The 72,089-nt window shown below is 43.2% G+C and overlaps 1 long non-coding RNA gene across 2 annotated transcripts; it reads left to right on the forward strand.

The window, feature by feature from the left end:
- The first annotated feature begins 20,401 nt into the window (after positions 1-20,401).
- Positions 20,402-36,689, forward strand: Gm33430. Of its 2 annotated transcripts, none has more exons than XR_383466.1 (3): positions 20,402-20,809; positions 21,831-22,041; positions 36,656-36,689. It is a non-coding gene; the product is annotated as a predicted gene, 33430 (long non-coding RNA). The 2 variants fall into 2 exon arrangements; XR_874657.1 differs by lacking the exon at positions 36,656-36,689 and adding an exon at positions 28,287-28,374.
- The last annotated feature ends 35,400 nt before the right edge of the window (positions 36,690-72,089 follow it).

The following is a 72,089-nucleotide window of genomic DNA, read 5'->3' on the forward strand; positions in this document are numbered from 1 at the left end:
AAAGCAGTAAGGGAGAAAGGTCAAGTAACATATAAAGGCAGGCCTATCAGAATTACACCAGACTTTTCACCAGAGACTATGAAAGCCGGAAGAGCCTGGACAGATGTTATACAGACACTAAGAGAACACAAATGCCAGCCCAGGCTACTATACCCAGCCAAACTCTCAATTACCATAGATGGAGAAACCAAAGTATTCCACGACAAAACTAAATTCACACATTATCTTTCCACGAATCCAGCCCTTCAAAGGATAATAACAGAAAAAAACCAATACAAGGACGGAAATCACACCCTAGGAAAAGCAAGAAAGTAATCCCTCAACAAACCAAAAAGAAGACAGCCACAAGAACAGAATGCCAACTCTAACAACAAAAATAAAAGGAAGCAACAATTACTTTTCCTTAATATCTCTTAATATCAATGGACTCTATTCCCCAATAAAAAGACATAGACTAACAGACTGGTTACACAAACAGGACCCAACATTTTGCTGCTTACAGGAAACTCATCTCAGGGAAAAAGACAGACACAACCTCAAAGTGAAAGGCTGGAAAACAATTTTCCAAGCAAAGGGTATGAAGAAACAAGCTGGAGTAGCCATTCCAATATCGAATAAAATCGACTTCCAACCCAAAGTTATCAAAAAAAAAAAAAAAAAAAAAAAAAAAAACAAGGAGGGACACTTCATACTCATCAAAGGTAAAATCCTCCAAGAGGAACTCTCAATTCTGAATATCTATGCTCCAAATGCAAGGGGAGCCACATTCATAAAGACACTTTAGTAAAGCTCACAGCACACATTGCACCTCACACAATAATAGTGGGAGACTTCAACACACCACTTTCATCAATGGACAGATTGTGGAAACAGAAACTAAACAGGGACATAGTGAAACTAAGAGAAGTTATGAAACAAATGGACTTAACAGATATCTACAGAACATTTTATCCTAAAACAAAAGGATATACCTTCTTCTCAGCACTTCATGGGCCCTTCTCCAAAATTGACCATATAATCAGTCACAAAACAGGCCACAACAGATACAAAAATGTTGAAATTGTTCCATGCATCCTATCAGACCACCGTGAACTAAGGCTGATCTTCAATAACAACATAAATAATGGAAAGCCAACAATCACGTGGAAACTGGACAATACTCTTCTCAATGATACCTTGGTCAAGGAAGGAATAAAGAAAGAAATTAAAGACTTTTTAGAGTTTAATGAAAATGAAGCCACAACATACCCAAACCTATGGGAAACAATGAAAGCATTTCTAAGGGGGAAACTCATAGTCCTGAGTGCCTCCAAAAAGAAACTAGAGAAAGCAAACTCTAGCAGCTTGACAACACATCTAAATGCTCTAATAAAAAGGAAGAAAATTCACCCAAGAGGAGTAGATGGCAGGAAATAATCAAACTCAGGGGTGAAATCAACCAAGTGGAAACAAGAAGAACTATTCAAAGAATTAACCAAACGAGGAGTTGGTTCTTTGAGAAAATCAACAAGATAGATAAACCCTTAGCTAGACTCACTAAAGGGCACAGGGACAAAATCCTAATTAACAAAATCAGAAATGAAAAGGGAGACATAACAACAGATCCTGAAGAAATCCAAAACACCATCAGATCCTTCTACAAAAGGCTATACTCAACAAAACTGGAAAACCTGGACGAAATGGACAAATTTCTGGACAGATACCAGGTACCAAAGTTGAATCAGGATCAAGTTGACCATCTAAACAGTCCCATATCATCTAAAGAAATAGAAGCAGTCATTAATAGTCTCCCAACCAAAAAAAGCCCAGGACCAGATGGGTTTAGTGCAGAGTTCTATCAGACCTTCAAAGAAGATCTAATTCCAGTTCTGCACAAACTATTTCACAAAATAGAAGTAGAAGGTACTCTACCCAACTCATTTTATGAAGCCACTATTACTCTGATACCTAAACCACAGAAAGACCCAACAAAGATAGAGAACTTCAGACCAATTTCTCTTATGAATATCGATGCAAAAATCCTCAATAAAATTCTCGCTAACCGAATCAAAGAACACATTAAAGCAATCATCCATCCTGACCAAGTAGGTTTTATTCCAGGGATGCAGGGATGGAGGGATGGTTTAATATACGAAAATCCATCAATGTAATCCATTATATAAACAAACTCAAAGACAAAAACCACATGATCATCTCGTTAGATGCAGAAAAAGCATTTGACAAGATCCAACACCCATTCATGATAAAAGTTTTGGAAAGATCAGGAATTCAAGGCCCATACCTAAACATGATAAAAGCAATCTACAGCAAACCAGTAGCCAACATCAAAGTAAATGGAGAGAAGCTGGAAGCAATCCCACTAGAATCAGGGACTAGACAAGGCTGCCCACTTTCTCCCTACCTTTTCAACATAGTACTTGAAGTATTAGCCAGAGCAATTCGACAACAAAAGGAGATCAAGGGGTTACAAATTGGAAAAGAGGAAGTCAAAATATCACTTTTTGCAGATGATATGATAGTAATATAAGTGACCCTAAAAATTCTACCAGAGAACTCCTAAAACTGATAAACAGCTTCGGTGAAGTAGCTGGATATAAAATAAACTCAAACAAGTCAATGGCCTTTCTCTATACAAAGAATAAACAGGCTGAGAAAGAAATTAGGGAAACAACACCCTTCTCAATAGTCACAAATAGTATAAAATATCTTGGCGTGACTCTAACTAAGGAGGTGAAAGATCTGTATGATAAAAACTTCAAATCTCTGAAAAAAGAAATTAAAGAAGATCTCAGAAGATGCAAAGATCTCCCATGCTCATGGATTGGCAGGATCAACATTGTAAAAATGGCTATCTTGCCAAAAGCAATCTACAGATTCAATGCAATCCCCATCAAAATTCCAACTCAATTCTTCAACGAATTAGAAGGAGCAATTTGCAAATTCATCTGGAATAACAAAAAACCTAGGATAGCAAAAAGTCTTCTCAAGGATGAAAGAACTTCTGGTGGAATCACCATGCCTGACCTAAAGCTTTACTACAGAGCAATTGTGATAAAAACTGCATGGTACTGGTATAGAGACAGACAAGTAGACCAATGGAATAGAATTGAAGACCCAGAAATGAACCCACACACCTATGGTCACTTGATCTTCGACAAGGGAGCTAAAACCATCCAGTGGAAGAAAGACAGCATTTTCAACAATTGGTGCTGGCACAACTGGTTGTTATTGTGTAGAAGAATGTGAATCGATCCATACTTATCTCCTTGTACTAAGGTCAAATCTAAGTGGATCAAGGAACTTCACATAAAACCAGAGACACTGAAACTTATAGAGGAGAAAGTGGGGAAAAGCCTTGAAGATATGGGCACAGGGGAAAAATTCCTGAACAGAACAGCAATGGCTTGTGCTGTAAGATCGAGAATTGACAAATGGGACCTAATGAAACTCCAAAGTTTCTGCAAGGCAAAAGACACCGTCAATAAGACAAAAAGACCACCAACAGATTGGGAAAGGATCTTTACCTATCCTAAATCAGATAGGGGACTAATATCCAACATATATAAAGAACTCAAGAAGGTGGACTTCAGAAAATCAAATAACCCCATTAAAAAATGGGGCTCAGAACTGAACAAAGAATTCTCACCTGAGGAATACCGCATGGCAGAGAAGCACCTGAAAAAATGTTCAACATCCTTAATCATCAGGGAAATGCAAATCAAAACAACCCTGAGATTCCACCTCACACCAGTCAGAATGGCTAAGATCAAAAATTCAGGTGACAGCAGATGCTGGCGTGGATGTGGAGAAAGAGGAACACTCCTCCATTGTTGGTGGGATTGCAGGCTTGTACAACCACTCTGGAAATCAGTCTGGCGGTCCTCAGATAATTGGACATAGTACTACCGGAGGATCCCGCAATACCTCTTCTGGGCATATATCCAGAAGATGTCCCAACCGGTAAGAAGGACACATGCTCCACTATGTTCATATTTATAATAGCCAGAAGCTGGAAAGAACCCAGATGCCCCTCAACAGAGGAATGGATACAGAAAATGTGGTACATCTACACAATGGAGTACTACTCAGCTATTAAAAAGAATGAATTTATGAAATTCCTAGCCAAATGGATGGACCTGGAGGGCATCATCCTGAGTGAGGTAACACATTCACAAAGGAACTCACACAATATGTACTCACTGAGAAGTGGATATTAGCCCCAAACCTAGGATACCCAAGATATAAGATACAATTTGCTAAACACATGAAACTCAAGAAGAATGAAGACTGAAGTGTGGACACTATGCCCCTCCTTAGAATTGGGAACAAAATACCCATGGAAGGAATTACAAAGACAAAGTTTGGAGCTGAGATGAAAGGATGGACCATGTAGAGACTGCCATATCCAGGGATCCACCTCATAATCAGCATCCAAACGCTGACACCATTGCATATACTAGCAAGATTTTATCGAAAGGACCCAGATGTAGCTGTCTCTTGTGAGACTATGCCGGGGCCTAGCAAACACAGAAGTGGATGCTCACAGTCAGCTAATGGATGGATCACAGGGCTCCCAATGGAGGAGCTAGAGAAAGTAGCCAAGGAGCTAAAGGGATCTGCAACCCTATAGGTGGAACAACATTATGAACTAACCAGTACCCCGGAGCTGTTGACTCTAGCTGCATATGTATCAAAAGATGGCCTAGTCGGCCCTCACTGGAAAGAGAGGCCCATTGGACACGCAAACTTTATATGCCCCAGTACAGGGGAACGCCAGGGCCAAAAAGGGGGAGTGGGTGGGTAGGGGAGTGGGGGTGGGTGGGTATGGGGGACTTTTGGTATAGCATTGGAAATGTAAATGAGCTAAATACCTAATAAAAAATGGAAAAAAAAAGAAATTCCTAGGCAAATGGTTGGACCTGGAGGGCATCATTCTGAGTGAGGTAACACAATCACAAAAGAACTCAAATGATATGTACTCACTGATAAGTGGATATTAGCCCAGAAACTTAGTATACCAGATATATAAGAGACAATTTGTAAAACACATGAAACTGAAGAAGAATGAAGACCAAAGTTTGGACATTTTTTCCCTTCTTAGAATTGGAAACAATCACCCATGGAAGGAGTTACAGAGACAAAGTTTGGAGCTGAGACAAAAGGATGGACCATCTAGGCCTGCCATATCCAGGGATCCATCCCATAATTAGCCTCCAAAGGATGACACCATTGCATACCCTAGCAAGCGTTTGCTGAAAGGACCCTGATATAGCTGTCTCTTGTGAGACTAGGCCATGGCCTAGCAAACACATAAGTGGATGCTCACAGTCAGCTATTGGATGGATCACAGGGCCCCCAATGGAGGAGCTAGAGAAAGTATCCAAGGAGCTAAAGAGATCTGCAACCCTGTAGGTGCAACAACATTATGAACTAACCAGTACCCCGGAGCTCTTGACTCTAGCTGCATATGTATCAGAAAATGGCCTAGTCGGCCATCAGTGATAAGAGAGACCCATTGGACAGCAAACTTTATATGGCCCAGTACAGGGGAACGCCAGGGCCAAAAAGTGGGAATGGGTGGGTAGGGGAGTGGGGGGGAGGGTATGGGGGACTTTTGGGATAGCATTGGAATTGGAATTGAGGAAAATACATAATAAAAAAATAATCACAGTAGGCAGAGAGAGGGAGGGAAATGGGTAGGAGAGAGGAGGAGGAGGGAGGGGGGCAAGATCAAGTATGGAGGGAGACAGGGGAGAAGCTTAGAGAATCAGGAGAATGAATGGAAATAAGCAGCTGTGGATGTAGGGGTTTAGAGGTGAGGGGCAATGTCTATAAATTCCAAGAGACCTGGGATGTGAGAGGCACCCAAGACTCAATGTGGATGACCTTAGCTAAAATACCCAACAGTAGGGAGATGGATCCTGAAGAGACCACCTCCAGTAGATAGGCAAGGCCCCCAGTGGAGGGATTGGATCGCTCACCTATCTTCAAAATTTTTGACCCAGAGTTGTTACTGTTTAAAAGAAATGCAGGGTAATAATGGAGCAGAGACTGAAGGAAAGGCCATCCGGTGACCAGCCCAACTTGGAATCCATCCCACAGGCAGGCACCAAACCCTGACATTATTACTAATGCCATGTTGTGCTTTCAGACAGGAGCCTAGCATGACTGTCCTCTGAGAGACTCTACCAGCAGTTGACTGAGACAGATGCAGATCCTTACAGCCAACCTTTAGACTGAAGTTGGGAACCCCTATCAAAGAATTATGGGAAAGATTCAAGGAGCTGAAGTGGATGGCAACCCCATAGGAAGAACAACAGTATCAACTAACCTGGACCCCTCAACTCTCAAAGACTAAGCTACCAACCAAAGAGCATACAGGGGCTGGTCTACGATCCCCTGGCACATATGTAGCAGATGGCTGCCTTGTCTGGCCTCAGTGGGAGAGGATGTGCCCAATCCTGTAGAGACTTGATGCCTCAGGGTAGGAGGATGCTGGGGGAAGAGGTGGGGGTGGGTTTATGTGTGAGGGGGGTAGGTGGGTGGAGGAGCACCCTCTCAGAGGCAAAGGGGAGGAGGGATGAGGCTAAGAACTCTGGGAGGGGGGACAGGGAAGGGGCAACAATTAGAATGGAAATAAAATAATTAAAAAAAAAGAATTCCTTCTAGTACTAGTTTACCAATAACTTTCCTTTTGAAACCTGTGAATATTGAATGTTGTTGAAGCCCTTGCTACATCTTGGATGGACTTTGTTTTTTGTGTGTTGATATTTAACCAACCTGAATCCTTACACTCTTGGTACAAGGTTTCTAGATGTACTCATATCAGAATGCAAGTCATGTTTATGTATTTCTTGGTTTTATTTATTAATGTTCTGCTCAGGATGCTAGAAACAATATTCACTAAGTACACTGTTGTCATTTACAGTGAAGGATAATTTTTGTGTTCACCTTTGGTATTAAGATAATGTAAACTTTGTTAATCAGGCTTCTTCAGTGTTCTCTCTGTCTCCCTCTCTCTCTCTCCCTCCCTCCCTCCCTCCGTCCCTCCCTCCCTCCCTCCGTCCCTCCCTCCCTCCCTCCCTCCCTCCCTCCCTCCGTCCCTCCCTCCCTCCCTCCCTCCCTCCCCTCTCTCTCCTCTCTCTCCCACCTCATTCTGACAGAATCTCACTTTATTTCTCAGACTGGCCCAGACCTCACCATGTACCACAGGTTAGCCTTGAATCTGCAGGATCCCCTGCTCTTAACCTGCTAAATGTTGGGACTACAGTGTACACTGCCACACACTCAGGATAGCAGTTTTGATATAGTTGTTTGTGGTGTGGCTGGATTCACCAATAACATCACTGGAGTCTGTACTTTTACTTTATTTCTGAAGGACTTTTTTTTTTTGGAAAAATAACTTTTGTTTGCTCTGTTTCTTTGAAACTGGTTGTTTTTAAACTCACTGTTCTCTCAGCTTGACCTCTGAGTGCTGATAAGAAACATCCCTAGCATTCATTCTGTCTTTCAATGCTCTTCTGTTCCCTCACCTCTTTCCTTCCTTCTGTGATGTGGAGTACACACATATAAGACCCTGTGTGACTGTCCCACAGTCTGTGATCCTCTATGTCACCCAAAAGCTTTTTTTCCTCTTTGCCCCACTAAGGGAAGTTTCTGCATGTTACCTTCGATTTTATTCATCATTTCTTCTTTAGTACCCATGCTTTTTAGTTCACTGAGCTTATTTTTGTTTTCTAAATGTGTAATATTCCATCTAGGTTTTTGCATCCTCTGTCTTTCTCTTCACTGTGCACACATTCTTCCCCAGGTCCTCTTGCACAAAAATCAGAGCTGTAATAGCCATTTCAATGGCCCCTCAGAGGGTTCCATCACCAATGGTTTTATGTTTGCTTCTAGCAAATATTTTTTCTCTTGACTTTATGTCATAGTTTTCTACTTTCTGGCATGATTGGTGATAAATATTGCTTGTATGCTGGACATTGTGAGTTGGGCATTTCCAGGTGCTGTAATTTTTCTGTTCTTCTTGAGTAATGTTAGATTTGGGGGCACATAGCTGTCACCAGCCTAATCTGTTGGAGCCAGGCATTATAGTTTATTAAGATGGATTCAAAATGTCTCTAAGTTGACCTTGCACTCCTATGAAGCTTGGAAGGAGGGAATGATTGAGGAAAGAAATGTCAAACAAAAAGGAACAAGGACACTGGATGATCTGGGGGAATTCCCAACCTAGATGCTTGCAATAATTAAGAGAGTTATCAAGAAAGCATACGTCAGGAAAGCTGGGCCAGTGCACCCAAAAGATCAAAGTTACAGTACTTAGTGACATAAAACCAAAGCGTACCTACTCCTTTCATTTTGCTGAATGGACACTGGCTCAATCTGCTTTATGGAAGCATCTCTCTCCACCCAGAGACCAAAGCAGCTCTCAGTCTCCACCAGGGAAGCTTTCCTGTGCAGTGCACAGAAGTTAATACAGAGACACGTGACTGTGACTGTGACTGCTCTATGGGGGGAGACTAAATCTCGGCCAAGGATCAGGCACAGAAGGGACAGCTATATTATACCCCTTTACCCAAAGACAAGGAACTTTACAGAAGGGTAGAAAGATGTTAAGAGCCAGGGACTGGGGAGTATTGAGGTAAAAGAGTGTCTTCTGCACCAGGTAGTTGCAGTCAGGAACTGGTGGCAGCTGTGGTTATCTGCGCGAGGTCTAACCAGTCAGCATTTCAACATCCATGGGGGTTGCTAGACAAGTCCTCACACTTAGCTGAGGGGCTATGGATAATGATAGCTGTGAGGAGAAGGAGAGTCAGTTCTTAGGAGTTCGATTTCTGGTAGATTGACCATGTTCCAGGGGACAAATCTGTACCGGTGCATATATGTATAGATTTAGGACTCAGTGGGTTATAATTCTTTTTAAAATGGTAGGCTGTGAGTTGGAAGGTAGATGTTGTGGGTGGGGCTTCGGAATGCTTTGGAGGGGGAAGTGGAAAAATTAATATGAGCAGAATACATTACATGCATGTATGAAATTCTTAAAGAATAAATAAAATATTTTATTTTTAAAAAGATTAAGTGTGTGAATTCCCTTAGCTCTCTTAGCAGAATACAAAAATAGAAATGGGATTATCTAGGAAGGTCCATGGGAAGCCTTCTTGTTTATAGAATGAATCTTTACAACATGTTTGGGAAACCCACAAGATTTTAGAGGTACTCTATCAGCAGACACACTGTCAGCTCGGGACTGACTAGAATACAGAGGAGGCAGAACACAAGAGGCTGCCAGTATCCCAGCCCTACCAGGGAGAAACAAGCTCACAAAACTACTCAGCTGTGACCACAGACTTGCTTTCATGACAAAGAAAAGAAGCCTGCTAGGCTGCACCTTGGGATACAAAAAATTGTCTTCAGGCCTTGGAAGTACTTAGAATTTTCTTGGAGGGTTTTTCAGATTGCTTTAGACTAATGAAATCATTTATTTCCTTCTATTTTCTCGCTCCGTGAACCAGAATATTTACAACTCTTACGTAGTAACTAATTCCTTGAACTTTTAAAAGCCCTCCCTGGGAGAGGAGTATAGATACTTCCTAATTCAGTCTCTATCCATGAGCAACAATGAGCTTATAAAATCTTACAACTATCTATGTGTGACTGTTTATGTTCTGTGCAATGACAATTTGGTCAACAGTGATGATAGTCCCATAAGTTTACATAATGGGACTAAAGAAATTCCTATCACCTGGTGACATTGTAGCTGTCAGAACACCACAGCAGGGTGCACTACTCTTGTGTGCGAGGTAGTGCTGAAGTCAGCAAGCCAACTCCACTGCCAGTCGCCAAAAAAGGCAGTGATAATGTGCATCACGTTGCATGATGAAGGACATGCTACTGATTTCTGTGGTTATTGTAGGATGTTTTCTCCTTTCTTCACAGAGTACACCTACTTAGAAAAGAACTTTACTATAAAACACTGCTGTGTTTTCTTAGCAGTCATTGGTGTTGACCATTTCTCGGTTGTATAAAGAGGCCGTGATGGAGTCAAACCTGGACCACGGAGATTTGTCAGTGTGTTCTAGGATATTGTGAGACTAAACTTCCTAAGGAGCCCTTTTATCGAAGTATCCCCATCCTTAAGTGTTTCTCAGATAATCTTTCTTCTCTTCTAAACACATCTTACTAGGATGAGGAAAACAGCGATCGATGTCCCCCCAGTTAATGTCGTACAACATAAACATTCTTAGTATACTCTTTAGAATTTGCTCATTTATCCTCAGAGTCTTCTATCTGTTCCTTTTTTTCTTCCTTCATGGCCTGGCCCCCTTTCACTCTTAACACCTTTGTACACATCCCTCTATCTGGAAGGCTCCTTTTCCCATTCTTAACTGGGCTGTCTCCTGCTTAGCCTCCAGGTCTCAGCAAAAATAGTGTTGCTTCAAGGATGTCTTTGCTCCATTCCAAATATAATTGGGCCCCTTTCTTACACATATTTCATTTTTATGTCTGTATCTTAACTTGGAGGTATTGTTATTTATTTGTTCAATGACTGGTTCCCTGTTGGACTTTGACCTAGCCCTTATCCTAAGATATCCTATCTTAGGAGCATAGCTGTTTTCCTCATCCTAGTAAGATGTGTGCATTCCATGCATATCTGGTAGTCATAGTTAATTCTTGACTTGGGAGTAGATGTTATGATTGCTGTTGATTACCTGGGAAACAAAAGCTTAGAAACATGGAATGGGAGGAGGCCAATGACTTGACCATAACAATGTGATAGGAAGAGGCCACACTGAAGGCAGGCACACGCTGTCCAGCTGTGTCTACCTGGGCTTCTTGCCTGCAAATGTCATGTTGTGTGGTATCTGTGATGGTTCTCTGAATTTTCTAGAAGAAAATTGTTATTGCCATCATTTTCAGAACCTCAGTTTGACATCATAGCAGCTGAATGTAATATACAGGAACAAAGTCACAAATTTCTGGGATGGGATGATCCAGAAGCACACACATGGTCTATATTATTTGATTTCTAGATGCATCTAGTTTTAAAAATCATAAGTTGGATTTTAAAACTACGTTTAAAAATTTGATACTAAAGAGTTGGAGTCACATAGGTGACATCTCTTGTGCCAGCTCAAGGGGGAAAGAATATTAGAGAGATTCTGGACACAGGCTTTAAATAGGAAGTGACTTAAGGTGGATGGGCTCTGAATGAAATTAGATTCATGAGTTTAACTGGAATTTTACTTTTCAGAAAGTGGAAAGGATTAAAATATAAATGAACAAATCCCTCAGACAGGACCAGAGTAAATGTTAGGAAATACAATCTACCAAACCATCTACCCAGTTTTATAATTGCTTCTTTAAGTTGAGAAAGCTGATGGCTTACTGTGTCTACACATCAGGCTCAAGGTGTGAGGCTGTGAGCCACACCCCCTGCTGCTGCTGCTGCTGCTGCTCCTTCTCTTCCTCCTGCTGCTGCTGTTGCTGAATGCAGTTCTTACCTGTGAAGGTGGTAGAGTCCCATGGAGTTTCATGGGTGATGACCCCACTCAGCTGTAGGCTCAGCTAGTAGGAAAGTTGGTGACAGCATGCGTTCTTTCTCCAGGATGTGTTGACAGAAGGGGGTATATTTTCTTTGCTCCTGCTGCTCAGCAAATGTCCAGTTTTGAGGCTCTGGTTCCATGTTACTACACTGTGTGTTTTCCAGAGTCAGAGAAATTTCCCTTGCTTTCTTTAGAAGCCATAGACTGAGAACACCAGCTCCTTCATTTTCAACTCTTTAGATTGGCCTGTTGTTTCTATAGCAGTGCCCTCTTTGGTCATTTAGCTCAGTCTTTCCTGCCTCACGCTGCTTTCCTATGAACCAGTTTCTCTTATTAGTTGATAGGAATAAAAATCTGGATTCATGTAAAGAGAGAGCCCTGGGGCCCTAATTTGTAGTATGTGTGTGTGGGGAGGGGTGGGGGTAAGGGAAGGGGTAGAAGAACAGGGGAGGTAAGGTGAGGTAAGAGTGGAGGCAAGGGATAGGGGTATCAGGGTAACAGACTGCAGTGGTGGTGGAAGACCTCATCAGGGAGGGCTGTATATGTGGGACTAGTAACCTCAGAGCAAAGAATCCGATTCCTATGTTTACACTGCAGTCCTGCTCATCGGATATATACAATCAGTGCTTTCAATTTCTGTTCAAAGTGTCATATATAGTACCGTCCCTACCTGTTTCTGGTCCCCTGGGGTTCACTTAGTTACACTGCTATGGTTAAGAGGTGGTAGGACTTTAAGAGGTGGGGCTTAAAGGGGCAGTCATGGCAGGTGATGCTTTAAGAGGTGATTAATGTGGTTCTTTTGGGCATCTGATCAGTTCTCATACAAACATGGTCATAAAACAGTAAGACTGGTCCTTCCTTACTCTCTGGCTTCCATTTTCTCCCTGTGGTCTCTCCCTCACACACACTTGTGTCCTCACAAGAGATGAGCTAATATCATCACTTTGGCCTTGCCTGTCTAGAATTGTGAGCTGAATCAACCCATTTCCTATTATCTACCCATACATGGGTGTTTTGTTATAGTAGGAGATCACTTCATTTAAATTAATTTAAATGAAGCTTTAAGGTCCTGGAAATAAAATGTCAATGAATACAAACAACATTGCTTTGCCAGTATATGAGCAATTGGCTCTTGTTCTTAGGTTCCTCCATATTTTCTGTAATGAGTGTGCACTCTTAAAAGAACCACTGCAAACATGAAAGGATCTTAGAAGTCAAGTGGTGGTGGTGGTGGTGGGGGAGGGTATGGGGGACTTTTGGGATAGCATTGGAAATGTATATGAAGAAAATACCTAATAAATAAATAAATAAATAAGTCAAGTGGACACCCTCACTTTTCTCTTGGGGTTTTCTTTGGTGACTTTTCCAAAGTTCCTTGAGCGGTATGTCTATTGCCCATCTATCTCTTCACCAAGTCCCTCTCTGAGACCCAAACCAGGTGGTCGAAGGCCCATAGGCATCAGAAGCAATGGCAGTTCTCTTGCAGAAGCTGTCTGCTGGAGGACCAGACCTAGAGCCATGCTGTGTGTTTGTTTAGTTCTGCATGTGCAGTACGAGCATGCTGATGTGTATGTATGCTCACAAGTGTGTGGATACACATATGTACATGTGTATGTGCACATCATGTGTGTGCATGTGGAGGCCATGCTTCCTCACTTCACATGTCAAGGCAGGGAGGGGCTCTCATCGGAACCCAGAGAGTGCTGATTTAGCTTGCTTTGAGACTCCCATCTCTACCTCTTGCATACTGAGATTAGAGACGGCACCCACAGTATTTAAAAGAGAGCTGGATACCTGAACTCTGGTCCTCACTCTTGGTGGAAAACACTTCACCCACTAAGCCAGCTCGCAGCCTCTAGAAACTTATAACGTAGAGTAGAGTAGAGGCTTGAATGAGGGCCTGTGAGAGCTCAGTGGAGGGAACAGAAGCCCCTGAGGAGGGGATAGCAAGGTGTTCTCCCTTGCTTCCTTCTGACTCACTTGCTGTCTTTGGATCTGACCCTCCTCTGCTTCAGAACTGCCTTCCTCACATTCTTTCTCTGTTGCCCTCCTCCTGTTCCTCTCCACAGGCAGGCAGCCGGTAAATGATGAAAGGGGCCATAAATAGCATTCTGCAGAGGTGTATGGGCAGTGATCTCCACTGGAGGGGCTGGGATAGGTGGGGCTGGGTTTTTTTTTGCTCTGCCTTTATAGCTTTACCAGGTTCCTCTTGCAACGTAAATGACTTTGAAAGAGCAAGGCACAGAGGGCATGACGTGACAGGGATTCTGTAAATCGGAGCATTGAGCCCGCTGTGCCACTGGTATCAGAAAAGTGTAAACTATTGTAGACTCTGAGCTATCATCTCAAAACAAATGACTAGGGGGGGGGGGCACACAATGGACAAAGGAAAGAGACCTTTATAATAAAGTGTACCGTTTCCTGTTCCACGCATCCTGTGCCTGTGGCATGCTGCCCTGCAGACACCCCTCACTTGTGTAACTGAGGGAGTGCCAGTGTGTATCAGACACCTGGCGTTCCTCTCATTTACTCCAGAGCAGCCTTATGCAGACTTAGGCATCAGAGGCCAATAGCTGTTTCCAGGACTCAGATGGAGCCACAAACAGAGTCCTGAGGGCAGGTAGGGCTCTGGACTGAGAGTTACATTCACATCTCAGAGGGGCTACTCTGTTCTGTCTCTTGACTGGTTAACAAAGAAGTAAAGAAAAAAACCCTCGTCCTGCCTGGGTATGCCAGGCTTTCAGCACAGTGGAAGCATTGCTCTCTGGAGATAGACAACCCCAACCAGCATGTGCTGGTTTTCCTCTGACTCCAGTGTGGTCGAGGATGCCTGAGACTTCAGTGACAATAAAACCCCTCTTTTGCAGCTCAGAGTTCTGTTGGCTACATAGTGCCTTTGTGGTTGAAGATTTCTTGATTTTTCTACTTGAAATAGTCATAGATTTTCTTGCCGTGACTTCTTGGAATAAAGCTCTCCAAAATGGCCAAATTGCTTGCACAGTTCTGCACAGGAGGAGGAGTATCCCTGACAACTGGAGTCCTGGAGAAACCTTGGGCTGTTCCAGAATCTGGGTATGGCAGGGCCTGCCTGAGGAAGGGCACCCACACTCACTTTCATGCTCAGACCATAATGCAGGCCTCTTCTAGAAGCCTCTCTTCATTTGCAACTCACTCCCACAATTCCAAGGGAATTGGGCTTATGTCTTAGCAATGCCTCAGCTTGTCTGTCATAGGAATGCTAGCTGTGCTCACACACCTCCAGATGGGAAGTCCTCTGGCTAACTGAGTTCTTAGTGTCTATCTTTTATACCCTTTCTCCCTGGAATCCTGTACACCAAACAGGGCCACTGGAGATGTTAGCAGTAAGAACTAAACAGAGACGGGTGTCACATATGGACTGTTCCTGTGAACTGTTGCATAAGAGTTGGGACATGCACACTCACTTAAATTCATTCTCTCTCTCTCTCTCTCTCTCTCTCTCTCTCTCTCTCTCTCTCTCTTTCTCTCTCTCTCTCCCTTCTTCCCTCCTTCTCTCCCTCTCTCCCTCTCTCCCCCCTCTCTCTCCCCCCCCTCTCTCTCTCACACACACACACATACACACACACACACACACACACACACACACACACACACACACAAATGCTTTGTGGTACTTAATTCCTCAGTTGCACACAGAACTGTAGGGAGTGGGGTAGGGGGATGGGCAAGGCCTAACTGTCTGACTTCATGCTCTGGACTCTGATAAGTTGATGGAGGGGAATGTGAACGAAACCACATGCTGGAGGTGCTAGTGCTGAGTGGTAGAGAAGAAAAAGAAACCCAGAATGAAAAAGATGTCTTGATTATGCACGTGGTCGCCCACAGGGACCACTGGGATGGAGTTATAGAACTGTCCACAGTTTTAAGGACTCAATAGAGCACACACCCTGCCTTTGGGATTCTGGTGTCTCTGAAGCAGGTGCATCTTCATAGCTACTATAGTAACATTGGAAGCTAATGAGCTTGAAGCCAAGAGCACACACTAGGGCAGCAATCTAATGTAGCCTCCATTACTGCTTGTGATTTCAGAGAGAAATGGATAAGCCAACCAAGTGTCAAGGTCACTTGCTGGGCAACTTGTCCTGTCTACTGTACCCTTGACATCTCAAACCCTTGACGAGACAGTTGTCTCTGGGGCCAGGCCTCTCTGATGTGTGTTGGACACTAGTCCTTCCCTGCTCCTCTTCTCCCATGTGACCCTGGCTTGTGTGCACAGCCAGTGGCAGATACAGAGATGGAATGCTCACCGTTCCTATGGCTACTGATGTCCCAGAGACCCTTCCAAACAATACAAGGTGTTGCCATTGCTCTTGGTTGCCAACCGGAGCATGATGGGAAGACTCTGCTGCTGAAGTCCCATCACACTTTGGTCACAGTCTATGAAGAAATCAAGCCAGCAGTGGCTGGGGAGCTTTCTTCTCTGCTTGCTAGCTTTCATGGTACAGAAGGCACTATGAAGGCAGCTGAGGGAGAAAAGTCACAAACAACCACATCCAGCTTTGAACATGTGAACTACACTAACAACTAGTGTGTCGACATAGGCCCATCAGTGCAATAGTAGCATAGATGTGATGGGAGTTGCCAACCTCTCTCACTGGTTGGATTCAAGGCCTCTCTGTTCCATTGTGGGAACTCAAGCCCAGTACTGTAAATCTGGTCAAGATCTGTGACTGGGCAGGTAAGAAGCCCCAGGGGCAGAACCTACTACTCTTACTTTGCTAAATAGACATAGACTCAAACTGCTTTCTAAATGCTTACTGTTATGTCTATAGATGAGTGCAGCTCCTAGCCCTTGCTGGAGAAGCTGCTTCTTGCAATAGGTGGTATTAACACAGAAACTCAGAACTGCTCAAAGGGCATAGAATATGTCAGTATGGAGTATCCAGCCTTAAACAGAACACCTGCATCATCTATAAACGGTGTCTTTAGAATACATCAGAGCTATTGCCTTCAGAGAACATAGCGGCTGTGGTTACCTGTAGAAAACAGGCACAAGATTGGATCCATCAAGGTTTCATCAAAGAAAATGGAAGAGTTCCTGTGCCTTCCCCTCCCCTGAGGGGCCGCTGATAGCTGATGGTGGATAGGGAAAGGATATCACGTTCCTCAGTGGCATAACCACCAATAAATAGCCTACCACACAGGCAACACTATTTAAACTCAGTTATGTGTCTGTGTGTCTATCTGTTTCTCCCTACATGGGGGTGGCAAGGAGCACCTAAAAGGAGGACTTACTTGGAAGAAGGGTTTCGTCAGAAGGAGGGTGGATGAGTCAGGGAAATGCAGGACTAAAGTGCATTTACCTAGTAGGTGGTGGCTAATACAGAGACTCAAAACTAGTCAAAGTGCAGAGCATCAAAAAAAATCTCTAAAGGAAGCAAAATGGAGAGATGGGCACAAGGAATGTGGACAAAGAGAAAATGGCTCTTCGTGGTCAGTGAGGAGAGAAAACCAAGCAAGAGAGGTGTGTCATTTAAAGGTTGGAGTGTGACCTTCTAATTGAACACTGTCTATGAGGAACATTTGAGATCAACAGAGTTTTCTTAACCAAATTACTGTTGTTACTGAGAGACAGTGACAAAGAACTCCCCAGCATCCACAGGTTTAATTTTGGTGATTATTATTTATGTATACTGTATTGCCCCCGTGTAAGCAGAGCCGGAAGGATCAGAGAAGTGACTCACTTGTTTTCTAAGGCCAAACTTTTGCTTGGTTTTGTTTTGCCAAAGTGATGGTTTCATTGAATCCCCTGATACATCGCTAGCACCAAACATCGCTGGAGGAAATGCACAAACACTGAATTATGAGTTTGATTCTAATGAGAGGTTCAGCCTTCCCTTTGTTCTTCAATAAGAAGCTCTAAGCAGAGGTCTTGAGAGGGATCCAAGTCTAATAGCTTTGTTAAGCCAGTAGCTGCAGACTACAAAGAGGACAGAGTAAATGACTTGAGATGATTTAGCGGCAGTATTCCTATCATTCCTGGGAGGAACACTCTTTGGAGCCCTTGAAAAATACACACCACATATTCTCATGTAGCCCAGAACCTCATGTAGCTCAGGCAAGCCTTAAGTTCACTACGCAGTTGAGGATGGCACTGATCTTTCTGTGCCCTCCTCCTGAGTACTGTTATTGCACATGTGCACACGTGTATAGCCTGGTTTCTGTTGTGTTGGGAATCGAACCCAGGGCTTTATGCATGTTAGGCAGGTACTCTTTCAACCAAGCCATGTCTACAGAGCATTAATCACACATTCTTAAGCTCGTTCAAGAAAAAAATTTGTGTGATGGTTATATTCAGGGAGCACAGAGGGCAGCAAGGTCACATTCTTGTCCCTGTATCTAATTCTGTGTCAGGCACCAACCGCTCCTCCTGGCTGGCGACCATCCTCTGCCTGTTGATGGAGCCAGGGAGCACTTACTCAGCAGTACATTCACTTAAACAAAAGGCGGCATTGCAATAGTAAATTTAAACAGCGTCTCTTTTATAGAGAACTTTCTCGGAAGGAGGGAGCTGTGGATATATTATGTGATAAACCAAATACTAACAATTGTTGAAGGGGCAAGCTTCCACTTCAGTGTTTTAGAAGTCGTAGCTGGGGACTGAGGACAAAGCTCAGGGTCCAAGGGCGTGGTGAGCATGTGATAGGCCCTGGGTCCATCTTTCGAGCCAGAGTGGGGGTGGAGAGCAAGCAGTAACCAGTCTCTCAAGAATCCACATTTCCAGATCTGAGATTTTCATAGACTGAGCAACCACTTTATTTGTGCCCATAGTTCTCTAGCCAGAGAGAGCTTGTTACATCTGTCTCCTCAAACTTCTGACCAAGCCACTCTGTCTGGGGACCAGATGCCTAGTAGACAGCTCTTTTACTTACAGATGGCGCAGAAGCCACAGCTGCAGAGAGCTTTCTGGGCACACAGCAAGCTTGCTGCTAATCTACCCCAGACTTTTCACCTGTAAATGCATAAGATCCAGGAAACCACCTCTCTCCTTCTTTAGTGATTTTTATGCTTTCTATTCCCAGACTCTGACATGCAGCATAAACACTACTTTTGCCTGGTTCTTAAGTAAGCTGGTGTATTTCTGACATTCAAATGGCTGTCAGCATGACAGTGGGAGCTGTTGAGGATTTCAGTACCTTCTCCCCATCGTCTCCATCTGATGGGCCTAACCTGCCCCAGGTGAACTCTGTTCTAAGTAGATGCAGCACACATCTGTAGCGTCTCTTCAAATCAGATTGTCCCCAGCCTCCTCTCACCCTTCAGGTAAAGGTCCCTCAGTCTCCTCCGCTCCCTCACCCCTCATTCCAAAATAAGCTTGAAACCAGGCTGTCTCTAGGATTCCTGACATTTGTAACCTAGGGGTTCTCTATAGTTCTGATTTGTATGTATCCCCTGGGATCTCTCTCTCTCTCTCTCTCTGTCTCTCTGTCTCTCTGTCTCTCTCTCTCTCTCTCTCTCTCTCTCTCTCTCTCTCTCTCTCTCTCTCTCTCTCTCTCTCTGTGTGTGTGTGTGTGTGTTTCTATGTGCACCCTGGCAAGCATGTGACTTTCAGATGGCAATTTTCGGGAATTCTTGTCTTCTACCATGTGAGTCCTAAGGTGGGACTCAGGTTGCCAAGTGTGCCAAGTGTGTGAGTGTGTGGCAAGTGTCTTTGTCCCCTTAGTCATCTTACCAAGTCTTGAAATTCAGAAGTTCAATTGCCTTGTCTTTTTCTCTCCTGGTGCGCCAGGTCATTCCTTTAACCTGATTTGTTTATTTCTGTTGCAGTTAGGTTGGGACATAAAATCTCCCAGATTTTCTTGACTATAGGACTTACCTGCTATGCCAGGGATGTCCAGCAGCCCCAGGTTCAAACCCATTTCCTTGGTAAGTTCCTTTGAACATGATGGGACCTATAACTCTTCATCAGGGAGCGGCTCATCAGTCAGGGCAGAACATCCAACAGACACAATGATCGCTAAGGATAAGAAAGAAGGGGGCAAGAGGTCTGGCTCTGTTTGTGTTGTACCTATGCCCGTGTGTGCACCTGTGAGTGTGTGTCTGCTGATGGCTTTGTTCCTCTGTGTGCACCTGTGCATATATGAGAGCCCATGTACACCTTTGTAGCTAGAACAGAGTGAAGTTTGAAAACCACCCTCTTTCTCACCTGAAATCCTACAGAGCATCCTCTCTCCCCATCTCCCTCACTCCCGGAAAGACAGAAGCTTCCTGCTCCCCTGCCTCAGACCCAGGGGTGAATGCTGTGTGGCAGAAAGTGGCACTGGGCGCCCATAAGGACTTTGGACACTGTGGCTGAAGCATTTGGAATTGCTTGTTGCTGTAATGAAAAAAATATGTGCCTCGTGGATAATAACTTCTGACTTGCTGGACAGCTCTTCAGTTTTGTTTACATTAGCATAAAGTATTCCACCCTTTAAAATATCACTCTCTCTTTTATCTGTTTTATAGTATTAAAAATACAGCAGTGTGGTTATGTTTAAAAATGGGAAATGTCAAAAACATCTTTATGGGATTTTTCTTTTAATCTTTGTTTAAAGGGCTTTGAGGGGCGGCTAGCTCTTAGGCTGTTTCTGTTTTGTCCGTTTCTGGAAAAAGGAGCTTGTTTTTTTCTATTAAGGATTCCAAACTTGTTGTTCTGGACAGATGTTCAGTACACATATGCACACACATGCATAGGTAAACACACACGCAGGCACACACAAACACATACACTCATGCATACATACATACACACACCTACTCACAAATATACATGCACATAACTACTCATACATGCGCATGCACACACATGCAGCTCGCAATGATTGGATGCTCCAAACTCGCTCCTATTGTCTAGTGTTTTGTAGTCTTCCAAGTCCTTTCACACTATTTAGCATTGCTACACACTCACACGAGATGAGTGCACACTGACTTGAAAAATAAGTGAAGACAACTTCCTGAGGATTCAAAACAGATGCGTTCGTGCTAACCAGGCATCTGCATCGACATTCTCTTACACTGTCAAAACCCGTGGAACAGTTTGTTACTGGTTTGAAGTTCTGTCTTCTGTGTTCCTGGCTTGCAGTGTTGAAAACCAGCAGGTGTGAAAACGCACCGGGGTGGAACATCAAAAGCAATCGCTACCTCTTATCATTGTGGCTTGGCAGTAAGCTCCCGGACACCCAGGATCATGATGGATAAAATGCACGGGACAGCCGCCGTCGTCAGAGGCACCGGATTCCAAGACTGTGAGTGATCTTTGGCAAACCCAGATCCTGGAACAGCCCATTCAAGTCCCCACAACTTAGACACAGACGTTGGAGGAGGATATTTCTGTAGCTATAGGCCTACAGGGCCGTTGAATGCTGTAGGTATATTTAATTCAGTCAAGTCCTGCATAATCCAGGGGCTTTGTCTGCTTCTTCATAAGGCAGACCTACTCGTCTCCTTCAGAGACTGGCTAATCTAACAAGATGGGTTGAGTCGCCAGCCACACTGTTATAGACAGAGCTGTGCATAGGCAATTTATTTGCATTTACTTTAGGGATTGTCAAATTCCAGTGCTCAGTTCCTTCTGGTCTGCTCCACAAAGCTGTAGAACCATCTTCATGACATAATATGGCTTTCCTAACATGTGGTTCCTCTTACTCTACAGCCTTAGTTTTTGGTGCAGATCTAGAATTCTAATTGCCTTCCCCCTGCTTCTCTCCACTTTGCACTCCTATCTCACAGACAGATCACAGATCTTAGTTTGTCAAGGAGATGAGAAGAAAATCAATTAAAAATTTTAAGTAGCAAGAATAGTATATTGACTTGTATAGTTATGGTATTTTTATTTTTCTGTCTAAAAAATTTTAATAAACATAAACCATTTTAATCACACACACACACACACACACACACACACATATATATATGTATGTATATATTTTCCTTGGAGGTTGAAACACAAATTTTAAGATGAGACATAAATATATCAAGGTCAACATAAAAACTACATCCATGTACATAGTTTTTAACCATATAACATTTAAAATAATTTATTAGCGACTGGATGAGAGAAAAAGTTAAAACTTCAAAGGACATTTAATTGAATTTGGCTCCACACTGAACTACCATTAAGTAGCTATCAAGCTTATAGCATAAAAGCATTTGAGAGATGACTGAAAGCAAAACCCTTACAGAACATGAAGTATATTCTGGTTGCAGAGACACTAAAATGCACTTCTTAGAATTGGTAAGATGTGAAATTATTCTTGTCTTGTCCAGCCTCAGGAAACAGCGTACAGGAGAGCACACTGCCTACTGTAAGGTCAGCGTAAGCTCCTTGATCAAGCCTGGTCTTGCAGATGCTCAAAGATGAAGAAACTGCAGACCTGCCAGGGCTACAGGCATGGATGAAGATAGAAGTCCTCAGCAAACATGACCAAGGCAAAAGAAGAATAATTTAAAAGGAATATGTGCCATGACACATCACAAGGTAAGGCAGTTCCTTTCAGAATGGAAGGTGAAACACTGGAAAACCAATCAATCAATCAGTATGAGTTTTCACCTTATTAGAACAAAAGAAAAGTCACAAGGTAAGCTCAATTCATATAACCAAAGCGTGGAAGTGTTTTAATGAGTAAACCCCAAGGATGTCTGTGAAGATCCCACAGCAAACATTGGGTTTAGTCATAAAAAGCTTCCTACGATTTGGAACAAGACAAAAATTGGTTGATTTTTATCACTCCTGTGATAGAGTCCTATAACTCTAGCTAGAACAAAATACAGCAAAACAACAGACAAAACAATAATGAAGCAAATATTCAAAGAAGAGACAAAAAGCTTAAGGTTTGGAAGAAGTGTAAGAGTTCTTATGGGGTGAGTGGACTGTGCCAAATGGGCAGAAGTACTGGTAAGGTTGAGTGATATCAAACCCTGTGAATCTTGGAATTAAGAATGGTAGGAGTGGGGCCACTCCATGCCTGCTTCTACCTGCTCTGGTACACATAACCAAGATAGCCACTGAGAGGACTATGGCAATTAGTCACATGGGGAAACACCCGAAGTCCTTCCCCATGCAAATAGGGTATCCTTAGCTTTCAAACTGAGCCAATAGGAAACATCCACCCCTGGATCCTACCCTACTCCTCCATGTCTAGATAGTCCCTATCCACATGGAATAAAGTGCACAAGTTATTTCACCAAGAATCCTCTGAGATTGGCTGTTTTACTGAGCTGTAACACTCTGGGGAAGAGTTTTCACTCCCAAAACATTCACCTCTGGATTTTGGATCCACCTGGCTGCTCAGGCTCACACCACCGCCCTCTGGCCGCCATCCCTGCATCTGGCACCAGGGCAACTGCGGTAGCAGATGAGACCCAGGACCTGCCTTGCACAGGCCTCCCAAACCTTCTCAATTCCCTTCTAAGGGCTGTGACACTTTGGGTTTTACAGGCCTGCTCAAGACCCTCAGAATCTATTTATCCCAGTTCAGCAGAGGATGACAAATTCTTATTTCCAGATAATATAATTATAGGAATTTACAGATTTAATAAGAATGACATTCTAAAACTAAAGCCACACTACAAACTTAAAAATAGGACAATGAATTGCATTTTGATATGCCAAAAAGGAACAATTAGAAACTAAAAGTTAAAGTGTCTGTTATAACAGCAGAAAATCCATTAGATTCCTCAACAGAGACGTAACAAGAATATTTAAAGTCTCCAGCTGAAAACTGCAGAGCACTGCCGAGAACTCACAAGACATAAGCAAACAGGGACCAGCAACACTGGTGATAAGAAGGCTCCACAATGTTGCCCCTACCTATTTCTTCATAGTTTCCATAGGGTCAAAGCATGATCTTCCGATGTTACAGGAATTTTTCTTTCTTTCTGGAGAGCCTTCCCAGGTCTCTGAGACTTCCTAGAGATTCCACCCACCCCCACCCTTGGTCAGCTGCAGATTTCCATTCATTCTACTGACCCCCTGGGCCTCTCTTCTGTCTCCCCCCACACCTGATCCTGCTCCCCATTCTCCTCTCCCATCTTCTTCCCTCCCTCCCTCTCTCCCTCTGTCTCCTATGACTATTTTGTTCCCCCTTCTAAGTGAGATTCAAGCTTCCTCCCTTAGACCTTCCTTCTTGTTTAACTTCTTTGGGTCTGTGGGATATAACATGGATATTCTGTACTTTACAACTAATATCCATTTATCAATGAGCACATACCATGTATTTCCTTTTGAGTCTGGGTTACCTCACTTAAGATGATATTTTCTAGTTCCACCCATTTGCCTGCAAAATTCATGATGCCCTTGTTTTTAATAGCTGAATAGTATTTCATTGAATAAATGTATCCATTCTTCGGTTGAGGGACATCTGGGTTGTTTCCAGTTTCTGGCTATTAAGATTAAAGCTGCCATGAACATAGCAGAGCAGGTGTGCTTGTGGTATAGTGAGGCATCTTTTGGGTACATGCCCAGTAGCGGTACAGCTATGTCTTCAGGTAGAACTATTTTCAGTTTTCTGAGAAACCATCAGAATGATTTTCAGAGTGGTTATACCGGTTTGCAGTCCCACCAACAATGGAGGCGTGCTCTACATCCTCACCAGCATGTGCTGTTGCTTGAGTTTTTGACCTTAGACATTCAGATTGGTGTAAGGTGGAATCTCAGGGTCATTTTGATTTGCATTTCCATGCTGACTAAGGATGTTGAACATCTCTCTGAATGCTTCTCAGCCATTCAGGATTCCTCTGTTGAGAGTTCTCTTTTTAGTTCTCTACCCCTTTTTAAAATTAGGTTATTTGGTTTGTTGGAGTCTAACTTCTTGAGTTCTTAATATATTTTCAATATTAGCCCTCTATTGAATGTATAGTTAGTGAAGATCTTTCCCCAATTGGTGGGATGCTGGTTTGTCCTATTGACAGTGTCCTTTGCCACACAGAAGATTTTTGCTTTCATGAGGTCACATTTGTCAATTGTTGATCTTAGAGCCTAAGTCACTGATGATATGTTCAGGAAATTTTTCCTTGTGCCTTTGTGAAGCTATTTCCCACTTTCTCTCCTATTAGATTTAGTGTATCTAGTTTTATTTTGAGGCCCTTGATCCACTTGGAATTGAGTTTTGTGCAGGGTGATAAATATGGGTATATTTGTATTCTTTTCCATGCTGACATCTAGTTAGATCAGCACCATTTGTTGAAGATGCTTTCTTTTTTCTATTGTATGTTTTTGGCTTCTTTGTCAGAGATCAAGTGTCCATTGGTATGTGCGTTTATTTCTGGGTCTTTGATTCTATTCCAATTATCAGCTTTCTGCTTTTGTACCAATACCATGTGGTTTTTATCACTATTGCTCTGTAGTACAGCTTGAGGTCAGGGATAATGATTCTTCAGAAGTTCTTTTATTTTTCAGGATTATTTTGGGTATCCTGAGTTTTTTGTTTTCCCCTATGAAGTTGAGAATTGCTCTTTCAAGGTCTGTAAAAAAATTGTGTTAGAATTTTGGTGGGGATTGCATTCGAAGCTGTAGGTTGCTTTTGGTAAAATGGCCATTTTCACTATGTTAATCCTACTGATCTATGAGCATGGGAGATCTTTCCATCTTCTGATATCTTCTTCAGTTTCTTTTTTCAGGGACTTGATGTTCTTGTCAGAAGATCTTTACTTGCTTGATTAGAGTTACACCAAGATAAATTTAAATTTTAAATTATTTGTGGCTATTGTGAAGGTGTTGCTTCCCTAATTTCATTCTCAGACCATTTATCATTTGTATAAAGGAGGGCTACTGATTTCTTTGAGTTAATTTTTGTATCCATCCACTTTGCTGAAGGTGTTTATCAGCTGTAGGAGTTCTCTGGTAGAATTTTGGAGGTTACTTATGTATACTATCATACCATCTTGGAATAGTGATACTTTGACTTCTCCTTTTCTAATGTGTATCCTCTTGATCTCATTTAGTTTTATTATTGCTGTAGGTAGGACTTCAAGTACTATATTGAATAGTTAGGAGGAGAGTGAGTAGCCTGTCTTATCCCTGACTTTACTGGGATTGCTTCAAGTTTCTCTGCAATTAATTTGATGTTGGCTATTGGCCTGCTCTATATTGTTTTTATTATGTTTATGTATGTGCCTTGAATCATTGATCTCTCCAAGGCTTTTAACATGAAGGGGTGTTGGATTTTGCTTATGTGATCTTTAATTTCTTTATTTCTCCCATGACCAATTATCAGTGAGTAGAGAGTTGTTCAGTTTCCATGAGTATGTGGGCTTTCTGTTGTTTTGAAGTCCTGCCTTAATCTATCATGATCTGATAGAATGCAAAGGATTATTTCAATCTTCTGTATCTGTTGAGGCTTGCTTTGTACCTGATTATATGTTCAATTTTGGAGAAAGTTCCATGAGATGCTAAGAAGGAGGTATATTCTTTTGTTTTGGGGTGAAAGGTTCTGTAGATATCTGTTAAATCCAGTTGGTTCATAACATCTTTGAGTTTCATTACTTCTCTGTTTAGTTTCTGCTTCAAATGGCCTGTCCATTGGTGACAGTGGGATATTGAAGACACCCACTATTATTATGAGGGGTTCAATGTGTCATGTGAGCTTTAGTAAAGTCTCTTTTACAAGTGTGGATACCTTTGCATTTGGGGCATAGATATTCAGAATTGAGATGTAATTTTGGTGGAATTTTACTTCAATGAATTGTCCTTCACCATCTCTTTTGATTACTTTTGGTTGAAAGTGTACTTTATTAGATATTAGAGTGGTTCCTCCAGCCTGTTTCTTGGTAGAAACATTTGTTTGGAAAACCTTTTTCTAGATAGTTCCTATCTTTGTTGCTGATGTGTGTTTCTTGTATTCAACAGAATGTTGGATCTTATTTACATATTCAGTCTATTAGCCTATATCTTTTTATTGGTGAATTGAGTCCATTGATGTTGAGATCTATTAATGACCAATGATTGTTAGTTCCTGTTATTTTGATGTTAGAGGTAGTTCTCTCTCTCTCTCTCTCTCTCTCTCTCTCTCTCTCTCTCTCTGTGTGTGTGTGTGTATGTGTCTCTCTCTCTCTCTCTCTCTCTCTGTGTGTGTGTATGTGTGTGGTGTGTGTGTGTGTGTGTGTGTGTGTGTGTGTGTGTGATTCTCTTCGTTGGTTTTGCCATGATATTGTTGGGCTGTGGGTGTAGGGGAAGAGTGGGGAGGGAGAGAGCCTGCATCCAGCTAGGGTTCCTGTGCTCTGGGCAAGCAGATGCAGGAAGACTGCTAGACATTTCCATTCAGCCCCGGGTGGGCATCTGGCTGTGTGAAGCCACTGACCCCACAGGCATGGGGTGGACAAGAGGCAGCCCCCATACCAGGTGCCCTGGGGCGACACTCTTGGCCCCGGAGATATTGGAGAGAGGGCAGAGGGAGAGAGGTTCCCACACAGGCAAGAGTCCTTAGTCCAAGGTCTGTGGCTAGAGCACAGGAAGGCCTCGTTAGGAGAAAGCCTATCCTGTCGTCCAATAACAGTGGGCCTTAATAAACAGAGACAGTCTATGGTTTTAGAGCTTTATTGTAGAAAGGCAGGGGGAAGGAGAGAAGGTAGAAAAGAGAGAGGGAGACTGGCCATGGCCAAGAGGATGGAAGGGGGAAAAAGAGAGAGAGAGAAGAAAGGCTAGAGTAAGAGGGAGAGAGCAAGAGGGAGTAAGGAAAGTAAAAGCTTAAGAGAGCAAGGAGGGGTCAAACAGTCCCTCTCATAGTGGGCTTGTTATCTTGTTGTTGCTAGGTAACTGGGAGGAGTCTAGCCTGAAGATCAGAAGCTTGGGACATTGTGTACATGACTAAAAGCCACGCTTTTCCTGTGGGGGCTGTGGGAGTGGTAACTTTGACAGGAGTCGGGGCCAGGAGACACGAGGGAACGCCTTCCGTCCCATGTAGATGAGAATTATCACCACTGGGATTCACTGGGGTTTACAACCTCAGCTCAACTGGAGACTAGGCTGTCTGTGCATAGCCCATTATCCCACATGAGATGATTACTTTCTTGTGTTTTCTTGGGTGTAGTTACCCTACTTGTGTTGGAGTTTTCCTTCTAGTTTCCTCTGTAGGGCTGGATTAGTAGAAAGATAATGTTTAAATTTGTTATCATAATGGGATATCTTGGTTTCTCCACATGGTGAGGCATGTGGGGTGAGTACAGGTGTGGGATAGAGGGTGAGTACCTTACCGCCCCACAACTGCAAGTGGAGGTGTGGCCTGGAAGAGATGGAGCTCCAAAAGGGTGGGGCAGGACTGCTGGGCTTGCTGGGGCCCGGCAGGTAGAGGGATTGGGGTGGAGTCTCACCTGTTGGTTATGGGTTAGAGTAGGCCTCATGGGAGGCAGGCAGAGCTGTAGGGTGAGGTGCAGTGCACTGTTTCACGACTGCAGGTGGAGGTGTGGACCAAAAGCTACAGGAAACAAATTTTAAAATTCAGAATGCCTATGCTGTATTCTACTTTATTAATTTTCTTTCTTTTTCTTCATGCTATGGATTGAACCTAGCCTGGCAAGGTTTTTTGTTTTTTGTTTTGTTTGTTTTGTTTTGTTTTTTCACACTAAGCACTCACTACCGCTGAGCTAACACTGATTATCCTATCAATTTTTTGTAGATATTCCATAAAATTCTGTTATTCTATTAGAAATTTCTATTATCACAAATAGGTTTTAAAATGTATTTATTAATAAGAATATTTAACTGCTGATATGTTGTTTATGTTCCAGTGGATGGCTCCACACCCATGTACATACAGGTATCACTAATTGGAGTGAGTTATAAACAAACAAGAACAAAACGAAGGGAGAAAAAGAAGAGGAGGAGGAGAAAGGAAGAAGAGCAAGAAGAAGGAGAGGAAAAGGAGGAGCAGAAAGAGAAATAATAATAATAATAAAGAAGAAGAAGAAGGAGAAGGAGAAGGAGAAGGAGGAGGAGGAGGAGGAGGAGGAGGAGGAGGAGGAGGAGGAGGAGAAGGAGAAGGAGAAGGAGAAGGAGAAGGAGAAGGAGAAGGAGAAGGAGAAGGAGAAGGAGAAGGAGAAGGAGAAGGAGAAGGAGAAGGAGAAGGAGAAGGAGAAGAAGAAGAAGAAGAAGAAGAAGAAGAAGAAGAAGAAGAAGAAGAAGAAGAAGAAAAAGAAGAAGAAGAAGAAGAAGAAGAGGAAGAAGGGAACATGAAACTGGAGGGAGGATTACTGGGTTGGGTTCTAGGGGAGTTGCAGGCTCCAAGGCAGTTGGAGGGAAAGTTTAGGTTGGATATGAATAAAATACATTGTATACATGTATGAAATTTTCAAATAATAACTTTAAAAAATTTTTAATATTCTATGGCTGCATAAACAATTTAGAGTAGCTTAAACCATCTAGAAGTGGAAAAGTGGAGTAGTAGAATTACAGAATTATGCCTTCTTACTTTAAGATGTACTTTAAAGCCACATTATAAAGTCAGTATAGTATTAAGACATATGAAATAATTTATGGAACAGACTAGAAAAATTAAAATTAAAGCCAAATAGTTATGGTGAGTTAATTTTCTTTTCTTTTTAAGTACCCAGGACTTTGTGTAAGCTAGATAAGTCCCCTGCCAGTGAGCCACGTCTCAAGCCCTCGTTTCCCCTTTTATTCTGATATAAGGTATTACTAAGTTGCATAGGCTGGTCTTGAATTCACCTTAATCCAAGGGAGGCCTTGAATTTACAATCCTCCAGCCTCTGCCTTCTGAATAGGTGTGATTACAGGCCAGTGTCATTAGACATGAGAACTGAGAACTAGCTTTCATGATACCAGAAGACCCTTCTAAAACAGGGGAGCAACCAATGGTCCTACCTAGATATGATGCCTATGGACCACATTCGTAGCCAACAGAGCACAATAACCCTCAGGGAGCTAGAGTGGCATATATTCTTTGGTGTAACCCACTGCTCTTTGGTTGTACTTAAGACCCATTCCATGGGAGTGCAATCATGCCTGGTACTGGAGACCTTTCCAAATACACAGGGAGAGCGAAGTCGTGGATCTTGTAGGAGAACATACAGCACTTTCTTAAACTGTTATAATCCCTAACATCAATAAAAACACTTGTATTTATACCCACAGGTAAGAGTAGATTTCACCCATCATCAAAGAAACTTCTCTTTGCAACAGAGGGTGGTTATTACAGAAAACCATAACCAATTAAAATGAAGAGTTATGAAACCCAGTTCAAATGAATACACACACAAAACAAGTTCTGCCCATAAGGCTCAGGGAATATTGAGGAAGAGGAAGAAGAAAGACTGTAATAGCCAGAGGATTAAGGAGTTTGCTGTGAGACTGTGTTTTCCAGTAATGTCAAAAGCTATACTCATAAAGTCTCACCGACATGATTGCCCAGACACAAGCTGAACAAGAACACAGATAGACTAAAGCAGAAATGGCAAGGCCAGGAGGTCTCAATCCTACACAAAGAACTCTAGGCAACTGAAGAATACTAGAAGTGAGAGAAATGGTCTTCCCCTGGGAAGAGCATCCAATTTGACTATCCAGGACTATTTTGTCAGCACTGAAGATGTGCATACGAGTGCATTATAAAGACCTAGCAAGTTATATTTAGGATATTTGTATGTGCATGTATATCTGTATATGCTATGACAGTTGGTGAATAAAGAGGCCATGAGTTTGAAAGAGAATAAGCAGGTGTATATGGGAGGCTTTATGGGGAGGAGAAGAAGGGAAGAAATGATGTAACTATATTACCATCTCAAACGTAATACAGAAAGATGGTTAAGAAAGAGATGGAGCTGAGTGGAAGCTCTAAGTTTTTCTTTGTTTATGTTTTTGTGTTTGTTTGATGTATGTGTGTGTGTGTGTGTGTGTGTGCCTGGGTCGAAGGTGGTCTTTAAAGAGAACACTGGAATACTGGTTTCTTAGTCTTTTCTTTTCCTACCTGACATAAAACAGATTTACTGAAGACCTAAAAGTTCCCATCTGTGAGGGAACCTGGAAAACAGAGCCAAGATGTCCATGCTGTCTTTGTAAGGTGATTAGCTTGACCCCGCAGGGGTACCCGACTGGCAGCTTTTGCTGCCTTTGCCCAGGGCTCTCTCCTCTCCCTTTCTTAGTTTCTTGGCATTATTTTTTTCACTCACTGGGTCTCTTGAATATTCTTTCTCTCCTCTTCCTTCTTGTGCCTGGTAAATGCTGGCCTAGACTATCCTACCTACTTCACAGAACACATATCATTCTTGCTCTGCCCGCCATAGTTTCAGCCACTGTGGGTTTTGTTTTGTTTTCCATTAGACATGAGCAGCAGCAATTCAGAGCTTGTGATTCCTCACTTCCCTGGGGCCTCAGTACATCTCCATGAATTTGAATGAAGAAATCTTACACATGCTTTCGGGGGCCAACTGAGGGCCTTGGGTTGGCTTGTAGTAGTGGTTCCCAGTGTACAAAGCATCCCTCTACCGTTATAGTTAGTGCTGACTCAAAGATGATCTGACAAAGTCCTTCTGACTCCTTTTTCTGGACAGGAACAGAATGTCCATCCTTTTAGTAATAGCAGAGGGGTAAGCCTCTGGGTTTCACCAGCCCCTCAGAAGATAGAAGAGGTCACATGGAAAACTGAAATTGTTTCAGTCTGTGCCTGCAACATTTCACCATCAATGAATTAAAAATTGTGCAGGGGTGCACTGGCTACTAATGCATCAGTCAACAATGGACCACGTGTTGTGCCTCCAGGTTATCACGGACCTGGAAACTGTCCATGATCTAGTGATATAGCAGTTTTAATGTGCAGTGTTCCTCCTTTCGCAAACACACCTACTACACTGCCAGTTGTATAACAGTAAATCACACTTATGTACAGGAGGTCAGACTTGATGGAAGTACCTGTGTATGTTCTTGGTTTAGTTCATTGCTAGTGCCTACATTTTATCATCATTTTATAGCATGCCTCTACTTATAAAATAGTGGTTACCATAAATTGTAGCCTGTAGCAGCCTGTTTTGTGTTAGCTGCATTGACCTGGTCCACTAAAGTTTGTGTGACACACTGGAGGATTCTCATCTAGTAAGGAAACTGCTTACCGCCATGCTTTAGCATACAGCCCTCTGTGGAGTGACAGGGCCACTTAAACAGAGTTCCTGCCATGTGTTCCTCATATCCAAATTAGAAAGTCTTCTTGACAGACAGGAGGAGAACAATCACACCATGTGCTCTGTTAAGTGCTACCCAAGAGATTTGCTTCTCAGAAGCTAGTCAGCAGCCCAGACGAGCTTGGGAGGGCTATGGTTGGAATAGTTGGAGAAGATGCAAGGTAAAAGAGAAGGGACCCTAGTAGAGAAGGTGCCCTTAAAGAACAAACAGCAAGACAAGTGAGCCCTCTAAGCAGGGCAGGCAAGAAGACTGCATCAGTGGAGGAGGCAGAGCTGGGTCACAAGTTAAGGCTGATGTTTCTAGAAGCCCTGGAAATCTGGAACTGATAGTATGTAAGTGACATTGAACCCCTAAAGGATTGTCTGTTGGCCGGGGTCATTTCAGCACAGCTTGGCACAATTCAGAGTCTGAGAGAGTGGGAGGTTGTAGCCTATATGAACTATTAGAAGGCCCGAGGGGCTGTGGTTCTCTTAGTCCTCAGTCAGTGCTGTAGCCAAAGGTCACCACTGTCAAACGGTTTCTGGCTCCATTCCCTGAGAACTGTCCTGGAGAACTGGATTGCCTTGGTTAATTTTGATAGTGCCTAGGGCATTAATAAGACTCATCTTTTGGTGCAGTCATGAAAGCCACTTTCAGAATGACTGCAGGGCAGGGAATACCCTGAATGTGAGGAGCCTTCTTCCACAGGCTGGAATTCCTGACTGGAGAAACAGGGAGGAAGTCACCTGAGCTCAGATAAGCCCATTCCTCTGCTTCCAGCTCTCCCCAGATGTGAGCAAGCAGCCCAGGCTCCCACTGCTATCCCATCTTCACCATGATGGACAGGACCTTCAGTCTCTGAGCCAAGCCAACCCTTCCTTCCTTAAGCATTCTCTGTCAGCATCACGGCTCTGAGAAGCCACACAGAATTATATGCTGAGCTTCTTCCTCACAATCATTGCTACTTATTATTAAAAAAAATGTTGTATAAACCCCAGTCACTTAAATGTCACAGGCAGGATGTGCCCATATGTTATGCACCACACACAGATATTTCTGATGGTTTGCAAGTAGACTTTTCCCTCCTCACCATGGATATCGAAGATGTCGAAAATCAACTTATTCTCAGTTCTGTCAATTATGTTTTGCTAAGAATCCAAGAAGGTAAAGATAAGAATCTGATGACTCTCATCATAACCACTTTCATCATCTTGTGTACATGTAAGCAGGGATGGAGTGACGTATTACTGATGACTGTGCCCAGCACACCAGTTGTATGTGTTACATGTCTACATGTTTCTGCTAACTGAATGAATAGGTAGGCATGCACTGCACTGGGAAACCCATGGAGATTCTAACTTCTTGTTGGGTTGTCCTAGAAAAATCAGGCCATAATTGTAAATGTGTTGGCTCTAAGGAGCTGGTTCAATGGGTAAAAGACTTGCCGTGTAAGCATGAATTCAAATTCCAGCACCCACAGTTTAAAAATGTGCTCAATGGTACATGTTTTTAACTCCAGTGCTGTTGTAAGACTCTGGAAAGCCTTAACTTACTGGAGACCCCAACCCACACCCCTCCAAGTGAACAACATGGAGCCAGGGATCAATGCAAAAGCAAGAGGAATTTTATTGTTCCAGTATGCTGGGGTCACCCTGCACAGGAAGGAGAGAGAGAACGACCTCATGCAGCCTGTTGGGCGAGTTTTTATACAGTTTTCAGAGCAGCAGCCATTGGGCACAATATGATTGGCAGAACAGTGTTATTTTTAAACTGATTGGTGTTTAGGGAATGAGGTGGCAAGGACTTCCCTTGTCTGTAGGTGGCCAATGGTCATGGATTGTGTCTCTGTGTTCCACAGGTAGCCCATGGTCATCTCCGCCCCCCCCCCCCCCCCCGCCCCCGTGTGGTCTGAGGAATGTAATCAGCCTTTCCCTTGGGAGTTGGTGCCTATGTTCTCTATGACTATTCTCTTCCAAGAGGGCAAGAGGGGAAGTGTCTGGTGGAATTTTCCAAAGTTCCTGAGCTGACCTATTCACTGTGATGCTGGTGACGCGTGGACCACAGTCACAGGAGTGTGCTGGCCAATCAATCTAGCCAGTCTGTAAGCTCTACATTTAGTAAAAGAAAGAGACCCTATCTCAAAAAATAAGTCAGAGAGTGTTCAAGGAAGACAGCAGACGTTGACCTCTGGCTTCCACATGTGCAAGCATGGGTGTGTGTGCCATGTGATTATGTACATGCCCCCCAACCTCCCCCCACCACACACACTTTCCTATACAAAAATTTAAAACTAAATAAAAAATGCAGAAAAAAATTTAAGAACTGTGCCATCGTGTTTCAAAGATGTGTGATGACTTCAGCTTACTCCCCAAGGCTGTAGGTTTGAGTTTCCACGTGCTGACTAGCTATAGCAGGTGTGAGCAATTGTGAAGGCAGACAACAGCAAGAGTTACCTGGAGGCCTGAGCTGGCTGCTTCCTCTTTTGCTAGCAGTCTTTCTTCTTGCAGAAGAAAGAGATTCTTGGAAAAGAGACAGAGCTGGTTCTAAGTAACTACTGGAAAAAGTATCTGGGCGGGCACACCCTGTCGGGGAGCCAGTGGCAATGCTGACTCCTGGCCTCATGGCCTATTGTAAAATCCAGTGAATCATGCATAAAAGGCTTGCATCTGGTTTGAGATTTATCTCTGCTACCCAATCAGCCTGTCTGCATTTTTCACTGCACTCTTGGATGCTTGTCCACCCAGGGATGAGGAGCTACTTCAAGGGAGACACAACAGGAAAAGAATATCTGGAAGACATATAGAACATGAGTCTCTTTTGCTATTATGATTGTTTATTCAAAAATCCTCTGAACAACAAGTAACAGACATTGACTTGAACTTGTAGCAATGGAGCACAGGTCTTGCCTTTTTATTTTGGGCGATGGGGTTTAGCCTTGCCCACAGTGCGACTCATCAAGGTGGGCTGTGATATAACGGGAGTGCCATGTACTTGAGGGATGCTGTAGAAAAGGCTTGGAGGATCCATGCTGCTGACTGTGAGGATTCTAAAGTGTGGCCTCTTATTTTTCAGCATCCTCTATGCAAACACCCAAGGGAAGGGCTTAGCTTAAATGTGGGTGCTGAGACAAAGTTTCTTCTCTTCCAGGGCTGGATCCCAAACAGCACAGCAGGTGGACACTGGGGTGAGGATAAGACTCCAGGGGAATGGGGCCAATGCTTGCTTAGTTCTTTCCATTCTTACAGAGAGCTTAGGCTCTATACTGTTGCTCTTCCTCCACCGAGATCGTCTTGTGATGTATGTAACATAAAGCTTTCAAGTGTTTCAACCAGCTTTAGGTATACAGTTCAGAAGCAGCAAGCACACACACACACACACACACACACACACACACACACACACTGCTGTATGCCCATCACTGTTGTCTATCTCCAGAATGTTCTCATCTTCCTAAAATGCAAACTCTGGCCACATCAAACCGCTCTCCATCCCCTTCTGCTTGCTTAAGGCAATTACACCCTTCTTACTTCCTGTCCTTATGAATCCAGCTACTCTAATGGTTGCAGATAAGTGGATTCATATAGTATAGTATTTGCTGTTCTGTGTCTGGCCCATATTCTAATCATAATGTTCACATGGTGCATTATTTTATGACGCATCCTACAAAGCCTTTCCCTTGATTTCATGAACTACTCCTTCATTGCAAGTGTAGGATGTATTTAAGGATCCAAGTGTCTGTTGACAGTATAGCCATTTGCTGCCTGTTGTGAATAGTGCTACTGTGAGTGTGGTCGAGCAGGGACCTGAGCCCTGGTTCCCATTTCCTCTGGGTCTGCATCTAGAAGCAGAACTGCTGTCTTAAGCTAACGTATCTGTTTCTGGGGGACCACCAACCTGTCTCCCACCATGGCTGTCGAATCATTGAGTAACACTGAATCAGGTGTGCAATGCTTTCCGTTTCTCCACATCCACATTTGCAGTTTGTGAATGATAGCATCCTCATGGTCTTGAGGTGGTAGCTCGATGTGGTTTAAGTTTGCATTTCCTTGATGAGAGTGGTGTTGAGCCTTTGGCGTGGGATAGATGGTTGCTCATATTTTAACTAGGTTGTTTTGTTGTTGGTTTTACATGTTACAAGCATTTCTTCATGAGCGTTTGCTTGTGTGTGTTTGTGTGTCTGTTTGTGTGTACCTGGATGCTCTTACTCATGTACCATACAAATATCACCTTGAAGCTGTGGAAATTCCTGATTACTTATCATCCAATTGATCTGAATTACTAAACACTGCTTCTTTCAGCCACACTATTATCTCCACTCATCTCTACCTGTCTTTGAGGTCCTTGTTCTGAAATACGTTCGCCAGGCTTAGTGTTTTACCTTTTCCGGTCAGTGCAGGAATGCTTTTGGCCTTATTAATAACTGAAGATGAAAAATAATCAGCTGGAAGAGAGTCACTAAATAGACTCCTCAGCTTTAAGGTTAGTTTACAAAACTCGATGCTGGACGGCAGAGGAGGCAGCTGTTTTGTAATAACAAGCTAAGTTCAAGGGCATCAATCAAAGCTCTGGCTGGGAGCCTCTTTCTCGGGGCCACACAACCAACCCTGGAAAAGTTGGTAACAAAGCTCTGATCTCTCTGGTGGGGGTTGGGGCAGCTACCTGTATGTGGAGGGTGATACTGGGAGGAGCAGAGGGAGTGAAATTGTGGCAGGGCTATATTGTACAAGAAGAATCTATTTTTAAGTTAAAAAATTAAAAATCAACAATAACAAAGCTCTCTTCTCAAGGGGCCTCAAATCATTTAGCTGTAAAATTAAGATGTTTGTTTAGACAGTCTATAAGACAGCCTTTGGCTCTAAACTGCTATCAATCTTAAGTGTCATTAGATTTTAAATTGGTAGTTTTATCTCATCAGACCTTAAATCAATGTAACAAGGCTGCAAGTACCACCGTACTCACTATTTGTAAAAATGTTTATTTATTCCACTAGGACAAGACATGGCAGAGGAACAAGGCAGTTTCACCTTTACTACTAATGATCATTGCTGTGAGGCATTTAAATTGGTAAACATCTTACCCCCCCCCCCCCATGTCTGCTTTTAACCTTGAAGCTTCTGTCTCTGTATCTATCTATATATCTATTTATCTCTATATGCATGCTTATATGCATGTGTGTGTGTGTATGTATCTATCTAATCTGTTTTAATTTATGTGTTTATGAGTTCCTGTGTTAGTGTATCTGTACCACGTGACTTCTGGTGTCTGCAGAGGCCAGAAGACATTGGATATGCTGAACTAGAGTTACAGTTTTGGTGAGCCACCTGATGTGGGTGCTGGGAATTCAGGTCCTCTGTGAGAGCAGTCAGCACTCTTAACCAAATGAGCCACCTGAAGAGGCTTTTTTTTTTATTATTAGATATTTTCTTTATATACATTTCGAATGCTATCCCGAAAGTTCCCTATACCCTCCCCCTGCCCTGCTCCCCTACCCACCAACTCCCACTTCTTGACCCTGGCGTTCCCCTGTACTGGGGCATATAAAGTTTGCAATATCAAGGGGCCTCTCTTCCCAGTGATGGCCGACCAGACCATCTTAAAAACGTGATTCTAAACATGGTTTGGTAAATAAATGTCTAGCAGGAAAAGCAGGGTGAGAGTAATATATCTGAGAATAGAAGCCCAGTGACATCATCGGTGGGATTTTATTGTTATGTCTCAGAAGCTCCATGGGAACGCACGGGTGACTGATGTCAATGATATGTGTGTAAAGAATATCTTGTGTGTAGGATTACTAAGATGTTTTCCTAACAGAACATTTTTCGAACTCTCTCACAAGTTACTCCTACTGGGCCAACAGGGAAAAGTCACTAGACTCTTAAAGGATACCAGTGCTGTTCTGTCCTTGAGAGTTTCAAGGCAGAAAAGAAAAGGCATAAGAGCTGAAGTGGCAATCACAGTGGAGGGTGTGCTGGAGGACCCAAGTGTGCCAGGACAGTTGAGGTCAGGTTTTGGGTCACTGTGTGTCTTTGAGGGTCTCTGGAAACATGCTGATAACTTTGTTCTTTGAATAACACGTTGACAATGTAAAATGCTTGCTTTATTAAATGAATTTTTTTGTGTTTGGCTTTTGAGACTAACAGGGTCGTGGAACATGCTCCAGGATGTCCAGTCTGTAGCCCAGGCTGGCCTTGAATACACAGTGACCACCCTTCTCTCTGCTTCCTGGCTGCATGGATTATGGGTATATGTCTAGATTAGGTGTCCTGGAACTGTGTTAGTTCTTGGGAAGGCCAGCATTTAAATAAGGTCAGTGATGTTTTAATTTATATGTGAGATTATAAAATAATAAAATGTACTCAAAGTTTTAGAAATTGAAAACAGTCATAATGTCAGTGTCACCAGTCTGTCTGCTTCCTCGATTGCGTCCTTGGTTTCCCACATGAACCTTCTGTCCCCTCTCATGCCATCCTACCACAAAGCCATCAGTGTAGCCAAGGCAATCCAGCCAAAGTCACTTGAAACTGCCTCCTTTTGAACTTCCCATTTTCTGTAATTCCAGGCTAAATAAATCCCTCTTTTTAGAGGGTACCCAGCCTCAGGTATTTCGTTATAGCAACACAAAATAAACTAAGACACACAACATGAGATAATTAGTAGTCATCAAGCTGCCTACAAAATTTATTTCCTAATTACAAATACACTCGGAATGTAGATTGCTGTTGGGCTGTTAAATGGCAGAAGTACATACATTAGATCTAGTGTTGAGTGACTATAGGTCTGAGGTCTGATGTAATGGGAGTACAATGGATTCCAGCAAACCACTAACTCCAGCCTTCAGACTCTTGCATCAGGATGTCAGTGAGCACCCTGATGGAGAGAGAGGCGGGAGGCACGGCAGGTGGTGCCCCACATCCTACTCAAACAGGACCAGACACTTGGCAGAAATAGGATTGTGCATGATGGTTTTTGATGAGCAAAATGCTAAGCCTTTAGCTGGAAACTGTTTTATAATTTATGAGTGGTGTGGCCTCTTCCCTCTGCCCCACTTCTCTCCTGCAGAGCTTTTTATTTGATTCATTGGCTATCTAGGTCTCCGTGGACAGGCCACAGCAGAAGCATTTATTATTGATGCCGTTGCCTTTCTTTACCTTTTCCCTCTTACCATACATCTCAATTTACTTGCCTGCTATATTTCCAAATCAAAAAAAAAAAATTGACTCTGATCCTCTGATCTTCCTTCACAGCCTTCATCACAGTGAAACCTCTCGGTGTTAGAGAAGGATTTCTAATGAATTCTACAGATCTGGAACCTGGAAGATTTGGTGGATACTTAATTCTCAGCTTCCTTTCTACTTAGCATTCTTTTTTTTTCATTTAATTGTCAATACTTTAAATGCTCTCCACATCAGAGTTTTAAAAATTAAATTCCATTAATTCTTTGTGTGTTTGTGCACAAACGTGGGGTTGGGTGTGAGTTAATTCTTTTCTTCCACCATTTAGGCTACACAACTCAAGTCATGCTTGGCAGCAGATGCCTTTATATCTTGCCAGTTACATTTTGTTATAGTGCCCTGTGCTAGCTAGTCCTTTTTATATCACATTACCACACCTACTGTATGGTACTGCTTTCCATATTCCATTACCCTCCTAAAGACAAGAACCATTCTGGCTCAAAATCATATTAAGGTGCCTGACAATTTCAATACTTAACAAAACAAAACATTTTGTAAACATATGTGCTCGTGGAATTAGTTTGTTAATTATTTTCTCATTATGAAAATCGTAAGGCATGCTGAAGAGTCTAGTAAGTGGCCCTGCTACTGAATAAGTGGTGCTAAAGAAGAGTAAACAGTCTCCAAATAGGGCATCTTCACCAGGCTCAGCTTCTTTCCAGAAAGCGTTTACTGTGTTGTGGTTTCGTGCAGGTTTCTTTTGAAACACTGAAAGCCCCGAGTATACTTACATAGTCCCTGTGCTTTCTGTCGTTTTCTGAAGAAAACAGTCATCCAACTTATCTGTGTTTCTCCATGGGCTTCTGTGTGCCTCGTCTCTCTGAACAAGCTTTACAACGGTGTGAGTTTTCATGTTGAGTGTTTCTGAATGGTGTGGCGTCCTCTGGCTCCCTGAAGCAACTGGGTTTTCCCAACTGGTGTTGTTGAAATTAGCGTGCGTTGATAGATGATGCTCCACCTCGCTCATTCATTTTAATTGCAGACTGGCATTCCACTGTGTGAACAGACCCAGGTTTTAATCAGGGTCTCTGGTGATGGGCATTTCGATGGCCTCCCATAGGTTTGCTAGTACAAACAATGCAGTAATTAACATTCTTGGACATGCTCCCATTTGCACATATGTAAGTGTAATTGCTGGGTCAAAAGGCTAGAGGCAATCTCCACTTTTCTAGTTATTGCAAAAGTGCTGTTTAAAATTAAGAAGCAATCTGACCACTTTTATTGTTAACTGCCCAATCTACTTTATCCTCACACATTGTGCTTCCTCTCTGTCATCTTCTACTTAACCATTTGTCCTGCCCTTCAAACCTTTTCCTTTCCCAACTTCTCTTATCTTACCATTACTCTGCCCTAAGCATGAACTTTAAGTATTCTCTCTCTTTTCTTCCAGTGTGTCCCCTAGGCATTGTAATACACACATTTAGAATAGTCTACAGCTCCTCAACAGCTGTATTATGGGGGTAAATTAGCAAATATCAGACAGCTCATCAATCTTTAGGGGCCATTTTCACATTTTTCCCCTGATGTCTTCCTTCTCAAGTAGACTTTGAAAAACCAACACCAAGTAGTGATGACTTAGAGTTTCCATGAGTTTGACATCGGACACATGCTTATCACTTCTGGAATATTAATGCTTCTGTCTATTTTGCTTCCATTTCCAGGAATGCATTTTTCGTTAAAGTTTTTTTAAAAAAAAAAAACACACTCAACATTTTATTGTTACTGTGGGCCTGTGTGTGAGTACATACATGCTTGTGCCTCTGCAGATGTGTGAAGATCTGGCGATACCGTGGTAGAGACATTCTGCATCTCCTTTACATGGCTGAACACAGGTCATCAGGTCTGTGTGTGAGCCTCATCTTGCAAGCCCCCATGAACGCATCCCCAGACAGTCCTGTCCTTTCTGTAGTTTGTGTATTAATATTAATTTTAGCATGTATTTGTTTTAACATATCTATCTTTCTTGAACTTGTTTATAGGTTGCCATGCCTGTAAATGACAGCCCTGGGTGACAGCAATCCACCTTCAGAGCCCTCTCTTTCCTCATCCCTTCTCTAACACCCAAGCTCTCCACTTCTTCAGTTGTACAACCCACAAATCTCTACTGTTCTCTTTTAAATCTAGAATGTTCTCTCTTCTCACAACTCTGCTCAATTAATACCTATTCATTCTCTTTTCAAAATTTGAATCGGCAAGCTCTATCATATCCTCCTCCTATTCCCATTATTGCTGTTATTATTACTTGTGTGTATGCGCGTGATCTATGTGGGAAGATTGGTGTGGAGGTCAGATGGCCACTTTGCAGAGTCAGGTCTCTCATTCTGCCTGATGTGTGAGTCCTGGGGAGTGAACTCAGGTCACTGGGCTTTCAAGGTGAGCACTTGTACTGTCTGAGCCATCTTGCCAGCTCCATTATATACTTTCATATGTGTGTGACAATCCATTTTGAAGCACGTGTACATTGTGGCATGGTTAAATCTAGCCAACTAACAGATGCATCTCCCTCGCAAAGTTATGACTGTCATGGAGAGAGCCATACTGCATGAAGAGCCACTGTCTTCATGGTTCACAAGATTAGAATGTGCTGTTAGTATGAATTGCTGTACCTAGAGCTTCTCACCATCTCTCCCTCTAACCACTCCCACCCATGGCAAACACCATTCTATTACATGTCTTTAAGACCCAGATTCTGCACATAAATGAGGTCATGGGGATTTTGTCTGTCTATGCCTTCCTTATTACCTTATCCCTTACCATGATGCCCTCCAGGTTTGTCTATAAGGCAGAAGGTAGGAGTGTTCTTTTTAGAGGCCAGATAGCACTCCATTGTAAATACGTACCACATTTTGTGGGTCAGGAGCTTACTGACCATACTCCTCACTGGTTCTACCTCCTCAGCCTCCCTACTTGAAAACATCCTGTAGTGCCCTTGGATTTCCCTGATCTCTTCTCTGGACCAAGGGTGTCTGTGGCAGAGTACTGCTCAGCCTTTCCAGGCCCTGACCGTCCTGCAGAGAGAGGCAGGTCTTGGGCTTTCTATGGGGCTCCTTTTACACACATCACTATTTTCTATATTTAACTGTTTTCCTGTGTGCTCTCTAAAAGGCTTGAGTTTCCTGCATGAAGTCTGCCCTAGTTTCTTTGCCATCCTTTCTACACATTTCTTCTCTTACTAAGAATTCAGTGACCGACAGTGATTCCAAGGAGTCGTTAGGAAAGCTTCATCTCATCTGCACCATATATGTAGAGCACATTCTGCCCGTGTTAGAGGGTGGGTGCATAGGCTTTGTCAGTGTGTCCTTCCTACTCCTAGTTGATTTGAGGTTTTATTAAATTCTACTTAAAAAAAAAACTTTTAAAATGCTTTTATAATGATCACTTCTCGGCCTTTTGGCTAAGATCAAGTATAAATGCTTTTATAAAATTTTTAATATGTTAACACAGCTATATGGGCAGCTGTTTTAATTCTAATTTTCCTCTTCTTCCTTCCTCCATCTCCTTCCTTTCTTACATATTTTGAGATGGAGTATGACTATGAGCCTACTTGGCCATGAACTTGTGACCCTCCTGCCTCCACCATCTTGCTGCTGATTATAGATGGGTGTGAGCAAGCCTGAATTCTGGATTGACCTCAATTCCACTATGGCTGGAGATAACAGGATAATACCCACTTAATGTGTTGAGACTTGCGATTTGGCCTGGCGTGTGGTCCCAAGCTGAGGTGATCCACGAGTAACTTCAGCATAAAATGGTTTCTCTGAGCTGGGTCATGCTTGTCAGCTGTACTGCCTGACTTCAGTTGTCTTGCTTTTCATTTCTCATTGCTTCATTTATTCTTTTGCTGAGAGAGATGTGCAAAAATGAGTTGCTGTTGACAGATATGATCCACTATATTTCTGTCATTTGTTTGCTTCCTGTTTTTAGAATTCCTGCAACATGGAAGCCAACAGAGCATTCTGATAACCTGAACTCTTTGATATCATTGGTGGCGGAGCTTTCCAATACACCGCACTCCCTCTGCTTAATTAGAAACTGTCCTTGATGTTATCCTTTCAGGAGCAGGCTTGAAACCTTTACATTAATTAATATTTCTGTTGTCTTTGTGAATAGCCAAGAACCTAAAATATAACCTAGAATATACCGTGAAGTTAGACATTAGATGCTGTCTTAGGGTTTTACTACTGTGAACAGACATCATGATCAAGGCAAATCTTATAAAGGACATTTCATTGGGGCTAGCTTATAGGTTCAGTCCATTATCATCAAGGTGGAACCATGGCAGTGTCCAGGTGGGCATGGTGCAGGAGGAGTTGAGAGTTCTACATCTTCATCTGAAGGCTGCTAGGAGAAGGCTCCCAGGGATAGAGGATGAGGTTCTTAAAGTCCACGCCCACAATGACACACTTCTTCCAACAAGGCCACACCTACCTAATAGTGCCACTCCCTGGGCCAAGCATACAAACTACCACATATGCTTTGTGGTTAAAAAAGAAAAAGGGGGGGGGTAAGCAAAGGAAAGAAAAAGGAAGAGAAGCAAAAGGAAATCAAAAGTAGAAAGGAAGGTGTATTGGTTAGATTTCTGTGACTAGGATGAAATACCACAACCAAAGCAACTTAGACTTTATTTGAGCTTAAAATTCTAGAAGAATAGGTATTCATGATGGTAGAACAGAGGCATGGCAAAATGTGATAGGCATGGAGGCAGAAACAGGAAGTGGAGGCCTCTCAACTTGAACCACAAGCACCAAGACAGAGAGCATGCTAGGGATGGGGCAGGTCTTTTAAAGCATAAACCCTTCCCCTAATGATCTACTTCTTCCCAGAAGGCCACACCTCCTATAAGCCTTTCCAAACAGCACCAATGGGGATAAAATATTCAAATGCTGCATAGTATTCAGACTACTACAGAAGTGGGGATTTCGTTCAAACCACCACAGAGGGAAGAAGAGAAGAAAGAGTGGCAGAGACCCATGAGCAAATCTTGTTCTGGAGCCTTTGAGGCTGCCCTAACCAGCAGCTTGTAATGACTCATCTCAGCCAACATTGGGGCGTTTGGTTAGTAAAGTAACGTCTATGCTGTGTGTGCAATGCTGGGTTGTTAATCTGAGCATTTCAGCTGCTTATTTCGTCACAGATACTGGAAGCTTCTCCATGTGTTTTGAACCTTGAATGTTACGGTTCTTAGAGAGCATAAGATGTTACAGCTATTTTCTCTTCATGTCTGTTCTGTTGTCTTAGGGCTCTCTTGTTATGAATTTAAGTATGATTTTCCTTTAGGTTTTTCACAATATATTTCTTTATCTTGGTGCATGTGTCAAAATGAACTTGTGGGATGTTGATAGAGCTGATTGGTGGCTGACATGGACAGAGGGTGTCTCTAATGACTCACAGTGCCATGGAAATGAGAGGTCTTGCAGATCAAGGGGCCTTATCAAGGGAGGAGCAGAGCTTGCTCAGGAGCAAGGGATCGAGTGAAAGAAAGCATACCCCCAAATCACCAGCGTGTCCATGGAAGAGTTAAAGCAGAGACATGGAGATGGCCAAGGACAGACTCATTTGAATAATTAAGCCAGATCTATGGCATGGAGCCTGTGTCTGGTTGTCTGGATAGATTTACACCAGGAAGTCATTGACTTGCTTTGAGAGCACAAGATACAGGAAGTGGCTGGGAGTGTGAGTCTTAGGTTGGTTTGTATTTATAAGGTTTATCTGCTGGTAAGGTTTTCATTATCTAACAACTGGTCAGTCTTGGGAACAGCAGCCTGTCCCAGCCAGCAAAGCCCCCCAGAAATCCTCATCAGAATATAAGAGATCAAGTGAGCCCCCTTCATCATTTTCTAGTTCACTAATTCCACTGTTATTCTGACCCAAACATCTATGAAATAAACACTTATTTAGTGTCTATTTTTAATCAGAATAAGGGTTTTTCTTTTTGCATTTTTGACACCTATTAAAGACAGACATTCAAAGTTTGCATAGCCATCCAGTTCTTTAGAAGTCTACAGACACAAGGCACTGTAGTGCTTTTGTTGCCACCTGAAGTGGTGGCAGCAGGTCCTCTCAAACCCAGCCTGTGGTGAGGGATGATGAGTGCTGTACCACATCCTACAGCACACAGCTAACAAACATCACTGGTCCACAGACATGCTCTGGCCCATCCGTCGTCTCCCATGTTCTCTAGCAAAATGGCTGTACATTCAACACAGAAATGGGCAGCAGGAAGGGCTAGAAGCACTGGCCTACATGGATCCTCAGAAGCTGGAAAGCAGGCATCTGTATCCAGTTTGTATGAAAGGGCAGTGTCAGTGTGGGATTACCCAGCAAGCTGCTCTACAAGCCATCCATCACGTCACCTTGTCCCTGGAGTTTCAGGCCAGCTTTTTGTGTGTGTGGACACAGAGAAAACTAGGTACGAGAGGCCAGAGTATCTTTTATTTAAATAACTTAAAATACTTTCATGAGTAGACTTGGGGAAGTTGCTAGACTGGAAGCTGCCTCTGTGTGACCTGATAAAGAAGGTCAGAATAAGGAAAAAAAAAAGGATTCTTTTCCTAAGGGAAGAGGTCCCTGGAAATTCACAAAGGAAGTGCAAGGATCCTTGACAGGATCAGAGAGAAAAGACTGGGAAGTGGGCTAAAGAGAAGCTGCCTCCAGAAGAAGTTTATTTTGCTCTGCTTGAGTGGTTGTGGCAATTGAACCTTCAGGAATAAACTGTTCAGGAAGAAGATTCTTTTTAACACACATGCACACACACACACACACACACACACACACACACACACACACACACACACAGATACCTGCACATGCACAAACACATACATTCACACACAAATGCATGCACAAGGACACAAGCATACATATGTACACACATGTATACACAGAAACCCATGTTCACACATACTTGCACAGAAACCAAAATGCATGTACAAAGACACACACATGCACACACATGCATACACATCCACACATACAAACATGTTCATACATATACACACAAATATGTACAAAGACACAAATACACACATGTCTACACACAAACAAACATGCTCACACAGACCCAGGTACACACACATATACACACACACACAGTGAAGTCATATTTATGCTAACAGATGTGAAAATTGCAGCACAGAAGCTCAAGAACCATAACAAGGAAGACACTGGGACCCTTCAAAAGACAGTAACTTTTCAACCACTTAACCCAAAGATACTAGAGCAGGAAGAATGTCAGATGAAAACTTCATGCCTTTTAATAAAAAGGATAATGACCTGAAAGAAGACACTTGCAAGCAGATGAACTTAATGCAGGAACCTGAGAAAGGAGTTTGTAACACAGAGGAAAAGTCAGCAGAATGGATTAACACAGATGCAGATACTGTCAAAAAAATCATTGCACATGCAATTCAAGAGCATAAGATAATTTATCATGACCAAATTTGCTTATTTCCAGGGATGCAAGCTTGGTCCAATGCACATACATCAGTCAGTGCAATGCAGCCCATGAACAGAAACCACACGATCATATCAATTGACACAGAAAAGATCTGTGTCAAAGTTGAGCACCCAAAGTGGGCACAAATACAAGATGAAGACTCCCCATTTTCAGGCAACACAGTCCTTTGCTTACGACATGTAAACACCCCACCAGAAAACTGAAGACCTGGTTTTAGTATGCAAAAATCAGTATCTCTTTTATGTTAATAATAAAGTTGCCAATAAATAAAACAGGAGAAAATTAAATTTATAATAGCTTAAAAAACAAAAACAATAAAGCTAAAACTAAACCCAATATCAGATAGGAAACTGATATCTAGAATTATAAAGATCTGAACAAATTAAACATAAAGACATACAAAAAATGAGACAAAATCAAATTATCCAATTGGTAAGCAGGCTAATGAACTGAATTGGTTCAGAAGAAGAAATACAAGGCAAATAAATAGATGAAGCACCCTTAGTTCTCAGAGAAATGCAAGTTAAAACTGTTCCTAGAGCTCATTCCACTCTAGGTGACTGTCATCATCATCATCACCACCACCATCATCGTCATCATCATCATCGTCGTCATGATCAACAACAATAACAACAACAATGAAGAGTACAAATGCAAGCTAGCAAGAGGGGGTGGGGGTCGGGGAAGGAACCCTTATTCACTGCTGAAGGGGTGTGAACTTGTGCAGTCACTATGGAAATCAGTGTGCAGGTTTCTCAGAAATCTAAAATTAGAACTGGCATATGGCACAGCTATCTCACTCAAAGTCAACACACAGAGGACCTGGTGCATACATGCTCATTGCTGAACTGTTTGCAATAGGCAGGGATGGAGCCAGCCCAGCTGCCTATCAACAGGTGAACAGGTGGATGGGATACATACATGTCACTGTGTGCAGCCAACAAGAAAAGTGAAGTAAGACCACCTGAAGGGGACATGGATGGGACTGGGAGTCCTGTGGCATGAATGAGACTCAGGAAGACAAATGCCATGTGTTTTCTCAACGTGACTGTGATACCAGTGGGTGGGTCTAGTCCAAGAATTCTCAGGTTCTTCACCTTTTATCCAAAGAACTGAAAATAGGGACTCACAAGGATTCATAAGAAAATGATTCATACTGGAGTCGCAGTACGGACTGTAGAGAGAGACACTCAGGACCGACACCAGGCCATATGTGTGAGGGTGCTACAGGGCCATTGTTATCTGGGGCTTCCCCTTGAGGGATTTGAGAGAAGAAGGGGCTGGCAAGGGGCGTAGCGCTAGGTGGTCTCCATTTGATTGATTAGGTCATATTCATTTTCCCTGCTTCCATGTTCCTTCCCACAGTGTGTCTGACTTTAATCATATGCACTCCCAATTATGCATAGGCACAAGCTGGTAAATATGCATTCTCTCTAAAAGTTCACTTGAAGATGTAATTTGTACATGCACTCAAAACCAGTTCAGGCCAGATTGGCCCTTCTGTTCCTCATGCCTGGATATATTGGGAGTGCATTTGAATAGAAACTCTCTAAATTCAGTTGTTACCAGGAGGAAGGAAATTTATACTATTGTTCAGAGATAGTGTATGTTTAGCCTGATGCAGGTGGGAGCTTCAGGGTAGTTTTGAGGTTGCTAGGTGAATTTTTGGGAGGGGTGTGTGTGTGTGTGTGTGTGTGTGTGTGTGTGTGTGTGTGTGTGCATGCACGTATGCATGCAAACGGTGTACAGATTTTAGCTCACATAGCAGTGGCTACACTGTTGTTTGTAGGTAGCTTGGAATTACAAATTGTCAGAGGAAATATGTTTGGCGCCATTTTGCTCCAGGAAGATTTTAGGACTCCTCAGACCAGACAAAAGGACAGGTAAACTGTTCTGGACCTGACAAGTGCTGACAGCCATGGCTTTATCCAGTGGCCCCTGGTTAGGGTCTACCTCTGGACTGAGGACTATGCCTTTATGTGCTGATTACAGGCTACCTCCAGACTGTTTCCACACTTTTTCTAGGAATCCCTAACTCCATACTGGTATCTTTACTTATTTTTATTACTTAATTTTGGTTTTTTTGGCAAGTTTACAGACACACATAATATATTCTAATTACTTCTATTCTGCTACCCTATCTCCCTGTTATACAGCCCCCATCCCCTTCTCTGCCAGTTCTTTCCCAGATTCAATGGCTTTAGGTCTTGTTTTATGACCCACTTAATCTAACCAGGGCTATCTGTGGGACCGTTGGGTAGAAACTGTCCATCAGAGCCTGGTACATTCATCAGTAGGTACTGGACTGAAAGCAATAATTACTTTCTCTCTCTAAATATATCAATAGTAAATAGATCAACAATGATGGGTTGGCTCCCTCCTCCATCCACATCTGACTGTTGATGGACCGTTCTTGTGCAGAGTCAGTGCAAGTATCTGCAGCTGCTATGAGGTCATGCTTGCCTAGTCCCTAGCTCTGATTCCATATTAAAGGAAATGGCTGTGGTGTGTGTGTGTGTGTGTGTGTGTGTGTGTGTGTGTGTGTGTAGCACAGGACTAACCTCCAAGCCCAACTGCCACCATCCTCAGGAGGTCTTAATGGGCCTGCTCAGAAAAGCTCATCATAGCCAAGTCCACTGACTGCTCACCTTCCCTCCCAATAAAGGGTATGCGTGGGGGTCACCAGACCCTCACTTGTATCCAGCTACAAACTCCCAACCCATTGTATGCAATTTTGCCCTAATCACATGTTCCTTGGAATCTTTGGGGAGGGTCTAGAAGATATAGGTAAGGAAAAAGGAGAGGCAAGGACTCTTCCTTTTAAACTACAGGGAAGTAATCGTTTCTACCGGTGCAGAACCCAAGTGTGGCTGTTTTGATATCATTTGTGCTATGATTCATGACGTCTTTCTTATCCATTGCTCGTTAAGGAAATGCAATAGACAGTAAGTTCCCAAGGGTGAACTTTGGTGGACTCTTCTTTGGTTTGTTGTTGGGACCTGAGAAGGAGGTAGACAATGTTTATGTCTTCCCAGGGAAGGAGTTTAAATAACAGTGTCCAAGGTGGGAAATCTGATGGTAGGAAGGCTTCTTTTCAAAGAGTTGGATTATGCATCCATGGGAAGGTTGGTTTCCCAACACAGAGGTAGGTATGGGAAAAACACAGACAGAAAGCATCTACTGCTGTTCAGAGGTCTGGACTCACTAGGAGACTAGTTTATCTCCAAGAAGAACTTGGGTGTGCATTCTGGGGAACAGAAAAGCCACAAGGGGTCCTAATGGGAAATCAACAAAGGTGGGTCTCCCCATGATTTTTCTGGAAAAAATAAAAAGGTAGAACTTGGAGTGCCTCTAAAGGTGGGTTGATGGGTAAAGTATCTGCGGGGCAAGCATGAGGACCTGAGTTCAAAACTCCAGCACTCATATAAAAGCTAGGCATGGTTAAATTAAGTAGGCCATCAAACAAGACCTAAAGCCATTGAGTCTTGGAAAGGAACTGGTGGTGATGGGGGTGCAATTGGGAGGTCCCTAGAGTTTGCTGGTCCAGGACATCTAGCCAATAAGAAAGCGCTGAACTCAGTCAGAGATCAAGTCTCAAAGCACAAGGTGGAGAGCGACTGATGAAGTCATCTGACATTGACCTCTGGTCTCCACATGTACATGCATACATGTACATCCTCGAGCACACATGCTCATTCACACAAAGAGAAGTGAATTTGCGAAAAAGGGAGTTGGAATTGTGTCACATGACTTATAGCATCATATTAAAACAAGAGCTGAGAGAATGGCCTTAGCTCACCTGTCCCTTCCTCCCCATCAGCCTTCTGCCTAGCTCAGGTCAAGGCCTCCTCTGCTCTCCTCTGCCTCTCTGCCCTCCATGCTTGAGACTACCTCACATCTATCCCTGAGTGCACTGATGGACGAGGAACAAATGTAAATCCAGATTTGAGACTCACTTTCATGGGTTTATGCTTGTTCTGTATCCATCAGTGAAGTCCCAGAGCCACCGTAGTGTGCACTGGCAGTGTTCCAGAGTGGCTGCAACTGGTCCCTTTCATAAGCATCACAAAATGCTCAAGCACCCACAGATTCACTCGCAAAATCTATAGTATGTTTATCTATCACCCTGTCTCTATAATTTTCTATCTATACTTTATATTTATTATTTATGCATCTGTCATTTTACATTATCTGTCCATCCACCTTTCCCCATTTATCATTTCTCTGCCCTCTATTCTTTTTATCCATCCATGTATTTGTTACTGGTAAAACTCCCATCATCCATAAATATATGATATGTCTTTTAATCTATCGATCGCTCATCTATCCTAACATCTATTATCATGATCTGTCTGTCTGCGTTCTATCAGAGAGTAAACCCATGGGAGAGAGGTTTATTTTAATGAATTGGCTGTGTGACCTGGGGGGCTCTCCAGAGTCCACAGGGTTGATGGTTCAGATGGACTCAAATGTCAATTGGGGTTGCAGTCTTGGGTCTAAATTTTCAGGCTGGGCCACGCAGCCTATAAACTCAGATAGGGCATCTATGTTCCAGTGTTGAGAACAAATTCCTCCTTCTTCAGGCCTTTGTGCTCCAATGCTTCAATTGAATGGACAAGGTCTACCCATGTTATGAAGAGAGCAGCCTACCTTACTCAAAGTCTCTTAACTGTCAACATTAACTGCATCTAAAAAGTACCTTCTCTAAGACTAGCTTGTCATTAACAAAAATGGGCACCATAGCCTAGTCAAATAGACACATGAAAGCAGCCGTCATATTCTGAATGTGCTACCTGAGTGATATCAACTCTAGCATCCATAAGGACTCTTGAGTTTTTCTGCTTCCTCCCTATGGATCCAACCAAAGCTGGAAGAATGCAGCTCCAAATCATATATCTGATCATAGATGCTTTTTAAGTCTTTGCAAGAGCCAGTGTTCTTATCCACAAGCTCAGAATAACAGCAGTAGATATGTTTCTCACAGAGCCAAGGTAGAAGGAGGCTTGCCCATTGCTGACTACTGAGTCTGCTATTGGCAGGTGAGTGGCTTTAGTCGCCACACCTGCACTATGATGCCGGCCTCACCTTGTGCAGTTGTCAGGCCAGGAGCTGAGAATCGAGGGGTTTGTCCTAAGTCAAATAGATTGCAAGTGACAGTGTTGACTTTGAGGTGAAATCCTCCATCAAAGCCCGAACTCCCTTTCCCTCAAGCAGGTGGCAAGTACCCAGAGTGCTGGAAGAGTTGGGCGGGCCCTTAAAGTGACACTCTTTCTAGGGTGGGATTCCAGGCAACTTAAAATCTGTTTGGGTGGGTGGGGGGATCCAGATCTACTTAAAATTGAGTTCAGCAAACCTTCCACTCCCCCAGGCTTGTACTAAGGAGGAGACAGTACCACTAACAGATACTGGATCTGTAAATTTCCTTTATCATCAGGCAGACTTTTGCCTTTCTCTTGTGAAATATAATCTCACTTGTCAGGCGTGGGGAGGATGTAGGGGCAGAGTACTGGGAGAGCTGAAGTGGGGTGGGGGCATCTCTGAGATGAGCCAGAAACCCAGGACAATAGAAACTCCCTGGATTCTATGAGGGTGACCCTAGCTAATACTCCTAGCAAAGGAGCATATGAAGCCTGAACTGTCCGTCTTCTGGAACCAGACAAGACTTCTAATGGAGAGACTGGGACAGGAACACACCCACAAAACTTTAGACCCACAATTTGTCCTGCCTATAAGATATTCAGGGGTAAAGGAAGGGCCAGTCAAGGACTGGTCCAGCTTGAGATCCATGACATGAGAGGGAACTCACCCCTGATACTATTAATGATATTCTGCTACAGTAGCAGACAGGAACCTAGCATAAATGCAATCAAAGGGGCTTTGCCCAGCAGCTGATGATAACTGATACAGAACCCCACAGCGGAACATTAAGTGGAGCTTAGAAAATCCCGAGGAAGAGGAGTGGGAAGGATTGAAGGAGCCAGAGAGGTCAAGGACACCACAAGAAAACTCACAGAATTAACCAACCTGGGCCCATGGGGGCTCATGGAGACTGGAGTGCCAACCAGAGAGCATTCATGGGACAGACGTAGGCCCTCTACAAATATGTAGTGACTATGCAGCTGGGTCGTCATGTGAGACTCCTAAAGCAGGAACAGGGGCTGTCTCTGACTACATTGCCTGCCTTTGGATCCCCTTTCCCTAACTGGGCTGCCGTGTATAGCCTCAGTAGATGTACCTAACCTTACTGCAACTTTAAATGCCAAGGATAGTTGACATCTACGGAAGCCTCCTTTTTTCTGAGGAGAAGGAAAAAAAGGGATGGATGTATGGGGTAAGAAGAGAGAACGAGGACTAAAGGAGAGGAGGGAGGGAAAGCTTTGATATAGTTATAAAGTAAATAAATATCTTAACCAATTAAAAAAAAAAAAAAACCTCATCGGTCCCGCTCATGTTAGTTGTGTGGAAACCAGGAAGGCTGGAAAAGGCTCTGGCCTCCCCTTAGAGACTTAGCTTCAATCATACCACTGATCCCCATAGGATATAGGGCATGTCAGGCTAATTGTCTGACCTCACTGAACTCCAGATCTGTGATCCTATGCTACAGGTGTTTCTGTAATCTCTATCTTTGCCTTTATGACTGTGAGATATAGCACTCTTTTTGGAACTTGCCTGGGGCAAGTACCTCATAATGGGAGGATTCAGGGAAGCTATGATGTTTGGTGGTCTGATTCCAAAGAGCATGTTCATTATCATCTATATATTTTCATTGCAATTAAAAGGAAAGAACACCAAAACAACAGCAGCAGTCATAACAACAACCTTGAGTTTTCCTATAAGCATTTTTTAAAAGTCAATTTTCTAGAACTGTTGCAGAATACTCCAGACTAAATACTTTATAAAGGAAAGAGGTTTATTTCACTCACAGTTTTGGAGACTCAAGAGCATTAATCCAACAACTGTCAGGCTCTGGAGAGGGCCTTATAACAATTGTCATCAGACTGTGAGAATGTATGCAGAAGAGATCACAGGTTGAGACGTGAAGACAGGTGCATGGGTCTACATTTCTCTTTTATGACCATTCACTTTTCTACTTCACTCTAAGACAACCATTAATCTCTTCTGAAGGCAGAGACCCTCATGACCTATCTACCTTTCACTCATCTCTGCCCTCTAAGGGTTCTGTGATCTATGACACTGCCACCCTGGTAGCCAGGCTTCTAGAGACATACCCAAATCATATCCAGGCCATAGCAGACAGAGAAATATCTTTGCATAAACTACCTTCTTTACTTGTTTTAAGAATTAAATTGTGTGCCGGGCATGGTGGTGCATGCCTTTAATCCCAGCACTCGGGAGGCAGAGGTAGGTGGATTTTTGAGTTCGAGGCCAGCCTGGCCTACAAAGTGAGTTCCAGGACAGCCAGGGCTATACAGAGAAACCCTGTCTCAAAACAAACAAACAAACAAACAAACAAACAAAAGAATTAAATTGTGTGATTCTCAACTATGTAACTGAGTTTTCATTTAGATACTGTGTTGTGTTTTGTTGGGGGTGGTTTAAAAAAAATTGTACTGTTGGAGTAGAAACTTGTCAACCGTAGCGGGATGATACCATACAGGCATCAGAGCCATGCCTTGTGAGGTTGTGGCTCTAAATGACGCCTCCTGAACTGTGATTCTAGGGACTATTTGGAGAGAGGCCAGACTCTGCACACAGGTCTTCTTGTTGCTGGAGATGGCCATTTCTGGATGCTTACACTGGCTCTGTTGGTTGTTTGACAAACCTTTAGGTAATGGCTTCCAACTCCAGAAGAAGCCGCTGCCTCAGACCTTAGATCTAGAGCTCTGTTCTTACAATGGCTATGGTTGTTGTCATTACAGAAACAAAACTATTTAGAAGCCCGTGTGTCTTAGTCAGGGTTTCTATTCCTGCACAAACATCATGACCAAGAAGCAAGTTGGGGAGGAAAGGGTTTATTCGGCTTACATTTCCATACTGCTGTTGATCACCAAAGGATGCAGGACTGGAACTCAAGCAGGTCAGAAAGCAGGAGCTGATGCAGAGGCCATGGAGGGATGTTCTTTTCTGGCTTGCTCAGCCTGCTCTCTTATAGAACCCAAGACAACCAGCCCAGAGATGGTCCCACCCACAAGGGGCCTTGCCCCCTTGATCACTAATTGAGAAAATGCCTTACAGTTGGATCTCATGGAGGCATTTCCTCAACTGAAGCTCCTTTCTCTGTGATAACTCCAGCTGTGTCAAGTTGACACAAAACTAGCCAATACAGCTGACCCCTTGTCAACTTGACACACAAACACATCACTAGTAAGCCTCAACCCTTACATTCTTATTCATCCCCAAGGTCTAAATAACTTTAAATGTCCCACAGTCTTTACATATTCTTAAAATTTCAATCTCTTTAAAATATCCATCTCTTTTAAAAATCCAAAGTCTTTTTAAATTAAAAGTCTCTTAACTGTGGGCATCACTAAAACAGTTTCTTCCTTCAAGAGGGAAAATATCAGGGCACAGTCACAATCAAAAGCAAAAATCAATCTCCAACCGTCCAATGTCTGGGATCCAACTCACGATCTTCTGGGCTCCTCCAAGGGCTTGGGTCACTTCTCCAGCCATGCCCTTTGTAGCACACGCGTCATCCTCTAGGCTCCAGATGCCTCTACTCCACTGCTGCTGCTCCTCTTGGTGGTCATCTCATGGTACTGGCATCTCCAAAACACTGCATGACCCCTTCAGTCCTGGGCCATCAATTGCAACTGAGGCTGCACTTTCACCAATGGCCTTCCATGGCCTCTCACAGTGCCAAGCCTCAGCTGCTCTGCTCAACTCCTTCATGCCTTCAAAACCAGTACCACCTGGGTGACCCTTACACGTTACCAAGTCCAGCCAGAGCACAAGGTACAACTTTGGCTATATCTGGAACGCAGCCACTGTGCTCTCAGAAAACACTTCCCAGAAGATGTCACCTCAATGATGCTGGTCTCTTCTTAATCACCGCTAATTTCTTAGCTCCAGCTAACCAGCATCAAAAGTCCCAGTAATGCAAAGTTTTTGCTTTAGTAGTTCTGGTATCTTGTTAATCACAGCTGATTCTTCAGCCCCAGCTAACCAGAACTACAGAATCTTCACAATCAAAACAGCAATGGCCCTGAAAAGAGTCTTTAATTTTCCCTCTGAAATTTCACAAACCAGACCTCCATCTTCTGCAGTGTTCTCAACATTATCTTCCAAGCTCCTACACAACATCTGACAGAGCTCTTAACAATGGATGGATCTTCAAGCCCAAAGTTCCAAAGTCCTTCCACAGTCCTCCCCAGAACATGGTCAGGTTGTCACAGGAATACCCCACTCCTGGTACCAATTTGTCTTAGTCAGGGTTTCTATTCCTGCACAAACATCATGACCAAGAAGCAAGTTGGGGAGGAAAGGGTTTATTCGGCTTACATTTCCATACTGCTGTTGATCACCAAAGGATGCAGGACTGGAACTCAAGCAGGTCAGAAAGCAGGAGCTGATGCAGAGGCCATGGAGGGATGTTCTTTTCTGGCTTGCTCAGCCTGCTCTCTTATAGAACCCAAGACAACCAGCCCAGAGATGGTCCCACCCACAAGGGGCCTTGCCCCCTTGATCACTAATTGAGAAAATGCCTTACAGTTGGATCTCATGGAGGCATTTCCTCAACTGAAGCTCCTTTCTCTGTGATAACTCCAGCTGTGTCAAGTTGACACAAAACTAGCCAATACACCGTGTCTCTGAGAATCCCAGCCACTTCTCAGGGGTCGGCCTACATCAGTCCAACCAGCAATTCCTCCTAAGTGTGTGTTACTAATTATCATCATACCCATATGGTTGTTTTAAGACTCAAGTCTTACCAGGATGGCCTAAAATTTCTATCAGTTTTCCAGCCCCAGGCTTTCTGGCTTGTATCACTGCCCCAAGTTTTATTTTCTTAAAACACCTGTAAATACAATTGACAGGGCCACAGAAGGATGGGAGAGCTTTGTTACTGGAAAGATCAGTGTCAAGAAAGTTGTGCCCCTTGGGCAGTTTTCAAGACCATCACAGGTAATGCTGGTTCTTTCCAACTCAGAGACAACCTGACTCCATCTCAGATTCTCCCACCAATCAGTTCGCTGTTCAAGGAAAAGTACATTGACTTTGCAATGTCAAGAAGCTAGGGTGCTCACTGTAGTTAGTTTCATGATAAGGCTCCCAAGAAAGGCTGACATTGTGGAAAATATAGATACTATTTAGCTTCACGTTACTATAACAAAATACCTGAGGTGGGCTGCATATTAAGAAGAGGAGGTGTATTTATCTTACAGCTTGGGAGATTCATATTATTGATGTTTATACTGTTGGTATTTTCTCCACAGGCCATACTACATTACCTATTTGCCTGATCTCATTGGTTGAGCTTCAGCCACTGGAAAGCCTTTCAGTGCCATAGTTGCTGCTTGCTGAGTGTGTGTTTCTGCATGCTTTCTGAAACTCTGGCAAATTTCAGGCTTATCTGGCATCCCCCATGTCAGGCCTAGAATCAGTCCGTCGTCAGAGGACTGTGGTCTCTTAATTAGTGTATGTATGGTGCAGGGATCCAGAATTGGGTCAAAGAATTGCAAGGTGGATGTCAAGGAACAGTGGGAAACAGGAATGAACAGGATGAGAATTAGTAAATTTCTGGAGAATTCTATGTGATGGGTGGGGAACATAGAGTAGCTCGAAGACTTTACAATGGGGAAAAGAACCCACTTGAGCTTTAGGTCCAAATTAAACTTTCCTTTCCCTAAGGCCACGTCTTCTTTACATGTCTCTCCTAGCAATGGCTTCCCTTAGTTGCTCATCTACTAATTCAAAAGCCAATGAGGAAATGTCCTCACTTATGCCTCCTCAAATCTTCATAATTTAACTTTCTTCTGCCTGAGTTACATGGCCTGCTCAGTTATCTCCAGTGGCTACTGCCAAATGTCTCAACTCCCACCATTCTCCCTTCCTAGTAGCAGCCTCCAAACACCCAAGTCTATCATATTCAAGGATACTGGGTTTCCCAGTGCATTTGAGATACATTCTGACAAAGACCAGCAGGTGGGGTATTACCTGCCCCTCACTTGTCACTCCAGCTCATACCCACAGTGCACTGATGATCCTCTCACCCTCTTCCTCCATAGGACCAAGTTTCACATTGACACTGCCTTCAAGGGCCTAGCCTGGACAGACTGTGGATGGCCATGGTTTGCAGTGCGTCCTGCAGGACCTTGCTTTCCTTGGGCTTTATGCTCCTATGTTAATCATTTGCTCATGCTTCATTAATTTATTGAGGAATGTTTCCCCAGCACTTAATTATGGACAAGGAGAGGGGCTGGAGTTGGTGTGTGAATGTGTGCATGCATGCATGTGCATATGCATGATGTGTGTGTGCATGCATGTATATGAGAGAGAGAGAGAGAGAAAGAGAGAGAGGAGATGGAGAGGAAGACAGAGACATAATCAGAAAAGAGAGATACAGAGAGACAGAGAGAGACAGAGACATAGAAAGAGAGAGAGAGATCAAAGTCCTCCACCCGGAACTGATAGTCTGATTGGGACAGCAGCTGCAGGATGATATCTAGTATATTTTGAATTAGCAAGAGCCATGGTGAGATGGAAAAGGCAGAGGTCAACAGGCATGGTGGAGTTGATAGAACTTTCAACTTAGATGAGACAATCATAGACACCCCCACTGAGAAGAAAACACCTGAGCAAAGACTTGATGATAGGAAAGAAGAGTCTACCAGGGTCTCTGCAGGAAAGTATTCAAGTAGAAACCTCAGCTAAGGTGACATCACCCCCAGTGGCTTACACAACAAGAACAAGGTTGACTCTGAGTAATCTCAGATACCTGGAGATCTGGATCTCCAGAAGGCAATTTGTTCACAGCTTCTGGTTTAGGTTGGGACCTTCAGTCATGAGACACAGATGGCATCTGTGAAAGCACAGGTCAGATGGGGCCTCAGTGTATTAATACCAAGGAGATGATAGATAGCCAGCAAAGGAGCCTAAGGCATAGCAGACAGGAAACCACGTGGGTCTGCTATCCTGGAAGCCAAAGGAATTAGAGGTGACTAATTTAATTTAATTCAATTAATTTAACTCTTGGAAATGCCAGTGTTTCTGGCTGGCCAGTCACTATTCTGAGACCTTAATACCTTGACTCATTGCATTCCTATCATCTTCCTAGGGAATTTTGTCTTTCATGATGCCTGTTTTGTAGATGAGGAGCAAAGCCGAGAAGTAAATAAGCTTGCCCTGTTGTACAGCTCACACGTGCAGGAGCCGATATTTGAATCCAGATTGTCTGGTTTCAGGATTCTTGGCCTTTAAATATGGCACCATCTCACCTGAAGGCTGCAGATGGGTAAGCTGAGAATCAAGGATGCTCTCAGGTTAGGTAGTGTGGAAATCCTTGGGGAGTCCCAAGGAGGAGCTTCAAGTGAGTTACAAAAGAGGAGGAAGGACCAGAGTGGAGTCAAGGAGGCATGGGGTAACAGACAGTGAAGACCCAAACTCTGAACAACCTGTGAAGAGATTTGCTGTATAGGAAAGCAAGGAGGGATGGTGATGGCTGTGGGGAGGTTTGATATTGGAGGGGAAAGTGTGAAAAGAAGCAAAAATACGATGCATATGTAGGCTATTGGGGAAGAAAGGGTTAAGACAGACATGCTCCAGAGAAGGGAGAATTCAACTCTCCATTTGTGACTTAGTTGGGACCAGTGACCAGCTGAGATGCTTAAAGGTCTCTTGTCTGGTACAATGTGCTCTGTCTTCACATATATGATGAAAAACAAAGTAATCTAAATCTTCATGGTTTCCAAGATATCAGGGAAAATACTCATATCTGCTCACTCAGGAGGCATGCCGCTAGCTCACAGGAGCACACACACACATACATCTACTTACACATAACACACTCACATGCACTCATACACACTCACATTCCCTCACTCAACCACTTGTATACACACACATATTCGCATGCATGCACACACACACATATGTACTCTCACACTCAAGCACACACACATACACACAGAGGATGGACTTAATCATTCCTCCTACTCCCTCCATTTTCCCCAAAGCAACCCACCCTTCCAGCAGCCCAGAGCCAGCGGAATCCATGCTCACATGGGTCAGACCTGCCTACACTGTTTGCCTAAAATACTCATGAGTATATACAGCCTGGTACGGAACTAATTTTTGAAACAAGTGTGGGGCTCTAGGGCACTCTGCCATTTCCTCCTGTCCCTAAAGCTGTTAAAGTAAATTATAGGGCTGGGAGAAAGGGAGGCCAGCTGTGCTTCAGCTGCAGCCCCAGTTGTTGTGACAAAGTGAAAAGTGTGGGCACCAACAGATCATTAACTGCGAGGCCAAAAATAAGCTGATGATCGACGCACATGCTCGGCTTGGAGAAAGTACGGACCAGTCTCATGCCAGGTTGGTCCAGCTAGGATGGAACCCATTCTTCTACCTAAAGAGAATTGGCAATTGCATCCAGCACACAGCTTCACATTCCTCTTAATCTATCACACTGGGCAAGTCTCACTTTTTTTCCCACTAAACCTTTGTGTGTGTGTGTGTGTGTGTGTGTGTGTGTGTGTGTGTGTGTGGAAATTGACAGGAGCTAGTGTCTTGTGTTTAAAATTTCCCCACAGTTTCCTGTTGGGCTGCCTCTTGGGCTGAGTTCGGTTTCACTGTTGACTATAATTACTGCAAGCCTTGTGAAGAGAGCTGAAAAATCCAAGTTGACGTTAAAGGTGCATTACACTTGAATAAACCCAGAGACAGACTATCACACGCTGGGTTGGAGTTACCCCTGTGTTCTGTCTAGATTAACCAATTTTGACGGCCGTTGGTTTGCATAGCCCTAATAACCACCGGGTGCTCACGGGAACTTGTAAACACTGCTCATAAATAGTTGCTAAAGTGTGAGGTGAATAAACATTACCTCAATGGTTTGTGAAGATTGGCCACAATGGAGCCAAATTGTGCTTTGAAATAAGACCTTCCTCATTTGAAAGGCTTGGAGTCAAACAGGATGGTAAACTGTGGCTCCTTCAATCCCTTGGCTTTTGGAGCGTCTGCAAATGGCCACATGTAGCCAACACTATGAAGTGAGGCTACTTTTCTCTCAAATGTAGTGGCAGTATATAGTTCTGATACCACACGAGTCTGTATGTTCTGAGTACATGCATTTTTAGCTTGAAGAATCAATCCATGGACACCTATTTTGAAAACAAAACCCCAAGGCCCAGGGAGCATGCTCCAGGCTATACCATGGACCTCTAAGAGGCCTACTTTTTCAAAATGTCTACAACCTGGCCTTCATGATGCCTGTTTGCAACATGAGATGTATTTGGGGCAGACATGGAGTAGTCTTGTCCTGTGTGGAGCAGGTATCCGGGTTTTGAGTAGCATGGTTCACTATACACAGTCTTTGAGGTGTGTGTTATAAAAGTTTGTATTTTGTATTTGAGGAGATTAAGATTTAAGGAGGTTGGCTTATTGGCACAAGAGCACGTGATTGGTAGCATCACTGGGATTTCTGGCAAACTGCCTTATCTCTCTTCTCTCTGTTGCCTCTCCTGCTAGTGGTTTTGTTCATAGACACTTTCACTTCTTCGTCTGAGGTAAAGGAGAGCTAAGCACTTTGGACCAAAGGCCTAGGGGTAGAGGGTAGGGAGGCTGGTGTGCAGGCTTGTCTTTGGAGAATCTATAACTCTCCTTGCTTGTTCCTCTCACGCCCATGCCACTCATAGCCGTGATGGGGAAGCAGGACCACACCTTAAAGAATCAGCATCTATCGCTGAACCATTTTGCTAAGCTGGGACACACGTGTTTGTGACATGTTTCACTGACACCGTGATCGTTTTGTTCAGAACCTGGTGTCCAGCTTATTTCTTGGAGTTCCTTCTTACGGTCCTCTAATGATTGGCAGAGTGCCAATGACATGGCTCAAGTCCACCCCATGGGTTGCTTTTCTTCGTGTCATCCCAGAGTACTGTGGTAGAGATTACTGTTTGCGTCCCAGCTTCACCTTCCATTTTTTTCACTACTGAGAGGAAATCATGGCTTCTACAGCACATTTGGGGGCTGTCTTAGAGCACCCTTACATCCATTGTGTCTTGCAACCTTGCAATTGTGAGTTTCCAGAAATGTGGCAGTCGGTCAGCATTCATCAGCTGGCTGTCTTGGGGAGGCATGGGTGAACTATTTTACTTTGAATTTTTATTCATTCCACAGATCAGAGAGGAAATCTTGCCCTTGGAGGGTTAGGATGAAGGGTAGACATACGTAATTTATATGTAGTAGTAAGATTCTGACAGAAAAGCATTGATAATGATAGTTATTCCATAATGAATAGTTATTCATGGACATACTTGAATATGCTAGAAAAGTGTATAAATAGATAAAGTATGGGCTATATGCTTCTTGAGACAAAGGGACATATCTGTCTTACATAGTGTTAGCTCCTTCATACATGTTGTGGACACCTGCTAAATACTGCTAAAGTTAAAAGAGAATTCATGTACTTGCATGTGTGTATACATAGCAGTATATGTAATATGAGAACATATATAATAAATATACTAGGACCAAGGATACCCACATGAAGGCATTTGACATGTTTCATAAACTTCAAATTTCTTCAGCTATTTTCGAATCCCCCAACAGATAGTTATTTCAGGACTAATGTTGCAACGTTTTGTGGTCCTTATGGTGGAATGGCACAAGATCTTTATGTAAGTGAAGAGAGAAAGCCCAGGCTCTGGATTTCGGGACTGAGCCCATTCCCAAGGCTGGTACTGCATGCAGGCTGGGAGAATGCATGTCTAGAGTCACATCAATGCACTTTGACAGAGGTTATTTATTGCGTACTCCCTAGAACTACTTATTTGTTTCTGTGTCATGAAATCTGCCTGTGAAAGGGGGCTCACGTGTGCCCATGAGCAGAGGGAACAATTCTCATTTGTTTTTTGACAAACAACGTGGGTGATTGACCCTACTGTGTCCCCAGTGAGGGGGTGGGGACTTGGGGGGGAGGGCAAAGGGCTGGACCAGGAAATGTCTCACACCTTCCCACTACAGGACACTTTGGCACCTACCTTTTTTTTTTTTTTTCCTCCATGCCCTTTGTTCTTGTGAGACTTTTGCTGTTGGGGAGGTGATAGAGATAGTCTAAAAACCAAACACTTATTTAAAGAGAAATATTCTCTGTTACCATTTCTGTGTCAATTGAATGGATTCTCCAGGGCTTTTCTCTCTATAGGCTGTCAAAGCAGACAAAGATAACAGCCTGCCAGCCCTCCATGCACTGCACAGGAGTTGCTGTTAAAGCCCAGGAATGCGTTCCCCGGTTCTTCTGTCTCTGCCGCTGGCATTGGTTTTTCCCTAATGAGTGGGATCTTGGGTGGGCAAGGGATTTCACTGGGCAACCTTAACTTCTCATCCCCTCCCTCAAAGCTCTGGGACGTTTTCATTCTTAGCTTTGGTGCCCCGCACTTAAAGCACACGAAAAGGAAAGCTTTAGCTTGAAGTTGAAAGAAAATACCAGAAATGGCTTTTGGAAGCAATGAAATATGGCACTCCACAGATGAGACGGCCAATAATGCAGTATTAGCCATAGATTGCATGAGCAAATTTCAGGGTTGCACGGGCCATTAAGAGCAAAACAAAAACCATAATTGCCCTTAATCTCTACTCATTCTGCATGTGTAAGTCCCGTTCAAAGGGAGATTTTGAGAGGGGAAGATCAAGAGAAAAATAAGCAGGCACCTTTGGACAGTGCTGGATTTGATCCCCTGCCTTTGAAGACTTGTGAAGGATAGGAAGGGGTGGGTCTTGGGGGGGAGGGAACCTTCCCTGAGTACTGACGCCAAGTGACAAGCTCTCAGAGACTTGACTTGGGTGTATTGTCTGTGCTGGTTCCTCCGAACCCACCTTCACCTTTTGTGCAGGTTCAGGACTTGTGCTAGGCGTGTGGCTCTGGAGCCTAACAAAATGATCCCAGGCACAGGGGAGTGCTTGCTTCCCCTTTCTTCTGAAACAAGCACTCAGCCAACTCTGCTCGCAAGGCACTACTGGATAGGAGTGGCCGCCCTTGGGAAGAGAGTGCCCAGTTTGATTCAGGAAAAAGCAGTTTTTGCAGATTTACAATTCTTCTTCTCCGCTGACCCCAAGGAATGAAGTCCCAGCCAGTTCTTAACTCCTTTCCTTGTACCAGTAGGGTGCTTTTGAAATGGGAGATAATAGGATGTCATGATCTTGAGTTTGTAGCAAAACACATTTATTTCCCAGTATGAAGGAGCTCTGGCTGAGCACCCTGACATACTGTGGTATAGCCAGTTGTCATGATTCCATGTATGAATAACCTGGATAGCATATGTCATACTGTCACAGAGAGTCTGGCATGGTAGTTTGTGGCACTGTAGCATGGGTAAACATGGAAGTAACAGGATAACCGGGAGCCAACAGAGTCTTATTCATTTCCATGCTCACAGGAACGTTGGTTGGCGTCACACTGAGTGCTAAGTCCCCTGAGAAACACTCCTCTATCCCCTGCTCTCTCCTCCCACACGCCAGACAGTTTTCAGTGAAACTCATGAACTCCCATCCTGACATGTATTTGATTTAACCACAATTCCACTTAGACACTAATTTACTCATTCATTCAACCATTCTGTGGTACTGGAGATTGAACCTGGAGTCGCAAGTATGCGAGGAAAGGGTTTTATTGGTAAGCTACACACCCCCGGCCTTGTTTTAGATTTTAAGCTCTCTTTCTTTCTATTGTTTCTTTCTATTGTTATTGCAGACAGATTGTCTTTCAGTAGGTTTTTCCTTCCTCCTTTTTAGAAAATCAAGTTAGACTCCAACATTTGGTTTCACGATAAATGGAGAGCTGGAATGAGTAGCGCTCCCCTGGATGGTCAGGAGGCTCTGAAGCAGGAGCACTCAGATCTGGCGAGGCTGCTGTTGAACAGGATTCAGGCTGCTTCTCATGTTTGATGTTTTTCATTTGATTTAGGATTGGTTAGCTCTTCAGGCTCTTGTTTTGAGTCTGAAGTTTCTCTTAGCAGTTTCCCTTTCCTGATGGGTAGATGCCGGACTGCTAGTTCCCTTCAGGTTACCATTCTGACCTGTACCCCTAAACACTTGCATCTCATCCCTCTGTGATGGAGAGGCCAGCGAGGGACCCTGTCTTCTGCGCATTATAGCGTTTTGATCAGTTAAACTTTTAAGGGTGCTTTCTTCAAACCATGTCAAAAGCTGTTTCTAGTTTTGTGACCCCATAACAAACACCCAGCTGAGACTTCTCATCAGATTTTCTCTTAAAGGGACACAGGTGGCTCTTCAAATTTTTTTCTGTATACAAATTACAGCATGGAATTGGACAATCGCCCTCCCGGGACAGAAAGGTCGTTTTCTCAGATTATTGCTCCATGAGAAGTTACAGGTCCTGGTACCCCAGACTGTGGCTTCCCGTTATACTGGTTCTTTGGGAGCTGAAAGGCATCAGGAGCTCCGGCCCCTCAGCCCGAGTGGCTTTGTGGTGCTTCAAGATTCCTCACCTCAGGTATGGATTTGCCTTAGTAGTTTCTGAAAACTAGCGTGGACATCTGCAAATGTGTTGTAACAATTTTGTAGACAAAATTTGCTACAAAATTATTCAATTGAAAGTTATGAATTCAGGCAGAGCTAATAGAAGTAAATAGTAGGAAAATAGGCACATATTTATTTCCTCGAAGGGAAAGATTTTTCCAGGATGAGAAGCCTTGGGAGGGCTCACAAAGGAAAGATAGGTGGACTTGATTTCATGAGATTAACAATAATTATATATATAATTATGTTTTAAAAACTTCATTGAGCCAGGCAGTGGTGGCATATGCCTCTGGTACCAGCACTTGGGGAGGCAGAGGCAGGTAGATCTCTGAGTTCAAGGGCAGCCTGGTCTACAGAGGCAGCTCCAGGATAGGCAGGGCTACACAGAGAAACCCTGTTTTCAAAACAAAACAAAACAAAAACAAACAAACAAAAATTGCATTGATAAAAATAAAAACAAATTTAAATATAGAGAAATATTCACATCAGATCCAATGCTGAGGCCCTACACTTCTGAAGTGTGAGGTGGTGAATGGACTCTAATCAGTAAGCAGGCATGAGAAACAAAAGAGAAAATAAAAATGGTTCTGTGAGAAAGCATGAAAAATATTTAATTATCTTAGTGATCAAAAGTCTGAAAAAGCTTCAAATGTGAAGTAATGGTAATTACAGAATTCAAAAAGAGAGCTGGCTACTGAGAAGGACATCACAGTGGCTATCAGCTGTGTCACTCAAGGACCTGGAACTCCGAACAACCACCAGAAATGTGACTTGGTAACTATGCACAGTGAACTTTCCAAACGGCTCTATGCATTAAACTATTCATGCTGATATTTTTATGCTTTGTTGGAAATTAGAAAGCAATGAAATAGTAGAGAAATTATGAGTCTAAGAGATATCATGACATGTCCATTAAATGGTTCTCACCAACACTGGTAACAATAAAGAAAAATGCCAGGCTAATTGAACAACAACCAAAAAAAAAAACTAATATGGCTCCTTATGCAACAAATTATGAGGGTTTATTTCTGGGTTTTATTCTTTATGTTTCTTGGTTTTGCACTTGTAAATTACGTAAAGTACTATTTCAACTTGTTGCTAGAGTCTCCAAGCTACTAGCACACATCGGTACAAACCTCACACATCTCAGTTGTCCTGTTCTCTCCATGGAAATTATTGATATGTGTGTACATATAAAAGTTTAGTGGTATAGGTTATGGTTATATGTAGCTCAAATGTTATGCACATACACTCTCTAAGCATGAAGGTTTTGTTAGTATATAGCAGTTGTTTAGATAGTGAGTTTCACCTGGGTATTCTTGGACACACCTATAGCATAGCTTGGCTACTTTGCCTCTCCTCCCTTATCCACACTTATTCCCCCCCCCCCCCCCCCCCCCGTCACAGCGTCTCCGGATGACAGGCTCTTTTGTTACCTTTGAGAAAAAGCATTTTCTAATCTTGTTTATTACAGTTGCCATGGTGAGCTAAAGTTCCATCCATTCTCTCACACATGGCATGGATTAATTCTTGACGTCTGAGTAGCACTCCAGTGTGCATAGGCAACATACTTTCTTTATTCATTTCATTTGTTCAGTTTTACCTATGTTAACTTGTCCACCCTCATTCACTTGCATTATGTTAATAGTTACATATCAATGTTGTATTAGGTCACATAGTATATGATAGTATATGCATGCAACATCAACACGTATCAATATTTTGATGCTCAGATGTTTTAGTTCCTCTAGTAGAGTGAATTGGATTTGAACTTAGTTTGGAGTTGTCTTGGAGAATCCCTTGCTGTCCTTTCGTTCCTAATGACATAGTCATGAGTAGAGGTCAACCCTTAGGGCTCCTGAGGCTCTCTTGAGGTTCTCACGCTCTGGTACCCTATGCACAACCAATCCCTGTGCAACTGCATCTTTACAACTGTACCACTGTACCCTGGCATCCCCTGTAATAGAGAATGACTTTTGCGGGGTGAATGGACATTGTTGTCGGTACCTTCGGTGCTCAGAGCAGCTAAATGCATTGCCTTTGAAACAGTCTCCAAGGAAGGGCCAACACATGGGAGACTCGAGGGGCTCTTCCAGTTTGTAAACCCAATATCAAAGACTTGAGAAGTCTAGCCCACCTTTACAGGTGTCCTTTGCTTTGATCATTAATTAAAATGCGACTTCCATGCACAGTGTCACTGTCTGAGGACTTGACAAAACAAAGTGCGTCAGGTACCTGACAATTTCTTATAATGCCAGGAAAGACAGGTGTTCATTCCTGTAAAAGCTTTGAAGCTAAAAATAAAATAAAACAAAATTTAAATTAAAGGATATACCCGAGTACATAGCAATCATCTTAAGACGCGCATTTCAGGGTCTTTTTACCTCCCTGCCGGTGGATGTGGCAGGCTGGGGGAGGGCTGGCCTTGTTAAACACAAGCAAGAGCCCCAGCTGGAAAGGAATGCAGAAAATGGGGGAAAATAAAGCCTTGTAAGTCATTTGAGATCAGTCGTCAGAGAATGTGTCTCAACGGTGTCATTATCAGATTAATATTTGAGTTCCAATTTAAGCTGGAATTATTTGGATAACAAAAATCAAAAGAAAAGTTTTTACAAACAATTTTGCCTCGGAGCAGAAGCAGCATCTCGGAGCGGGGTCTGGGGTGATTTTCCACCACACCTCTTACATTCCTGTAAGCCTGTGCATGGCACTGAGAAGGGTCTCGGACAGCCCTGCTTTCTCGGGCACCGCTTGCTTTATTTCCAGTGAAAGTCAGAGAAAAACAAAATTCTTCTCGAGTCATATGAGCCTCAGCTGGATTTTAAAGCCCACGGCAAAAGATTGTCAGAGAGGATTTCTAGTCTTCATCAAAAGGCGCTTTATTGATAAGTTGCTCTGCACTGGAAATAAGAGGAGAGGCTTCTGTGTGGGTCAAAGCTATCTTTCAGCTTACCAGTTGTACAGCCTCCTACCCCATCAGCATTTGCCACGGTCTCAGTTGTGAGTATATGAATGAAGGGTTTCTTGAGCTTTGAAGGAAACTTACAAAGTACAGTGGGTGATGCTATCACCCAAGAGCAACCAGCAAATAAAAGCATCCAGCCAAACACAACCTAGGACAATGTAACTAGAACATTACAGGCTGAGATACCTTTATTAAGCATAATGTTATGTGGAATTCATCTTCATGACAATGCTGGGGATGCAGGGGCACTGTGTCTCCTGTTGCTTCACAGGGTATTCCTGAAAGACTACCTGTCCTTTGCCAAGACCCACACTTCAAGGATGCTTCAGGTCCTCTAAGCTGTATCCAGGAACGTTGTTATCAATGAGTCTCACCAACCCCAGGTTGTGTGATCAAGAGTTATCCATGGGGCCAGGGTGCTGGTGGGTGCTGGCAAGAAGTAACCAGACTGTGAAGGGCTCAACTGAAGGGGTATTAGCATGAGATTTCAATATGATCAACAATTTTCAGGAGTAAAATTACTTCTGTCCGAGCATAGGATGCTTAGAGAAAGCACTTTTGGAAGCAGGCAAGCAATCAGTAGAGAGAACACAGTACAAGTTTTGTCCAGGTTTCACAGAGGCCATTGAGATCAAGGCACAGGCGAATACTAGCAAAGAAACAAGCCTGCAGAGGTCTGAGTGACAGTCACATTTGCCCTGCCTGTATTTGTCCAGAAAAGGAGGAACAAGCTGAGGACAACGTAGCTTCCCATGTCCCATATCCTTTACATGGTAGGAAGTTGCTTCTCCCATGCTTAAGGTCCATGCTTGTGTGTGGAAGTTGACTCTTTTGAATAGATGATTAGATAATAGTTGAAGCATTATATTTCCCAATGTTGTGGAGCCATTTAAAGATAGACCTCTCTCTTTCTAATGTACAAACACACACACACAAGTGCCACTCGCAAGAGAGAGAGAGAGAGAGAGAGAGAAGAAGGAGGAGGAGGAGGAGGAGGAGGAGGGGAGGGAGGGAGAGAGAGAGAGAGAGAGAGAGAGAGAGAGAGTTCATAATTTGCACATTCAGGAACCCTTTGAGTCCAGAAGAGGGCATCAGACCTCTTGGAGCTAGAGTTTCAGTCGTGATCTGCCCAGTGTAGGTGCTAGGATCTGAACTATGGTCCTCTGCAAGAGCTTCACAGACTCGTAACTGCTGATCCTTCTCTCCAGACTATTTGGATTCATCATAGAATTTCTGTCCTGCCTACTCATTCAGCTCACTGCATTACTACAAGCCTTGCAGTTCTATTTCTTTCCATGCTTGGTGATACCAGGGACACTGGATGTAAGAAACTCTAGGACATACACATCCTGTCAGGCACTCCACAATTCCTCTGGCCCAGGCTGTCATCAGCACTCTCCTGCTGCAATCATCTCTAGTCCTCAGGACTTGACGAGGCCCATACAAGCTTCATGTTCGTGAACTCAGTGTGATTAGCATAGCTCTCTCCTTAAACACCCTTTTTTTGTGTGTGTGTTGGGAACCTCTGTGTGCTGCTGTTGGGTCGCTGCTGGACTTATCTGCATGATCCACCTAACATCAAGGTGGGTGGCCAGATCCCTCCAGGAACAGTGGTTAAGAAGGGGAGTGATGTATGTGCTTCTCAGACTCCCAGAGTGAAAGTTTTCAGTGTGTTTTGCTTTACACTGTTTCTGTTTTCCTTGGAAAGTACTGAGCCTGCTTGATCAAGGAGCCAGCCTTAGTTCCTTAGAGAATCCCAGGCCACTTCGGAGTCAGACCCAAGTACAGCAGTCTGTTGTCCTTTCGTTATAGTCTTGTTCTGAACAGCAGAGAGCTTGTGAGTTCTGTGTTATCTGTCTGTATTGAGAAGGGATCTTACTATGTAGCTCTGGTTGTTCTACAACTCGCCCTGTAGACCAGGCTGGCCTTGAATTCACAAAGATCCACCCTACTCTGCCTGGGATTAAAGGCATGTGTCACCATTCGTGGCATAGATAGCGTTTCTAGATGTTATTTATTGGACTCTTTCTGCATTAGTCACTACATTGTGAATTGGATATTCATCTCACTCCAATTTCCCAGGAACCCTATGATGACATTTGATAACCATTTGACTAACATAACTAAAAATTAGAACTTGAATAAGTCCACACCAAAAGAAAGCAAAATACATTAGGCCACATTTCTGTCTTCAGCCCAGTTGTGGAAACGTACAGATCTTATAAAATACATCTCCTCATCTCACAACAATTGTAAAAGGGATAGGATTCTTTAAAAAGTAGCCTGCAGTAGTATGTGTTGAATAAATAGACAAATAATAAAGCAAATAAATAAATACTTCTCGAGTAAAAAGCCTAAGGTGTAATGTCTTCACATAACTCAGGAAAGATAATGTCCCACTTCCACTATCCTTAATCTTTACATATAGATTTATTTATTTATTTATTACCAGCCTCTCAATTTGTCATCAGAATATGGTCCTTAAATCAGTCCCATTTGTGGGATTAAAATATTCAATGATATCCTTACTTTAAAAAACTGCTCATTCTTCAGCAATTTCAAACATATATAATGCATGTTGTCATATCTGCCCATACCTTCTTTCCCCTCCATGGAACTCCATTTTGTGGCCTACTGCATTTCATTAGGATTGCTTGCAGGAACCTGTATGTGGGGGTGGGGGTGATTTACCAGGGGCTAAGAATATGACTCTCCCTCCCCCAGCCACCAGCAACTGCTTGCAGCTCCTCTTCCAGTTGTGATGGAATGTTGATGGACCCAGCAGGCTTTGGGCAGATAACCACTGCTGCAAGTTAGTGGGTCATCACTCACGCTATGTCTGGGGGAGAGCTTTCCACAACACTCCTTCCCATGGCTCTTAGATTCTTTCTGCCCCCTCCTCTATAGTGTTTTCTGTACCTTGGTAGAGATGTTCTTTTTAAATTACATTTCTGCTTTTCAACTTTTGAGTTAGTTAAAAATGTTCTTCAATGAATTGCTTCATGTTGTCCTTATGCTTCTGGGTGTCCATGGGATATGAGATAAATACAAAAGAGACCAGAGGCTAGAAGGGGACAGGGAGGGGACAGATATGGAAAGAGTTATGGGGAACTGGATGTGGCTATGATTAAAATACATTGTGTGAAATTTTCAAAAATTTAATGAAATTATTTTTTTAAAAATCTGTTTAAGAACATGCATTTGTTAGGTGCAATGCTTTCAGGTTATAACTGACTGTTCTGGTTTTGGTAAATGGTCTAAATAAAAAGAGGACAGAGTACAAGAGTTTGCTCTTATGTCAAACCATCTGTTATTTTTTTTAAGGGAAAAAACCCAGCCAGCTCCTTGATTCTCTGTCTTTAGCCCACGTTGACCAAGTCAACTTATAAAAGAAAGCGTTTAACTGGACGCTTGCTTGGTTTTACAGGAAGAGTCCATGGCCATCATGGCAGGAGGCATGGCAGCAGACAAGGCAGGAATGGTGCTGGAGTGGCAGCTGTGAGCTCATAGCCTCTTCTGTGAGAAGATAGAGAGCTAATAGAGTGCTGACATGATAAAACGGTATGGGCTTCTGAAACCTTCAAACCCGCCCTTGGTGACACACTTCTAATAAGGCCACACCTCCTAATTCTCTGCAAACAGTTCTACCAACTCAAACATTCAAAGACATGAGCCCAGTGGGGCCCATTCGCATGCAAGCAACCACATACTCCATGAATAGGAAGTACATAATCCTTTCACACATTCACTTATCTTAATGTGTATTCACATTCATGTTACTTTGGAATTTGCAATAAGTTTAGGAAAAGTATAGCTCACATCCTGACCCAATACACAGGAGTATGAAGCGGGCTAGGTAGTCAGCCACCAGGCCATCCTGAGAACAGCTGTGTTGCCCTGTTCACTGAGGTCTGAGGTCCCTGCAAAGAGGGAACATGTGTGGCATCTGCTGTGAAGGTTAGGATGGAGAAGCCATCATTACAAAGGCATGGGTGTGTTGAAATGGTCAGAATGAGAGCAAGGATGGCCCGGAGGTTGGATCCAGGGAAACATCTGTTGTCTGGGATGTTGACAAAAGTAGACAAAATTGTTTCAGGTGATTTCTGAAGCTACAGTT

The sequence above is a fragment of the Mus musculus genome, chromosome 14 (genome assembly GCF_000001635.26).
Source record: "Mus musculus strain C57BL/6J chromosome 14, GRCm38.p6 C57BL/6J".
NCBI lineage: Eukaryota > Metazoa > Chordata > Mammalia > Rodentia > Muridae > Mus > Mus musculus.